This window comes from Moschus berezovskii, chromosome 12 (assembly GCF_049115385.1).
Source record: "Moschus berezovskii isolate FMDL1 chromosome 12, NW_MosBer_1.0, whole genome shotgun sequence".
NCBI lineage: Eukaryota > Metazoa > Chordata > Mammalia > Artiodactyla > Moschidae > Moschus > Moschus berezovskii.
The window spans coordinates 36343433-36414110 of NC_142471.1; the positions used below are offsets into that span (position 1 = coordinate 36343433).

A 70678-nucleotide genomic window follows, 5' to 3' on the forward strand; every position below is an offset into this window, starting at 1 on the left:
ATCTTAAGAGCAGGGAGTATTTGCTATTCTAACTCACTCAGGATGACTTTCTATGAACCTGAGAATTGGTGATAGGTTGTTCAGGGCACAATTAGCTTGGAAAAAATTGTCAGGTAACAAAAATGGAAGACAATCCTTGGATCCTGCAGTGTTGCCGCTGAGATGGGCCCTGTAGGTCTGAAACTGTGTGTGATCATGGATTCATCCAGCTTTAAAAAGGAGAAGCCATTACAGACCAATTTGCAGATAGGGAAACTGAGGTCCAGGGAGCCACCATGTCATGGTGAAGACTCCTCTTCCATCGGAACAAACAACAGGACTCAAGAGGTTGCTCAGAGTCTTGAAGCCCCAATGGAAATGTGCTGCCTGAGGCCCCTGAGGTCTGTCCTTGGAGTACCTGGCTTAATTAGGTCCTCTGTGCAAGAGATCTCAGTCATCATATGCCCTTTAGAAAAGGAAAACAGCCTGCTTTCAGCCCTTGAGAGAGTGAGAGAGATTATCTGGACAGTCTTCTTGAATCCATGATCTCCCTCTTGTTTCAGGTCTTGGGAAACGTGACTTAACTGCAGTTTCTATCTTTGGACTCTCATGAGAATCCATTTTTAGATTAACTCCATGTTTTCTTGAACTGATAGGCATGGGCCCCACTGCTTGCTGATAAGAACTGGAAAGTGAATTGAGGGAGGTGGTTACTACTATCCTGGACTGAGGGAAGAATGCTGCCAGGTATACAACCAGGAACAGGAGCTCTGAAAAGACAATCAGGTGCTCAATGAGGGAGAGAACCAGCTCTACCTGTCCAAGAGCCTGGGGAGAAGCTTCACGTCCTGCAAGGTGGGCCAAGACAAGAGGGAATTCGTAAGGATCTTCAGCAGGACTGGCTTATGAATAGGGGAGCAGGATCGGGTCTTGGATCTCATTGAAAGCTCTCAGAACACGAATGTGAGGCTCTAGTGATTGAGGGATGTTGTGGGGAAGGAGCACCATGGAAGGAACTAGAAGAAGAAGACTGAAAGGGAAATGGAAGAATTTGAGCTCATCCACAGATTTTTATTACATTTCCCTGACCGAGGGGGCACTCATTACTTTCAGTTCAGTTCAGTAGCTCAGTCGTGTCCGACTCTTTGCGACCTCATGGACTGCAGCACACCAGGTTTCCCTGTCCATCACCAATTCCTGGAGCTCACTCAAACTCATGTCCATTGAGTCGGTGATGCCATCCAACCATCTCATCTTTTCTTGTCCCCTTGTCCTCCTGCCTTCAATCTTTCCCAGCATCAGGGTCTTTCCCAATGAGTCAGTTCTTCACATCAGTTGGCCAAAGTACTGGAGCTTCAACTTCACCATCAGTCCTTCCAAATTCTTCCATTTCCCTTTCAGCCTTCTTCTAGTTACTTCCATGGTGCTTCCTCCCCACTACAAATTCTGAATGAGAATATTCAGGACTGATTACATACCAGGAAACAATTCCTGTGAAGCACATGACTGTATCCTCTTCAAATTTATAGCTAGACACTGTCCCTTCCGCACAGTGTAAGCAAAGGAGACATTCATCCCAGGGTAGAAGTGGTCCCCATTCCTGTTCATTCTTATTATTAAAATAGAAAGAATTATATAATGGTTACCTGTCCATTTTCTCATTTTCATCTTGGCAATGATAAAATTCAGGTGTAATTTTCATGCTTGGTTACCATAATTCTCTTGTTCTGGGTCATCATCTATGTATCTTCTTTCCTTCTAACATGTTTCTCGTTTTTTCTTCTTTTGTTTGCCATAGCCTACATTCTTTATGTTTCCTATATGCCTCTTTCATACATTTTGGGCACTTTCCCATTTCTTTGGCAAGCAGCCTGGATTTGAAGTGCAAATAGTGATTTGTTCAGCTCGACATCACAAAAGCATTCTTCTCACTGCTCCCAAGAGCAGTGCCTGAAGAAGAGCTTCAGGAGGTTGAAAATTCAGTGATGTGACCATCTTGGTGTACCAGAGGCCAAGGACAAGGCACTGTCCCCATCACCCTGCCAGCCCCAGTGTCTTTGGCACACCCCGCCCCTACCTTGATAGCCTTGCAGATGAAGCACACCTCGGAGAGAACTCTACCCTATAATATTCAATTCTCAATATTCCACCCACTCGTCCATTTTGCTAAGTCTTTGGTGAACCACTCCAACAAATGCTCATCAAGTGTTTCCCACGTACGAAGTGCCCCCTCTGGTAGTTTGGATACAAAGAAAAATAAAATGGAAAACTAATTTAACAAAGATATTTCACTAAGTTAAAGTGGTCCTTAGCCCATTCGTGAAATATTTTCCATCTCATTTTTTGATTGACATACAGTTAGAGCCGGAATTCACTGTCTTCCCCCAGTTTGTTGCCTGGGCTCTATATAATCTCAGCTCCACCACCCTGAGATTGCTCAAGAATATCCATGTTCTTGAGCTTGACTGTCAGCCAAGATGGAGTCAGAACTCTGCTCAGAGGGGAGGTTTTATTTGCTGACTGGATGGTGCTGCACAACTTCCCCTCCAGGGTATGAAACTCACCTTTACGAAGTTTCCCTCTTGTCTCTACTAATAATGGACCTATTGACCTATAAAGGGATGAGGATGTCACCGAAGGAAGGGGATGCTGAACACGGAGGGACTAAGAGCTGTGATGCTGTGGGGAACAGCACAGCCTGCCTGACCGTTTGCTTCTATGATGCTGGCATATGCTGCAATATCAAATCAGTCTCCTCAAAGTATGCAAGAAGGAAAGGCTGCCCTTTGTCCTCAGGATCACCGCAGTGGCTACAGGGAGACCACAGCCACTTGAGCAGGCGAAGGGATTCCTAGGACTATTCATTGTTACCCGTGCCAGGTGATATAGTCTGGCAGTGAGAGATTTTCAGAGGTAGCTCATGAAAAGCTAAAAACAGCACTTATGTTTTAGACAGGGCTGGGCTAGCCATCAGAAGGAAGGTGACTTTAACACCAAGTAGTGGCAACTTGGAAAAATGGGAATTGAATCTCTTGGAGGCTGAGACTAATGTTTGCTTGGACACAGACGTGGTCCTCCACTGATTCATCAGCTGGGCTGCAATGTCCTCGCTAAAAAAGGAGAGAGTTTGTTTGATTTTTCTGTAATTGACTCAGACCCAATGCTGTGCTCTTAACAGGACAGACGGTGTCCTTCGCCATGGACTGGACCAGAAACCCTCATGCCCCACTGTCAGCCTCTTTTCACTTCCTTCTCCCGCAATCCAGTACACCCCTTCACTTTCCTCCCATCCCCAAGAAGGAATGAGTCAACACTGGATGTGGGGAAATAAGCACTGAATTCTTTTCCAGAGCAGCAGAGAGCTCAGCAGGGAGTCACTGAGGGGGCGGAGGAACTTGCCTCTTCAGGCTGGAAATTCACAGATGGCCAAGAAGGAAGAAGAACAGGAGATGTCATTCCAGAGCCCGTCTTGTAAGAGGAGCACACAGTCCTCCCCTGAGCCATGGTTATTGGGTTCATTCTTCTTCCAGTTGCTGTAGCCTAGCCTTCCTCCAGTTACATACATAAACTGCCCTTCGGTCACCTCATCTGTGATGCCCAGGAACGCAGTGTCAGGGGCCATGTCCTGGATGGCTTTGTTCTCCTCTGCATTCTTGGGTGTGGCCACGGTGGCCCCAAGTGCAGTGCACAGCGCCTTCACGCTGGAAAAAGGCATCCTTTCACCATTGGTCACGTACAGCTTCTTCCCAGCCTTTTTGCCCAAGGAGAAGGTTTGCACTGGAATCACAAAGGGTAGGTGGGGTTGATTTGGCTTAGAGCCCAGCCCTGGACAGCAGATGAAAAAGCCCTTCTCTGGGAATCTGGAGTTGAGCCCCATTCTTCACCACCTCTGGTGAGATCCTGGTAAGAAGGTGAAGGCAAGTCCTTGGCAGCAAGCCAGGGATCTCCTGGGATAGCCCATCCTTAGGACAAATATCTGGAAAAATTGTCCCTGTACTGGTGAACCTAGGGAAACATGCTAGAGCCTCTCTGCCAGGTGTAGGCACCAGCATGAGAAAGTGGCATGGATAGCCATCTGAGACCCATGGGTGCTGAGGAAGGAGCAAAGATCCCAGAGTCAGGAGACCTCCACTCCATCCTCCTCCATCGTCCTAACTGCATGCTGGTGAATTAATTATCCACACTTCTTGGACCTAGTTTTTTCTCACCTGTCAATAAAATGGGTATAATACCCACACATGGCAAGAGGATTGAATGAAATCATATTATTAAGAAAATGACCACCAACCTAGCCCTGGTATACAATAAGTGGTCATATATGTAAGTTCTTTTCCACCCTTCCCCCAAAACCTAGAGCTCTCTGGAGATGAAAGAATCCAGAACACATTGGCGACAGAAAAAAAGCTTACGCTTTTTGACGTGATCCAGTTCTGATTGCAGGTTCCTTATCTGTCTCTCCAAGCTAGCCAACTTAGCCTCGGCAACTATAAAGCAATAGGGATAGGATATTTATTGAGAAGAAGACCTTAAATCGGAGAGCAGAGTATTTTGAAAATACATGTATATATTAGCGTAATAAAAAGTATTCCAGAAAAATAAAAAAATAAAAAGAAGCAAAAGGAAAATAAAATGTATTCCTGCCTTCCCAAGTATACTTAGTAACTATTGTAAACTATAACTCTGGAAATAATAATAAGGAAATGGTAACCCACTCCAGTATTCTTGCCTGGAAAATCCCATGGATGGAGAAGCCTGATAGGCTACAGTCCACGGGGTCGCAAAGAGTCAGACACGACTGAGCGACGTAACGGAATGGAACAGAATAATAATACCATAAACTATAGCTCTGGGTCCTTTTCTTCATATATTTCTTAAATATTATAATTATTCATAAGAAAGGCCCAACAAATTATTCTCTTTTTTGAAAAATTTTCCTAATCCTATTTTAATTTCTTATTGTAGGCAAACTCTTGAATACATTTATTATTTTGATAGGCCAGTGGATAAATATTAGTAAGAGGTCATCATTTTGGCTTTGTTGCTACTGAATTTATTTTACTCTGAACTAAGTTGCTATGACATCCCCCATTATCCAGGCAAACTATGAGGCCAACACTTTTCATGCCACTCTTGTGGCAACAGACATAAAGTAAGAGCAGAGAAGACCCGTCTCCATCCTTGCAGCCTGGAACCACGCACTGGACTGCTGCAGCTGAAGAAAGGCCAGGGCACATGTCTTACAGTGGCCTGCTGAGGGAGCAGCTGGCAGAGTTTGGAAGTCTGTACCCAGGCACCTGTGGAAATCCCCTCAGGCCCTGAGGAACTGAGCAGAATGGGAGTGCTGGGTCAGGAAGCAGAGCTGAGCATCTTTCAGTGGGGCAGCAGGAGACGGGGCACCTCCCACTTGGCCTGGAGTTCCCAGGGCCTGCGTCCCCTCAGCCCCTACTACATCTGGGGTGAGCTCCTTACCCGAGCTATCTCCACGATCTCCTTTGTGGCCCCTGGGTCCTGGAAGTCCAGGATTCCCTATATTTCCTGGAGGCCCCATTTTCCCTGGAGGGCCCTGTAAGCCTCTGAGCCCTTGCCCTGTTGGAAGATGAAGAAAACATGACGAGATGACTGTCGCTCATTCTCTCTCTTCAAAAGCTCAGTAGTTGATTGACCCCAAGAAACCGCCACTCAACTTGTGGTGACCTGAGGAAGAAAGTTCCTCCTGCATCCCGGGGATGGCCTGTCCTAAGGCAGTTCCCTGAGCAAACAAGATACCCATTCTCTAAGGACAACCACGTATCGCCAATTCCAGTGTGGCAGTGAGGGATCCTGGAGAGCCAGAGAAGCATCTTTAGAGAGAATGCCCTTTCACAGGCACCCACTCTAATGAAGGGTGAGCCTCCTCCTGTCTCTGTGCTGGATCCCTTAGAGAGGACGCTCTCCTGTTGGGGCAAAGAGTTAAGAAGGTAGAGCAGCCCGTCCTCTACCTGGCTCTCCCTTCTCTCCCTTGGGTCCATCTCGCCCGTCTCTTCCTGGGGTGCCGTTAGTGACTGGGATGGCACAGGCCACCACTGGACAGGTCTTCTGAGCATCCTCACTGGCTTTTGTACTTGAGAAGGATACTGTCACCACACACAGGAGGACAGGAAGTGATGAAAACAGGAACATGATCCTTACCTTAGAATGAAGAGAGTTGAGGAAAATAATTTCATCTTACTTTGTTTAGCCAACATTTGCCACCACCTCTGCAAAGAGGAACTAAAAAGCCTCTTGATGAGGGTGAAAAAGGAGAGTGGGAAAACCTGTCTTAAAATTCAACATTCAAAAAACTAAGATCATGGCATCTGGTCTTATTTATTTCATGGCAAATAGAAGGGGAAAAAGTAGAAGCAGTGACCGATTTTATTTTCTTGGGCTCCAAAATCACTGTGGACGGTGATTGCAACCATGAAATTAAAAGACACTTGCCCCTTGGAAGGAAAGTTATGACAAACCTAGACAGCATATTGAAAAGCAGAGACATCACTTTGCTGAAAAAGGTCCATATAGTCAAAGCTATGTTTTTTCCTGTAGTCATGTATGGATGTGAGAGTTGGACCATAAAGAAGGTTGAGTACTGAAGAATTGATGCTTTCGAATTGCAGTGCTGGAGAAGACTCTTGAGAGTTCCTTGGACTTCAAGGGGATCAAGCCAGTCAATCCTAAAGGAAATCAACCCTGAATATTTACTGGAAAGACTGATGCTGAAGTTCCAATTCTTTGGCCATCTGATGCGAAGAGCCGACTCATTGGAAAAGACCCTGATGCTGGGAAAGAGTGAAGGCAGGAGAAGAGGGTGACAAAATATGAGATGATTGGATTGTAGCACTGATTCAATGGACATGAGTTTGAGCAAGCTCCGGGAAATGGTGAAGGACAGGGAAGTCTGCCATGCTGCAGTCCATGGGGTTGCAAAGAGTTAGACACGACTGAGCTACTGAACAACAACTGATATGTTGGGCCCTGTGCTCAGAGCAGTTGATACAGGGAAATATCACAACTCTTGGCTCTGAGTTACTCCCAAGCTACTAGGAAAACTACTGCTAGGATAAGTAAACTGTATTAGAGTTAGATTAGTGCTAACACAAATTTAGATGCAAGAGTAATCTAATAGGGGCCCATTTTCCCTGGGACTCTTTTGCCCTGTGGGTTCAAGGCTTGGTAGTTTAGACAGCCCTAAAGCATGAGAGCCCATGGGGTCTGCACATGACACACAAGCCCTGTTCCTTTTACAACAGGTGATGGCCCAGCAAAGAGAGCTCATTGCTGGCATGAGCTTTGGCTGCTCTCTTAATTCCCTTTCTTGAAGGTCTACATAGCCTAAATTTCCCTCTTCCATCCCCTCCTATGGACCCTAAAGTTAGACTCAAAACTGTTGCAGGTGACCCAAGGTCCCACAAGGCCCATTGCTTGATGGCACCTGTTTTTACAACATCCCTTGTCTCATTTCACATAAAAATTTGTTTTACACCCCAGAGTCCCAACCACCCTCAGAACCAAAGCTGTTTCCCAACAGCCTGTCAATCATCTTGTTTAATAAAGTCTCTATTTTGTGACAGGCACTTGCTGGGACTGGGGACCCAGATTGCCCTGAGGTATGGAACCTTATTCTGACCCTGAGAATGGAGGCTTCTTGGTCATTGATCCCAGCTAATTGAGACTTAGATTTACCTCCTTCCTTTCATTTGAATTTTCCACGGAGAGGCCATTTGTCCAGCCAGAATCCAGGATTCTAAAATTTCTGTTCACTCTGGGAGCAGTGGGGTGAGCTCATGTTCCTCCTCCTGGCAGGATTCTCTGCGAGCCTCCCAGATACCTCGCTGGCTCTGCAACCCATGCAGCCATCAGGTCCCCACCCAGTCTTTGCCTGAGCCAGCCCCCTTCCAGGAAGCCTTCAGAGCCCAGCCGCTGTGGGCCTCCCTCTCTGCTTATCTCTGGCCCCTAACCCCAGTGTCCCTGGAGCTGCTCCATACTACTGCATCTGTCCTTGCCTCCCCTGGCCTATCAGCTCCCTTAACCCTTTCCTTCCTCCAGGACTCAGTGAGAAGCAATGAATTGGAAGGGAAATGTCTTTCTTTTTAGGATTTTGAATTTGAGGATTAATTGATCTTTTTTTTTTTGGCTATACCACACATCATGTGGAATCCTAGCTCGTGGACCGGAGATGGAACCACTGGTGGGTAATCCCTGGACTGCTGGGGAAGTCTAGGAAGGGAGTTTTCTGATCAGATCTTCATCTTTCTCCTTTCTTTACCTTCCCTGATTATGCTAGAGACCAAAGCCAGAGCTAAACATGTTGCTAGCATATACACCCTTCCATTTTGCTGAAAAGACTACCTTTAGTTTGCAGATGGTCAACTGGATCCAGGAAGGGCACAAGGCCCCAGGTCAGGGAGAGACAGAGGCCCTCAGGGAGCCTGATGACCCCACCATAGCCCCTGCCTGGAACTCACCAGGATCAAGTCAAATGGCCAGACTCTTGGCCCAGGCCTCCACTTCTGTCCTTCACGAATGACCTACTAGGGCCTCCTCAGAGCACAGAGGCTGTGGCCGGGAAGCTGGTCCTCCAGCCTGAGCCTTTGGCGGATACCTCAGCAACGTCAGCCCCAACTAGTCTAGTGAGCAGAGACAGTGGTAGACTGGCCTTCAACCCCAGATTAATGAACAACCATCCTTAGAATTGTCATATCCTGGGCAGTTCTCCAGGACTGCTGGTGGGTTCTCCACCTTAGCACTGGGCAGCTCGCTACTGCAGCACCCCAGACACCTCCTACTGCTCCCTCCCACACATCCCTCTCTACCGCTCAGCTATCTGATCATCTAGAATCAGATTCTCAGATCATGGATCAGAATCACAGAAGACAGTTCTTTCCCAATATTTATTTCTGGAAGAGACATGCATACACATCCTACCACACAAACACACGCTCGTGCACACACACACACACAGGCACACATCCCTGTGTCAGTTGTTCTGCCTGGATCACCCCTTCACCCATATTTAGTTTACTGGGGGTAGGAGGGAAGGGGTTAAAGACCCACAGCATGACGTCACCTCATCCCTTTCTTCTCCTTCAGAATATCCCTTATCTGTCCTCCCTGGGTGCATCACAGGCCTAGGCACAAGGAGAGGAAGTATTTGTAAGTAACTCAGAGTTGAACATGGGCATTGTGCTAGGTGTTCTAGCCGAGAACACTTCTCTCCATCTTTGCACAAATACTTGTTGTCATTCAGATTTCAGCTTCAGTGATATCACTGGAGAAAGCCCTATCACAAAATTGTAGTTCTCTGTTTTAATTATCTGCTTATAGTCCATCTCTATGTAAAATTGTCTTATTTCTTTGGTTGCCATATGTATTGACCAGCCCACTCCTTTAGAACAGGAAGTTCATCAGAACAGGGATCTTACCTCCCCACCTAGAAGAGGGCCTGGAACAGAATCAGTGCTCAATAAACATTATGAAACAAAGGAATCCTCCAGCATTGTGTTCTCAAAGCGGCTCTCTTGACTTCCCTCCACCTAGAGCTGATATCTGTGCTCTCTTTTCTAGGGCAGGAGCTGCCTTTGATTCACCTCCTTGTCTCCAGGGTGTAACTCAGGGCTGGGCACACAGAGAGGATCCATTGACAGAGTAAGGAGAGAAGCAGAGACCCTGAGCAGGGCAGACACCAGATCAGTCCATGGCTCCTCCACGCCTGGGTTTCCAGAAGCGTCCGGTTCTTATCTCCAGAGCCTGATCAAATGGCCTTTTTCAAGGCCTGATGCAACTTTGAATTCCTGCCTTCCCCCAAATTTACACCCACTTTTTGAAACACTTATTCTAACAACTAAAGCAACTCTAGAGGTTTGCTTTGTCCCGCGGGGGTGGGGCCACTTCCCGGTGACTCTACTTCGTGATTGGTGATTTGGCTCCTCAAGGGTCATTGGCCCTTGTGTCACCATGCCCTGTTCAGCAAGCCTCCCAGATTCCCGTCATCAAGGAGCCTGCCAGGCGCTGAGAGGAGCCCACTGTAGAGAAGATTGCCGCCTCCCACCAACACACCACGGCTGTGTTTCCTGATGCCATTGACATAACTCTGAAGGGCCCTTAGGCTCAGAGGACAAAGAACACTCAAACCTTACAGCAAATGAACAGACCTCCCAGAAAGGTGGAAATCTGAAACCGAGAGATTTACACACAACTTGGACACTATATGTGGGCTTCCCTGGTGGTTCAGATGGTAAAACATCTCCTGCAATGCAGGAGACCTGGGTTTAATCCCTGAGTTGGGAAGATCCTCTGGAGAAGGGAATGGCAACCCACTCCAGTATTCTTGCCAGGAGAATTCCACAGACAGAGGAGCTTGGCCAGCTACAGTCCATGCGGTTGTAAGAGTTGGACACAACTATGTGACTAACACTTTCACTTTCGGGACCCTATATGTGCTACAGATTTAGAGGAAAGGTAGCTGTAGAAGGAGGGGAGGGCTTGGAACAGGAGGAGGGAGGGGCGTGCACTGTAAGCAAAGGGACAATAAGAAATACTTGACTCTGGAAGGAATAAAGATCCTCCCTTGAGGATGCCATAAGCCTGTCCTCTCATAGATCTGGCATTTGAATTTATGTTTATTAGTATTATTTTTCTATGATTATTATTATTGAATTTTTCCCTTTATGCCAAGATGAAAAACTGTTTTTCAAATGTCATCACAATCTAGTGTTCTGTGGGAACATAAAAACATTTAAGGACCTTACCCTTAACCCAGGCACTCAGAATTTTCTCAGATGGAGGTCAGGTCAGTTTGAATCTACCTTGAAAAAACTACCAAACACTGAGAAGTAAGCAGAGTGAAGTCTGACTGATACAAGACTCAAAAATAGGCCTCTGAAGACTGTCGCTCTGGACAACAGATAAACACACAGTTTTAAAAAGACAGTATAAGTGGAACTTCACTGTTTGTCCAGTGGCTAAGACTCTGCACTCCCTATGTGGGGGGCCCAGGTTCCATCCCTGATCAGGGAACTAGATCCCACATGCCAGAAGGAAGGATCCACATGCCAGAAGGAAGGATTCACATGCCGCAATCAAAGTTGAACATCTCATGTGCCCCAACTAAGACTCAGCACAGCCAAATAAGTAAATAAATTTTAAAATAAAAGTAAAAAGTGTAAGTAAGGAATAATAAAGGTATAAATAAAAATTTAGCAGTGGAACTAGTATAAGGAACTAACTATAGAACTATTAATAAAATTTCAAAAACCTTGTTCTTTGGAAAATCACATAGATTTGGCAGATAGGTCCACAGTGGCTTGAATGATTGCTCCTGGTTTTTCATGTCTTCTCTTCACAGAAATACATAGCCATGCCCTTTGCCATGGTACTTTGTAGCACCTCCCACTAGAGTGCGTGGAGTAAACACCCCAACCCCTTTGGTATTTGACTTGGCTGTGTGACCATGAGCAGACACTCAGGGAACAGCAGCTTTAAATGTGAGAAGAATATGTCCCTAGTAGCCACTAATATCAGGATAATTAAATGATGTGGAGAAAATATGAAGCCCCCAAGGAAGCTTGAAGTAAAAAATAGTTATTAAAATCTAGTCATGCATCAATGGTTAATAGCCCAGTCCCTGGACTCTGACTTCGTGTATTTACAGCCCACTTCTGCCATGAACTCACTGCATGATCTTTGGAAAATCATTATAACCTATATGTGCCTCAGTATTCATTTTTCAAGACCCTGGTGCTGGGAATGATTTGAAGGCGGGAGGAGAAGGGGACGACAGAGCATGAGATGGTTGGATGGGATCACCGACTCGATGGACGTGAGTTTGAGTAAGCTCCAGGAGTTCGTGATGGACAGGGAAGACTGGCGTACAGCAGTTCGTGGGGTTGCAAAGAGTAGGACACAACTGAGCGACTGAACTGATTCATTTTTAAATTGGACATAATGATAGCATCTACATATTAGGGTTAATGAGGATTATATGAATTCAGTTCAGTTCAGTCACTCAGTCATGTCCGACTCTTTGCGACCCCATGAATCACAGCAAGCCAGGCCTCCCTGTCCATCACCAACTCCCGGAGTTCACTCAAACTCATATCCATCGAGTCGGTGATGCCATCCCACCATCTCATTCTCTGTCGTCCCCCTTTCCTCCTGCCCCCAATCCCTCCCATCATCAGAGTCTTTTCCAATGAGTCAACTCTTTGCATTAATGGCCAAAGTATTGGAGTTTCAGCTTTAGCATCAGTCCTTCCAATGAACACCCAGGACTGATCTCCTTTAGAATGGACTGGTTGGATCTCCTGTACAAGTATAATATATGGCACATAGTAAGTGCTATGAGAATATGAGCCATTAGACCAAGTTGGGTATATTCCAGGAATGCAATTGTTCAACACTAAGAAATGCATCCATGTAACTCACTAATTTTATAACAGCTTCAAGAATCTTAATAATCTTATAGATAGGTACAATCTTGAAGCCTTGAGGCTCACACTTTTCCTCAAACTAATACACAGTCTCAAAATTATTTACGTATATTTTTCCTTAGAAAGCAAACTTTCTGGGGTTGATTTAAAATATAGTCCAAATGATTATTGCCCCTAGCTTTGTCATTAAAATCTGTTTAATTTCTGATTCATCAACACCCTGGCCATAGAGTGATGGCTTCTTAAAGTGAAAGGTAGGCAGAAACTTTGTCTCTTATTTTTTCGCATGTGTGGGTGGTAGAGAGAATGATGGTGCCCAGCGTGCTTCCAGGATGGAACCAGGTGGCCCATATCACCCAACAAAGAAAATTTAACCTGAGATTGAACTTCCCACTTTTCAGGCAAGTAGGGGTTCAGAGCCAGAGTTAACTTGATTTCTAAAACTACAGAAATGTTTCTTGAAACCAAAGCAGTGGAAACTCATGTTAACACATTCATGATTTATTACACTTGAATCATCTCTGTTCAATGAGAAGGTGGGGTGGTTATGAGCACAAGCTTCAGGTCCAGGTAGATGGGTTTGAAACCAGCCTCTGCCAACTGCTTCATGTTAAAAAAAAAAAAAAAACTCAAAACATTTAACTTCTCTAAACTTCAGTGTCCTTGTATAAAAGATTGGGGAAAATAATGCTTGTCCCATGACACTGTGTGAAGATTAAATCATATAAGATGTCTTAGAAGTGCTTGTCATGGTGCTTGGTATATAGTATATGCTCAGTAAATGGTGGTGTGACAAGTGGCGTGAACTCCTCACTGAGTTCTGAAGAGGTGGGGAATGTGTTCATCAGCAGGCAGTTACTTGGGTAATGTCTAAGGTAGGGGTGAGATCTTCCTTAGAGGTGCTGGCTGACACCCCAAGACTCAAGGAAGTGAATAATACATGCCAATCACTAGAATGAATTGGCCTTCACTATGTTGGAGCACCACCTGGCCCTCTGACTTCATGGAGAGCCTAACAAGATGCCTCCCCGCAGATCTCAGGCTGATAGATAAACCCAAATGTATCCTTAGCTCCATGAGTGTGAAAATTCCCAGAAGTCCGCCTATCATTGTGCTTGAGCAGAACTGCTAAATCTTGACGAGGCTGGGCAAGCAATGAGCTGCAAAGACAGAGCAGAGGGGCCAGGAAGCAGGCACCTTGTGTGGTGCTTTGGAGGGAACCTTCACCCTAGAACCTTACTGTTGCCATCTATAAATAAAGGAACCGGACAAGAAGAGGAGGAAAGAAACCTCTGTCTCTTGCAGAAAGGCAAAGTTAGAGTGGCTGCCGAGAGTGCAATGCTGAGAAGGGGTTCCGGGGGAGTCAGACTGATTAGTGATCATTGGGGATCCACCCAGGAGTGGAGTGCTCAAGAGTGCCTTCAATTCTGATAGCCACAAAGGAATCTTAGCACCTGATCCATAGACCAGGTGGATCCCCAGGATGGAGCCTGAGAGGAAAGACAGGACTCTGTCCATCCTGCGGCTTCGGTGCCCGCTCAGAATTCACAGATGGCCAGTCGGTACTGCAGGCAGTTCTTATCATTCCACTGACCATCTGTGTATATCTCTACACACTTCTCTTTACCCCGGCCCCTGGGCTCCCCTGGGTACCAGTTGGTATAATTCACAGGGGCTCCATCCAGGTAATAGAAGTCTCCGGCGGTGGGGCCTTCGGCCAGGCCCAGGTAAGCATAAGTGTTGTACTTCTTCGTGATGCTGGTAATGGCATCATTCTCCTCTGGACTCCTCGGGGCAGCAATCTGTCCACCTGCTCTGGCACATAACTCTTTAATGGCATCAAAATCGACTGACTGCCCATTGGTAGAGAAGACCTTCTCTCCCACTGCCAGCATGGACCCCTGCAAACTGAGGACTGACAGCAGAAGAATCCAGGTCAGGCCACAGACCCCTTTGCCTCCTTCCCTTCAGGCTCTCCTCCTTTGCGTCCTCCCCAGTCTCTTTACCTCTGCCTGTCTCTGCCATCCCTCCCTCTTCTAATCCCAGTCTTTCTGGATTCTCCGCTCTGCTCTCATGATTCTATTTACCCATTCACCCATTCAGCAGTTACTTATTATTATGTGTCATAAACTGTGTGATTTCCTGGGAGTCAAAGAAAGCAATATTGGTAGGGACCTTGATTCCCCAGGACACAGGTAGCTAAATCGTGTCTACTTCTCTCACCTCTGGCCATTTAAGAACATCTGAAAAATGACTTCCACATCTACACTTGTTCATCAAATCTCTAGATTCTGGAGCCTGGTTCTGGGGATGAGGAGAACTAATGGGAGACCCCCTACTGTATAAAGCCCCAAGGGGGACCCCTTACCGCCCCGTGACTGCAGGACTTGATGTCTGATCTCATGGAGTGTGCCCTGGAGCTCTTCATCTAGATACGCTGGAAACCCTGTAGAGAGATCCCCGGCAAGGTGAGAGGATCAACAGGTCAACAACAACCCCACTTGCTGCCAAGCAGATTTGAGATCAACGGCGAGCCTGGAATTCTGCCCTTCGCTTGTCTAGAGCCACCACCCAGAGGCCGCTGTGTTTCCGTATTTCCTACACACTGGTCCTTTAGTGCAGCCTTGCACCTGCTCGCCCCTTCCCTGCTCTTCTTTCCTGCCATGTCCTTTCATGGCTCTGTCTGTCCATATCTGTGGAGTTTTCTAGTTCCTGGGCAGGGCCCCTTTCCCACCCTCCATTAAGAGCTAATGTGGTTCTTTCTGTACTCTGATGAACCCTGACTGCTGCTATAAGGAATAGGAACCTATATTCTAGGTGCTGTAAGGAACCTAGAGCTCCAGAGGTCCCCTGGGCAAGCGGGCTCCCCAATTTCATCATCTGTCTGCTCCTTGGTCCATGTGAGCCTGTACACCTCAGCCCTAGGAAGCTCCTCCCCTCCTCCCATCGCTATTCTATTTCCCACACCTGATGTCCTGTATCTCCCTGTCAGCAGTTGTAATGCACAGAAAACTTTCAATTCCCACCAGACTCTGCACTTACGACCCACACCCCAGACACCTCTGGGATGCCCTTTGGGAACTTGCACAGTTTTGTCTGACCCCCATCATTCCTCATGTAACTGAACACATGGGCACGGTGTCTAGTTGCCTCTGCCCGTTGGCCCCATCCAGCTCACCTGGAGGACCTCTCTCGCCAGGCTCTCCCTTTTCTCCACGCTCTCCAGTGATGCCAGGGGCTCCAGTCATTCCATCACGCCCAGGGAGGCCTGGCATTCCTCCAGGGGGGCCCATGGGGCCTGCAGAGAGAGGGAGAGGAGGATGTATGGTATCTGTCACCCACAGTGGGTTGGAGCAGGATGTGACTGGACCTCCATTTCAGCCAGGCTGACTTTTTGCCTGTCCCTCCACGGGCACCGTGAGGATAGACCATCCAGGGCTGTTCCAGTCTAAGGGTCCCAGGAAATACCCACCATCCAGCTGACCCTTGGACCCATCTGGGCATGAGGTCCCCTTGAAATCAGGTCACTGTCCCCCAGCTCCCACTCAGTACCTGGAGGCCCAGGGTCTCCTTTGATACCATCTCTCCCATCTCTTCCTGGCAGGCCATGGGATCCGGGAGTGCCAGGAACGCCAGGGCTTCCAACACAAACTTCCTTCACGTCGCACTCGAGGCCAGAAGCCACCATCCAGAGGAGGGAAAGGGTCAAAGAGCACAGCAGCATGGCGCCCGCCCCAGCAGCTCCTCCTGCAGAAGGGAAGGGCCGTGGCCCCTCTGAAGCATTTATCAGGGTCTCCCCTTGCTCTGCTTTCTCAAGATTCAGCACAAGCTGGGGCCTGAGGGCTGGGTTGGTACAGACAGGAACTCTGGAAAGACCCAAACTATTCTTGGAAACTGCCAGCATCATTTGGTACCTAACACGGTCACATGCCCCATCCCCTTGTGGAGGTGGTATGGTACCTGGGCAGGTGAAGGGTTGTAAAGAGCTGTGGAGAGTCGGAGGGGCTGGGTTCTAATAGCGTCTCTGTTTGCTCCTCGCTGTGTGACCACAGGGAACTCTCTTGGCTTCCCCTAACGTGTCTGCCCTGGAGGCAGTCCTGGCCTGTACCTCCCAGGCTGCTGGGCGGAAGGAAGTGGTCACTCACTCACTCGCTCTGTCTGTCCTCATACTCTCAGGGCCCTCCTTTTGAGTTGAGGGATCATGATCCCGAGGATGAGGCGAAATGACCAGCGCCCATGGCTTGGCCATTCCCAGTTGGACAATGATAGGGAGTCCCCCTCCTCCCTGCTCTGCTGTCCCTTTCTCCTTGGCAGGCTCTTTCTCCACCTGCCCCCATCCTGCAGGCTCTGCTGAGTCCCTGGGGAGAAGGGACCTGGCCCAGGAGCACAGTGAAGAATGAGGATATCTGCAAGCCCCTCATCCTGTACCCATAGTTAGGACTCTATAGAATAGCTCCCAGTAGTACAGGGGAGGACCCTCCTTTCCTGACTAGTGAAGCCTGTGCCTGCTGGGCTGGGTCACCCTGGGGAAGACCCAGAGGAGGGGGCTAAACTCACCTGCACGAACACAGCCTGTGCTCCCTGCCTCCAGAGCAGGGTGGCCAGGTGGATGGTGCCATTTATACTGATGTAGGCCACCAGGCATCCTCTCCACCCTGTAGAGGCTCCTGTCACAAGGGCCTCTAGACCAGAAGGGCTGGGCAGGAAGCTGCCATCTTGTTTACTCAGTAACATTTCCTCACAGGCACTCAGGCTGGAGAGGCACTTAGAAAATCTGCTAACGAGAAACTCCAGGTCGGCAAGAAGGGAAATTTCCCATGGGCCCGAGGTCACCCACTCTCCTTCCATCCATCCAGTTTCCCCCGCAGTGAAGGATGAGAGCACTTACAAGAGGCATGTGGCAAAGGAAGTCTTCTCCCTCCTGGGTCTCAGCCTCCTGGTCCTGGCTAGTGACATGTTCACACTCCTGGGATCACCACCCCCGAAAAGCCCACCAGTGGGAGAGAACATACCAGGGCTGGACTCTTCTCCCAGGGGAGCAGAGAGACAGATCAGTGGTGTAAAGGGCTGTCCCCTGGGGCCATTCCAGTTCCAGAGCCTCTTTGGCTCTTGGAAGTGTCCCTGTGGCTCTAAACCATGCAGAGGTCATGTCTCAAGCCAAGGGATCATCAGATTGAGCTGGAACAAACTGTCTGTCAAGGGGCATGGCTCACTACTGAGCCTCCCAACTCCTGCTTCTGGGGCCTGTGGCTGAGTTGATGGGTACATGGTTCACTGGCACAGGTGAACCCTTGGCTGGGTCCCCACTCCTTTGCCTTGGCAGGCTCAGTGGTAGGGAGGCAGGGCAGGAAGCCGTGGTTTCTGTCTTGACCATGGTGATGTCTAATGACCTGCAGTGGTGATATCTTTTAAGTAGTAGAACGACTTGTGAAGACAATGGAAGAGATTCCCTCTTCAAGCCACTTAATTAGGAGGGAATCTCTAACGTAGGATGGTAACAGTGGAGAACCAAGACAGGAGATTGCCATGCTTACCTGTGAGTGGTCTGAAAATCTTGAGATCCTCAGGGAGAGTGGGAGCCTAGCTAATGGAACTCCTCTCCTGGGAGCAGGAGGCCTGTCAGAGTCGATCTGGAGCTCTAAGTGCTTCCAGCTGCCCTGCTGCCACCTGTCACATGCCTATGACTCTGCCAGTCATGGGATGGGAAGCTAGGGCCAGCACTGGGCTGGGGCAAGTGGGGAGCAGTTCCAGCTTAAGGACCTCAACTTGCTTGGATGGAGTATGGTTCTCGGGGTGAAGGGACAAGAACAGGGAGGGTCTTCTTGGGCAGATTTTGAAGGGCCCTGTGGAAGGCAGCCTGGAGGTCAGGGCCATGTGGTTGGTGGGGCAGGGTGTGGACTTAGGAGTCAGAAATACTCAAGTTGTGATTTGGAACTGCCACTCATTATCCATGTGGTATTGATCAGGTTATACAACTACTTGAGACTTTTTAAATTTTGAATCAAAATTAAATTTCCTATCAAGCCTATAGGAAAGATGCAGGGGCAGTACAAATTTTTTTCTGAAACTATGATATTCCATCACCCTGCTGCTGTTGCTGCTGCTAAGTCGCTTCAGTCGTGTCTGACTCTGAGCGACCCCATAGACAACAGCCCACCAGGCTCCCCCATCCCTGGGATTCTCCAGGCAAGAACACTGGGGTGGGTGGCCATTTCCTTCTCCAATGCATGAAAGTGAAAAGTGAAAGTGAAGTCACTCAGTCGTGTCAGACTCTTAGCGACCCCTTGGACTGCAGCCCACCAGGCTCCTCCACCCATGGGATTTTCCAGGCAAGAGTACTGGAGTGGGGTGCCATTGCCTTCTCCATCCATCACCCTAGTACCTTAATTTATATTTTATACAAAGATATTTTTCTACATAGACATCAAAATGAAGAAATTAGCACTGGTTCGGATATTAGTTTCATTAAACAGTGACAGAGTATAATGGGATATTTTATTTAATCATTTAGGTCATCTGTTTAACAAGTTACTCACATAGCTTAATGCCAATATATAAAAGTGTGTCATAAAAATCCTAATAAAATCACAAATTATTTACCTGGCCTTACCTCTTTCTTCATTTCTTGTTCCATCAATTCTCCCTTCTGCAGCTTCTCAGAGGATGACCCTCCAAGTTTACAGAACTGAGTGCTGCTTTCCATATCTTCGATCATGATTTTCTTTGATCGTGATTCTTCTCTTGTCTGGAGTGTTCTGACTGAATTTTCTGCCACAAAAAAAGTAGGTATCATACAATATTTGTCTCTGACTTATCTGACTTGGCTTCCCTGGTGATACAGATGGTAGAGTCTGGCTGCAAAGCAGGAGACCTGGGTTCAATCCCTGGGTCAGGAAGATCCCCTGGATAAGGAAATGGCAACCCACTCCAGTATTCTTGCCTGGGAAATCCCATGGACAGAGGAGCCTGGCAGGCTACAGTCCTTGGGGTCACAAAGAGTTGGACACAGCTGGGTGACTAATACTTATCTAATTAGCATAATGTCCTCAAGGTCTATTCATTTTGTTGCAAATGGCAGGATTTCCTTTTTCTCATGGCTGAGTAATATTTCATGGTATGTATACGCCACATCTTATTTATCCATTCACGTATCAATGGACATTTAGGTTATTTCCTTACTTGTCTATTGTGAGTAATGCTGCAATGAACACGGGAATAAAGATATCTCTTGTCTTCATTTCCTTTGAATACATACTCAGATATATACTTTGACTATATACTGAGATGGCTGGATCACATGGCAGTTCTCTTTTTAAATTTTTGAGGAACCACCTTGCTGTTTCCCACAGTGACTAGACCTGTGTACCAGTTACAATCCCACCAGCAGTGCACAGAGGAACAAGTGATCTTTTCACTGTATGCATGCGATATTCCTCATTGGTTATCTGAAGCTCAGATGTAGTTGGGCATCTTATATTTTATCTGGCAACCCTACCTGCAGGGACCTGGTCCTGCAGAGGTTGAACAGAGATCTCCTTTGGCTTTGCTGTCACCCCATGGGTCTAATTTGGGACCGCGTGGACAAAGTGAATCATCCTGGGCTCTGACCTCTATGTGGCTGGTGAGCAGGAGAGTGTGTGGGTACAAATGAGGCTGCTATTTAAAACAAGCTCCAGGACTTCCCTGGTGGACCAGTGGTTAAGACACCATGCTTGCAATGTGGGGAGCATGGGTTTGATCCCTGGTCAGGGAACTAAGATCCCACATGCTGTTCAGTGTGGCCAAAAAATAAAACAATCCCCAGTTCTCCTGAAGTGGCAGGGGATAGCCAGGAGCCAGGGGTGAGAATGCTCAGGGCTTGCTTCATGCCCTGCCTCCACCTGGACAAGAGTGACTCTCCCGAGGGAGTTCCCATGGCTACATCGGGAGAGTGGGCAGGGAAGTAAGATATGGTAGGATACAGAAAAGGAAAGGACCAAGTGTGGCCAGAGTGCCTGACCAGGCTTCCGAGGGACGAGTGTCCGTCAAAGCAGAGATATTGACTATGTGCAGAGGTTTCTCACAGAGTCGAAGTGTCCCTTTCTCTGGGGCAGTGGGCTTCAGATGCCTTGCAAAGCACACACGCTCAGCCCAGAGAGAAGGCGGCGGCCAGGGCTCAGGCTCTGGTACTTATTTACACGTGACTGCCGGCTGGAGGCAAGCTGAATACAGCCTACGGGGTAGGACAGGTGGACGGAGGGACTAGCAGCAAGCAGGCTGGGGTTCACCTCCCCTGGAAGGACGCAGGATGGGCTGCCTCTGGATCCCAGCCTCAGGGAGTTAGAGAGACTGTCTGCCACCTACACTGTGACAGGGAGAGGACTTTCAACAGCCTGCAAACTTCTTCACAAACAACGCTTTAGTGTATCCCAGGATCAAGGAGGCCCTGGTCATCAGACTCGAACATGCACATTAGCCTGTGCTCTAAACAATTGCAGTGGTTCCGGGAGGAACCCCAAACTCAGGACAACACGGAGCTCTCTTTTCCCCCTGATTGGCGGAACCACCAGCTTCTGATCTGGCTGACTCCAGCCTTGTGTCTGTATCGGAGTCGAAGGGACTTTTCCATCATGCAGCTCCCCACGCCTCTCCCACATTCATTATGTTCATTGATTACATTCATCCAGGCCCTCCACTATCCCTCAGAGAACCTCGGAGCCCACATCCTGATACACAAGTGACCCTCTTTGTCAGCCTTGGCCTCCACCTGGGAGCCTGGCACCAGAACACCATGGAGTCAACAGTGTGAGTCCGCACAGAGCTCTCTAAAGAGGCTTGTTCTTTTGGGTCCTTCCACATGGTCTACTCTCCCATGTGCGATGCCCTTCTGCAAGCCCTCCTGTGTTTAATTAACTTCAGATTACAGCAAGAATATCTCAGTACATTCATCCTAGACTTTAGAAAACATTTCAGAAGGGCCCAAAGCCTCTGGGCATGAACATCCTGCAATGCTTGTCCCAGTGACCCAGGATTTTTTAACAATGTCTCCTCAAGGCCAAGATGAGGGCCTAAGATTGGCTATGGTCTGGGTTTCATCTTCTAAAAGACCTGAATGTTTAAGAGGGGATGTTCTCTGGAGCTTTCAACTTAAAGTAGCTCCAGAATGGGGCTGAGAAGGAGGTCTCTCTCACAGCATCCAGGCAGGCAGTCAGACCACAGGCTACCCCACCTCACTGAGCTGAAGAGATGATGAGACAACGATTCAGGTAGTGGTCCTGGCAGGGGGACTGATGGGGGGAAATCTGATCCGTGATGGAGTGTCCCACATCTGTAGGGAGCAGGGCCAGCCCCTCACACACTAGCCCGGTGTCCGCCCTCTGAGGGGCAAGCATGGCTTCCCTGGCCTCTGCGTCACTCCTAGCTCTGCAGTCTTCTGAAACTGCCGTCTGCTGTGTTGCTGCTGCCTCCAATCCCTCCATCCCATGTACCGGAGGATCCGCTGGGTTGTTATTCACTGCCCCAGGAGAAACTGACTAGGAACAAGTAAAGACTCCAGATTCCAATCAATATGTCTCTGAAACAGCTTCAACCAAACACATTTTGGTTTGCCGGGAGATGGTGTTAATATGAAAATTATGACTACAAGCATAAATGTAAAAAACTGAATTTGTGCTTCATATATGACCTGAGCCAAAGGAACTCAGCCTGCTGCAAATCGAGCACAGCCCCATCCTGTGCCAGAGCTGGGACTCCCCTAAGCTACATGAAAGTGAAAGTGTTTCTATTAGTCGCTCAGTCGTGTCAGACTCTTTTGCAACCCCATGGACTGTAGCCCGTCTGGCTCCTCTGTCCATGGGAATCTCCAGGCAAGAATACTGGAATGGGTAGAGTGGACAGCTACATGGCTAAGCCCCAACTCAAGACCAGAGGGCACACACTGGCCATGGCCCCCACACTGCCCAAGACCAGGAGCCAGGTCTGCAGGGACATTCAGAGAGGCAGGGCCTTCAGGAATTCAATGATAGCAGGTGACCCCTGCAGGGCCACTGACCACCAGCTACGTCTGCTTCCATAAAACAGCATGTCTCGGCAACCCAGCAGTCCTGTCCTGGGGCTGTGCCCTCTGCCATGGCTCTGTCTGCCCACAGCTCTACAGATATCCATAGGCCAAACAAAGATTCTGCATGAGATCCTAATTGGTCCAAAGATGAACAGGGAGGAGGAGAAAGAACCTCCGCCCAAGAAGTGCATAAGAGTAGGCTGAGGATAAGTGTCTCAGATAAACACGAACCAGGGAAGGAAGAGTGAACAAATCAGAGTCCCACAAGGATGCAAGCCACACCATGGGTGGAGAGGAAGCTGAGTGGCCAGCAGAGCTCTGTCTCACAGCCCCAGAGAATCAAGGAGAGTGGCTAGATTGGGAGACACAGACGAGAGGAATAGAGGGGCCCAAGGAGGGAAGGAGACCCAGGCTGGTGCTTGTAATGAAAGGTCAGGGGGTGGCAGGACACAGTGCCACAAACTCTCCTGCTTGTGCCCGAGTCTTAGAATCCTGGGGAGATGCTTACTCAGGAAGCCCCCTGGTTCCCAGCTGTGCCCCTGAGGCCTGGCTTGCTGCAGGGTGGGGATGATGGAGCCTGGGGTAGGGCCTTCAGTGTCCTTGATCAGGCATTCCCTTTGCCTTCTAAGGTCCACTGAAGAGCAGACACGAAAGTTGGATGGCATGTGTGTTTCATATGTTTTCCTGAGGAACCTAAGGGTCAGTCTCTCATGTGCATAATCCCTCTCCCTAGGAAAAGGGTTTGCTCTAGAGATGGAATGTTAAGAAAAGGGTTCTAACTTTCCAGGGCCTGTGAATGGCTTCTGTACCTGCAGAGGTGGAAGGTGATCCCTAAGCCTTAAGGCTCATCATTCCCAATAGAACTCACAAGAGGGAGCCCACAGCTCAGTTCAGTTCAGACACTAAGTCGTGTCCTACTCTTTGCGACCCCCTGGACTGCAGTCAGGCTTCCCTGTCCATCATCAACTCCCGGAGCTTACTAAAACTCATGTCCATCGAGTCAGTGATGCCATCCAACCATCTCATCCTCTGTTGTCCCTTTCTCCTCCCACCTTCAATCTTTCCCAGCATCAGGGTCTTTTCAAATGAGTCAGTTCTTCTCATCAGGTGGCTAAAGTATTGGAGTTTCCGCTTCAGCATCAATCCTTTCAATGAATATTCAGGACTGATTTCCTTTAGGATGGACTGGTTGGATCTCCTTGCAGTCCAAGGGACTCTCAAGAGACTTCTCCAACACCACAGTTCAAAAGCATCAATTCTTCGGTGTTCGGCTTTCTTTATGGTCCAACTCTCACATCCATACATGACTACTGGAAAAACCATAGCTTTGACTAGATGGACTTTGTTGGCAAAGCAATGTGTCTGCTTTCTAATATTCTTCCTAGGTTAGTCATAGCTTTTCTTCCAAGGAGCAAGTGTTTTTTAATTTCATGGCTGCAGTCACCATCTGCAGTGATTTTGGAGCCCAAAAAATAAAGTCTCTCACTGTTTCCACTGTTGCTCCATCTATTTGCCATGAAGTGATGGGACCAGATGCCATAATCTTAGTTTTCTGAATGTTGAGTTTTAAGCCAACTTTTTCACTCTTCTCTTTCACTTTCATCAAGAAGCTCTTTAGTTCTTCGTCTTCTGCCATAAGTGTGGTGTTACCTGCATGTCTGAGGTTATTGATATTTCTCCCACAGTCTTGATTCCAGCTTGTGCTTCTTCCAGTCCTGCATTTCTCATGATGTTACTCTGCATGTAAGTTAAATAAGCAGGGTGACAACATACAGCCCACGGCTATCCCACAGGAAATGTATGGGTCAACTCTGCCCTCTGGTGGCTGCAGGAAAAATTGCAGTCAAATGAGACGATCTGAAAACAAACTCCACACATCCCACTCTCCCTGTTCACTCATTCCACCTTCACGAAGGGCTGTTTTATATCAGGGGCCTTGATAGGTCCTGACTTAATCCTCTCACTCTCCTGGCTCTACTATGAGGATCTTCTTTCCCCCTGACCTAGCCTGATAGAGTCTTCACCCTTGGACGTTCCATCCCTATTTCCACAGAGGGTGACTCAATGCTGTGCCCTGGAGAAGGCAGATGTGAACACTGTCCCCTCCTGAGCACCTGTTAGGTTCCTTTACATCCACCATATCCTTCGCAGGGCCCATCTTTACTCCCATATATAATAGAGGAACTGAGGCTTACTGAGGCTGGGTAACTTACCAGAAGTGGCACGGTCTGCAGGTTCTAGAGTCAGGTTTGAACTTCCTCCCATCTGATCTGACAGAATCTTGGGCAAAGCTTCCCTGAAGATCCAGTGCATCCTTTGCCCACAGCCTTGGCTTAGGCTCTGGATGGACTTCTCTCGGACAGTCACTCAGCAAGGTAGACCTTATCCAAGCCTCAGGTCCCAGGACTGCTTACTGTATCAGCCAGAAGCTCCAGCCTTGCCCTTTGCCTAGAATCCACATCCAACCCTGGGCGTGTTTGATACTGGATCAGCTAGACTACTGGGCACAGCGACTTACGCCCCAGCCTCCAGTCCCAAGGCTCCTGCTCCAGATCTTGGCTCAGGCTGCTCCTAGGCCTTCAGCAGGTGCACAGCCAGTGGTGCCATCAGGGAAGGCTCTTCACTGTAGATGAAAAGGCTGAAGGCCTCCCTGGCCCAGAAGCCCTGGAGAGGTGAGAATCCCAACCTGTATGTACCTTGTGCAGCCCTAAATAACTGAACTCAGTCCAGCCCTGGTGACAATCAGAGGACAGCAGCCCTGCCAGACCCAGACAGACCACCAGGAGCCCCTGATGCCATGACATAACCTCTGCTATTCTCTTACCACCCAGCAACACAGAAGCTTCGACAGGGAAAAAGTGTTCCGATATGTCTAATGTCTTTGGTGGTTGAACTTCTCCCAGATAATAGTTAAGAGATAGTGAATTACATCATCAACTTAAATTTAACTCATTACATTTTCTAGACATTAAAATATAATGGGAATAATTTTAAAAACCACTACCTGCTAAATACTATCCATAACTTTGTTAATAATACTACGGAGATGCAATATGAGAAGAAAAAAAAGACATGTAAAAATAGTTCTTTAAAAACAAATATAGCTAATTCAAAAATACATTTGGACAAGGTAAGTTTTTACATTGGGCCTTGGGGTAATTTTGGGATTTGGATTAGCAAAGCCATGTGCAGGGTCACAAAGCCAAGAATCCATTTCTACTTTCTGTTTGAGGGAATGCAGGGAAGACCCAGCCCACAAGGGAGGACCTGAGAACAATGACCCCTTGGTGAGAAGCTAGCTCAAGGGCCCACCCTGGCTTCCTGGAGGAAAAGAAGAGAACATCCTGCTGCCATGAACTCCACAGGTGCATTCACAGGATGGCTGGGGGACCAGGAGGAGCAGTGAATGCCTGGCAGGCAAGGAGGGGAGAAGGGAGGGGAAAAGAAATGTGTCCAGGGCTCAGTGAACATGCCCTCCCTGACAAATGCTCCATCTGGATCATTAGATGCGTGACCCAAATCTAGAATCTCTGTGTGTTTTTTTAATTAAACTAGAGTTGATTTGTAATATTAGCTTCAGGTATATAACAGTGATTCAATATTTTGTAGATTATACCCCATTTAAAGTTAATGTTAAAGTTAATATTGGCTATATTCCCCGTGCTGTACTATACTCCCTTCTCACCTACTGAAACATGGCTTTTACCTCAATCTCTTGCCCCTACCCACTTCTCTACTATGATAACCACTAGCTTGTTCTCTGTAAGTCCATTTCCTTCTTGTTACACAACATTTTATTCAATTTCAAATGTGAGTGAAGACATACAGTATTTGTCTTTGTTTCATTAAGCTTAATACTCTTCAGGTCCATCCACCTTGTTGCAAATGGCAGAATTCCATTCCCATCACTTCATGGGAAATAGATGGGGAAATAGTGGAAACAGTGTCAGACTTTATTTTTGGGGGCTCCAAAATCACTGTGGATGCTGATTACAGCCATGAAATTAAAAGACGCTTACTCCTTGGAAGGAAAGTTATGACCAACCTAGATAGCAGATTAAAAAGCAGAGACATTACTTTACCAACCAAGGTCCATCTAGTCAAGGCTATGGTTTTTCCCGTGGTCATGTATGGAGGTGAGAGCTGGACTGTGAAGAAAGCTGATCGCTGAAGAATTGATGCTTTTGAACTGTGGTGTTGGAGAAGACTGTTGAGAGTCCCTTGGACTGCAAGGAGATCCAACCAGTCCATTCTAAAGGAGATCAATCCTGGGTGTTCTTAAACTGAATACTCTTCAGTTCCATCCACCTTGTTGCAAATGGCAGAATTCCTTTTTTTTTTTTTTTTTTTTTATGATTGAATAACCTCAGTCGGTAAAGAATCTGCCGGCAGTGCAGGAGACCCGGGCTTGATCCTTAGGTTGGGAAGATACCCTGGAGAAGGAAATGGCTACCCACTCCAGTTTTCTTAACTGGAAAATCCCATGGACAGGGGAGTCTGGTAGGATGCAGTCCATGGTGTCGCAAAGAGTCGGGCACAACTAACTCTTCAGTTCACATTTCATGAAATACATACGTCTGCTTTGTGCACTCGTCTGTTGATGGACACTTAGTTTCCCCCATATCTTTGCTAGTGTAAATAATGCAGCTGTGAACGTGCATGCTAGCATGCCAAGTTGCTTCAGTCATGTTTGATTCTTTGTGACCCTATGGACTGTAGCCCACCAGGCTCCTCTGTCCATGAGATTCTCCAGGCAGGAATACTTGAGTGGGTTGCTATTTCCTCCTTCAAGGGATCTTCCAGACCCAGGGGTTGAACCCTCTTCTTTTATGTCTCCTGCATTGGCAGGCGGGTTCTTTATCACTAGCACCACCTGGGAAGCCCCAGTTCTGAACATTAAGGTGCATATATCTTTTTGAATTAGTGTTTTTATTTTCTTCAGGTAAATACCCAGAAGTGGAATTGCTGGATCATATGGTAGTTCTTTGGCTCTGCCTTGCTTTGGGAAAAGAATGAAAACTGACCTTTTCTGGTTCTGTGGCCACTGCTGAGTTTTCCAAATTTGCTGATGTATTGAGCCCTGTACTTTAACAGCATCGTCTTTTAGGATTTGAAATAGCTCAGCTGGAATTCTGTCACCTCCACTAGCTTTTTTTGTAGTAATGCTTCCTAAGGCCCACTTGCCTTCACATTCAAGGATGTCTGGCTCTAAGTGAGTGACCACACCATCATGGTTATCTGGGTCATTAAGACCTTTTTTGTATAGTCAGTTTTCATTCTGATGTCAAAGAATGTTAAAACTACCATGCAACTGTGCTCATTTCACATGTTAGCAAGGTTAGGCTCAAATCCTTCAAGCTAGGCTTCAGCAGCATGAACTGAGAACTTCTAGATGTGCAAGCTGGTTTCCAAGAGGCAGAAGAACCAGAGATTAAATTGCCAACATGGATCATGGAGAAAACAAGGGAATTCCAGAAAAACATCTACTTCTGCTTCACTGACTGCGCTCAAGATTTTGACTCTGTGGATCACAACAAATTGTGGAAATTCTTAAGAGATGGGAATGACAGTCCTAACCACTAGACCATCAGGTAACTCCCTATTTATTCTCTTTTTGATTACAGCCGTTATGACAGGTTTGAGGTAATATCTCATTGTGGTTATGATTTGCATCTCCTGATGTTTAGCGATGTTGAGCATCTTTTCATGTGACTGTTGGCCATCTGAATGTCTTTAGAAACAATATCTATTCAGGTCTTCTGCCCATCTCTTAATTGTTTGTTTTTATATTAAGTTACAAGAGCTCCCGTCTGGCCTGCAAACTTTCTGCAGAAAAATCGGCTGACAGTCTTACGAGGGTTTCCTTATATGTGAATTGGTTCTTCTCTTGCTGCCTTTAAAATTCTCTTTAACTTTTTAAATTTAAATATCTTGTTATATCTTGGTGTAAGTCTGTTTGGGTTCATCTTGTTTGAGACCCTCTGTGGATAGGAGGGAGGGAAGGGAAAAAAGATAGAAAAAAGGAGGGGTTGTTAGGAAGGGGAGAGAGGCAGTGAGGCAGGAGGGAAGGGAGAGAGGAAGGGACGGGAGGAAACCACCGTTTGCCACGCCTGAGCATTCACACATTACTGCTCTCTGTCTACAGCTTCCCCTAAGGAAGGCTTAAAATTACCATCCACTGCAGTATCTGCTTTACATAATTTAAAATATAAATGCATGCTGTATAATGTTAAACAGCAAATTGAAATAGATGCAAATCTACATGCTAATGACTTTTTTAATTTCATGGCTGCAATCAGCATCTGCAGTGATTTTGGAGCCCAAAAATATAAAGTCTGACACTGTTTCCACTGTTTTTCCATCTATTTCACATGAAGTGATGGGACCAGATGCCATGACCTTTGTTTTCTGAATGTTGAGCTTCAAGCCAACCTTTTCACTCTCCTCTTTCACTTTCATCAAGAGGCTTTTGAGTTCCTCTTCACTCTCTGCCAAAAGGGTAGTGTCATCTGCATATCTGAGGTTATTGATATTTCTCCCAGCAATCTTGATTCCAGCTTGTGCTTCTTCCAGCCCAGCGTTCCTCATGATGTACTCTGCATATAACTTAAATAAGCAGGGTGACAATATACAACCTTGACATACTCCTTTTCCTATTTGGAACCAGTCTGTTGTTCCATGTACAGTTCTGACTGTTGCTTCCTGACCTGCATACAGGTTTCTCAAGAGGCAGGTCAGGTGGTCTGGTATTCCCATCTCTTTCAGAATTTTCCACAGTTTATTGTGATCCACACAGTCAAAGGCCTTGGCATAGTCAATGAAGCAGAAATAGATGTTTTTCTGGAACTCTCTTGCTTTCTCCATGATCCAGCGGATGTTGGCAATTTGATCTCTGGTGCCTCTTCCTTTTCTAAAACCTGCTTGTACATCTGGGAGTTCACGGTTCACATATTGCTGAAGCCTGGCTTGGGGAATTTTGAGCATGACTTGACTAGCGTGTGAGATGAGTGCAACTGTGCGGTAGTTTGAGCATTCTTTGGCATTGCCTTTCTTTGGGATTGGAATGAAGACTGACCTTTTCCAGTCCTGTGGCCACTGCTGAGTTTTCCAAATTTGCTGGCATATTGAGTGCAGCATTTTCACAGCATCATCTTTCAAGACTTGAAATAGCTCAACTGGAATTCCATCACCTCCACTAGCTTTGTTCGTAGCGATGCTTTCTAAGGCCCACTTGACCTCACATTCCAAGATGTCTGGCTCTAGGTCAGTGATCACGTTATCGTGACTATCTTGCTCATGAAGATCTTTTTTGTACAGTTCTTCTGTGTATTCTTGCCACCTCTTCTTAATATCTTCTGCTTCTGTTAGGTCCATACCATTTCTGTCCTTTATCGAGCCCATCTTTGCATGAAATGTTCCCTTGATATCTCTAATTTTCTTGAAGAGATCTCTCGTTTTTCCTATTCTGTTGTTTTCCTCTATTTCTTTGCATTGATCACTGAGGAAGGCTTTCTTATCTCTCCTTGCTATTCTTTGGAACTCTGCATTCAGATGCTTATATCTTTCCTTTTCTCCTTTGCTTTTTGCTTCGCTTCTTTTCACAGCTATTTGTAAGGTCTCCTCAGACAGCCATTTTGCTTTTTTGCATTCCTTTTCCATGGGGATGGTCTTGGTCCCTGTCTCCTGTACAATGTCACAAACCTCCGTCCAGAGTTCATCAGGCACCCTATCTATCAGATCTAGTCCCTTAAATCTATTCCTCACTTCCACTGTATAATCATAAGGGATTTGATTTAGGTCATACCTGAATGGTCTAGTGGTTTTCCCTACTTTCTTCAATTTAAGTCTGAATTTGGCAATAAGGAGTTCATGATCTGAGCCACAGTCAGCTCCTGGTCTTGTTTTTGCTAACTGTATACAGCTTCTCCATCTTTGGCTGCAAAGAATATAATCAATCTGATTTCGGTGTTGACCATCTGGTGATGTCCACGTGTAGAGTCTTCTCTTGTGTTGTTGGAAGAGGGTGTTTGCTATGACCAGTGCATTCTCTTGACAAATGGTCTTTCCCGTGGTCATGTATGGATGTGAGAGTTGGACTGTGAAGAAAGCTGATCGCCGAAGAATCGATGCTTTTGAACTGTGGTGTTGGAGAAGACTCTTGAGAGTCCCTTGTACCGCAGGGAGATCCAACCAGTCCATTCTGGGGGAGATCGATCCTGGGTGTTCATTGGAAGGACTGATGCTGAGGCTGAAACTGCAATACTTTGGCCACCTCATGTGATGAGTTGACTCACTGGAAAAGACTCTGATACTGGGATTAGGGGCAGGAGGAGAAGGGGACGACAGAGAATGAGATGGCTGGATGGTATCACCGACTCTGTGGACATGAGTTTGAGTGAACTCAGGGAGTTGGTGATGGATAGGGAGGCCTGGCATGCTGTGATTCATGGGGTCGCGGAGAGTCGGACACGACTGAGCGACTGAACTGAACTGAACATGCTAATGACATCAGGTCATCACCTAAAATTAAAATTCACCATTTTGGACGACAACAAAAACCTCAAAATTTTTTGAAAAATACAAGTAGCAGAGACTATTTTCTGTAATTGCCTGTGTGGGAAAACTAGAAACAAGTGAAAAAGTTGAAGCAGAAAACCATGTGGAAATTGTAGAACTGCCTCTGGGGTAAATTTTAGATCTAGAAGCCACTGGAATCTATCTGGAGCTCAGAAAGTTATAAATGGAAAATGTAACATAAGAAAAGCAGAGAAACAGAAATAAGATAGAAACCAGTGAGATACTGTAGGACTCATGACCTTGGGATATTTGGTGCCAAAATCAGAGCTAATGAAAGGTGATCTTCCTTTCCTTCTCCCCCCATCACATTTTTTTTTTTTCTTTTTAGGGAGAAAGTTCCTAGGAAGGACCCTCAGTCTTAGCAACAGGAGTGGGGCACTGCTCTTCAGAGCTGTGTGGAGGGAGGTGGAGGGACCTGCCTCTTGGAAGGGAGAGCAGCCCTGGGGGAGGTGATGGGGAGACAGCACTGTCAGCCTGGCCAGGGCTGCCCCCTGGAACTGTCTAGGAGATCCTCAGCCCATTAGAACAAGCTAACCAACTTTACGTCACCCACAAATATCAAGAGGCCCCTACCCCACTGCACCCAACCTCCTGTCAGAAGGAGGGAGGTGTGAGCCGATGGTTTTGGTCAGGGACCCTGGAGGTGGGGGGGCCCCTCAGGGTCCAGGGGTAAGTGAAAGGGGGTTCCCTACTCCTCCCCAGGGGCCCAGGGCTGTCCCTCTTACCAGAGAGTACACACAGCTTGGAGGGTCCTCATACCCTCCAGAGCAGCAGGGCGAGGCCCAGTGCTGAGTGGGACATGATCCAGCCGCTTCTTGAAATGAAGTGAAGGGGACTCAGCCACCACACCTGTGGTTCCCATCCTGCCTGGGGACAGGGTCAGCCCTTTATGGACTGAGGATCCTCAGAGGTGACTCCACCCTCCTGAGCCTCAGTTTCCTCCACTGTAACTTGGGGATCTGAATAGTCCTCTAAGGCTATACAAATGCCTCAGCAGTTGCAGCCTTGGCTTATAGAGGACAGGGGCTCCTTCTAGCCCCCAGTGTCCCGGGGCCACCCTGTTGGGACGCCACAAAACACCCCAGAGGTAGTCCCCTCAACCTTGGCAATGGGAGAGGGCCCTGCTCTTAGGCAGCCAAGAACAGACGTGGGTTTCCCGAGAGAATCACATGCCCACCCTACCGCCACCACCATGACCCATTCAGCACACACCAACCGTGCCTTCCTGCTCCTCCTCAGGATGGGGCATGGCCACCTGACCCACAGTTCAGGGAGGAAAGCACTCTCTCCCTGTCTTGATGGCACCTCTGACCCAAAGGTCAAACCAGACAAGGCATTTAAATTTTATTTTTTTTTGTAATTAATTTATTTTTTATTGGAGGCAAATTATTTTACAATATTATATTGGTTGGTTTTGCCATACATTGACATGAATTCGCCCCGGGTTTACATAAGTTCCCCCTCCTGAACCCCCCTCCCACCTCCCTCCTCCCTTTATCCTCCCTCTGGGTCATCCCCGCATGCCCGCCCCGAGCATCCTATAACGTGCATTGACCCTGAACTAGTGATTCATTTCACATATGACAACATACGTGTTTCAATGACATTCTCCCAAATCATCCCACCCTCACCCTCTCCCACAGAGTCCCAAAGACTGATCTATACATCTGTGTCTCTTTTGCTGTCTCGTATACAGGGTTATCATTTGCATCTTTCTAAATTCCATATATATGCGTTAGTATGCTGTATTGGTGTTTTTCTTTCTGGCTTACTTCACTCTGTATAATAGGCTCCAGTTTCATCCACCTCATTAGAACTGATTCAAATGTATTCTTTTTAATGGCTGAATAATACTCCATTGTGTATATGTACCAAAGCTTTCTTATCCATTTGTCTGCAGATGGACATCTAGGTTGCTTCCATGTCCTGGCTATTATAAACAGTGCTGCAATGAACATTGGAGTACATGTGTCTCTTTCAATTCTGGTTTCCTCGGTGTGTATGCCCAGGAGTGTGATTGCTGGATCATATGGCAGTTCTATTTCCAGTTTTTTGAGGAATCTCCACACTGTTCTCCATAGTGGCTGTACTAGTTTGCATTCCCACCAACAGTGTAAGAGGGTTCCTTTCTCTCCACATCCTCTCCAGCATTTATTGCATGTAGACTTTTGGATAGCAGCCATTCTGACAGGTGTGAAATGGTATCTCATTGTGGTTTTGATTTGCATCTCTCTGATTATAAGGGATGTTGAGCATTTTTTCATGTGTTTGTTAGCCATCTGTATGTCTTCTTTGGAGAAATGTCTGTTTAGTTCTTTGGCCCATTTTTTGATTGGGTCATTTATTTTTCTGGAATTGAGCTGCAGGAGCTGCTTGTATATTTTGGAGATTAATCCTTTATCAGTTGCTTCATTTGCTATTATTTTCTCCCATTCTGAAGGCTGTCTTTTCACCTTGCTTATAGTTTCCTTTGCTGTGCAGAAGCTTTTGATTTTAATTAGGTCCCATTTGTTTATTTTTGCTTTTATTTCCAATATTCTGGGAGGTGGGTCATGGAGGATCCTGCTGTGATTTATGTCGGAGAGTGTTTGTTAAATTTTAAAATAAGAACAAAAGAACCAAGTACCCTCTTGTAAGTTTGTAAACAAGTCACACGGACTGTATTTGGAAATGCGTACTTCCTTATACCTTTGCCAGATCTGGATTTTAAGAATATTTCTCCACCCAACCCCCCAGCCATTTCTTTACCAATACTGCATTTTTTTAAAGTTATTTCTTGAAATGTGTACAGCTGAGCAACATTCATTTCTCGTGGTTTGTTCCATTACTTTAATGACATCTGTTTATTCCTGTTCTTGTGTTTTGTTCATTTACCTCTGGGGTTTTGGCTGCTTTCTTATTGATCTCTGGTTCACTAAATTTGACATTGCAAATATTTTCCATTTGTCACTTATGTTTTATCTTTGTGTTTTTCCCCTAACGCACAAAATTTTTTTATGAAATGAGATATAGTGAATTATTTCCCTATGACTTTTGAGTCTCACGTTTTCCTGCAACAGTCACATCAAATGGGTCCGTTGAACTCCCATATTGTAAGGGGAGGTCCAATGGCACCTTTGATGCACATTTCTGGGGTTGTAAATTCTCCTGGTTCCCTCTGGTTAGTTTCCTCTTACACGGAGTTATTTTCCTACCCACATTTTTCTGCATCTAAGGCTGACAGGAGCCGAAATCAGAGTGCAGCCTCTCTTATTTCCCCAAAACCTCTTTCATGAAGATGCCACGGTAAGAAGGCAGTAGACCTCAGAGTCCAGGAACCAGGCGCCTGTCCCACTGTTTTTTTCCCCACAGACTTACTGAGATATAATTGACCTATAACATAGATACGTTTAAGGTGTACAAAGAGCTGATTTAATGCACTTAATATACTGCAAAATGATTACCACCAGAGCATTTGCTAACAATTCCATCATGTCATGTAATTATCATTTCTTTTTTGTGGTAGGAATATTTAAGATCTACATGCTTAGCAATTTTTAAGTGTATAGTACAGTGCTATTAGCTATAATCACTGTTATATATCAGCTCCTCAGAACTTTTACCTGGAAGTGTGTACCTTTAGCTAACATCTCCCCATTCCCCATCTACCCACCATCCCACCCCCTAATAACCACCATTCTACTCTTGGCCGGCTTTTGTAGATCCCACACATAAGTGACATCATACTGCTTGTCTTTCTTTGACTTATCTCATGTAGCCTAATGCCCTGAAGTTTCATCCATGTTGCTGCAAATGGCAGGATTTCCTTCTTGTTCATGAATGACAGTCCACTGTACATATATGACACATCATCTTTATTCATCCATTGGCCGACTTAGGTTGCTTCCGTATCTTGCTATTGTGTCACTGTTTCTGATTCTGTGCCCCAGTCATATCAGCTCTGGGGAATTTGTCCCAGGTTAACATTTCTCTTAACGTCCCCCATTCCAAGTCTTTCACCCCAGCCATCCACTGCTGGGTTGCTATTTCTTCCAGTCCCCTCTCATTCCCCAACTCCTCCATCTACCACCACTTCCCAGACCAAACTCCCAACTCTGCTGACCAAGCCCCTTGGGTCACTCACCTCACTTGACTTCAGTCACTGAACCAATCGACAAATAACTGCCTGAACACTTGCTTCGTGCCAAGCACATTGTAGACAACACGTAGGAAGGGGAAGCGGAAGAAATCAGGCGAGGTTGAGGGGCACACTCTGGAGGCTGGGGAAGCCACCGGTCAGCCACTCTGGGTACTAACCCATTTCGGTTTGTCTCAAGGTCTCCACGAGTAGTGGGGGTTTCCTGGGTCTGCCTACCTCCGTGCAGTGTGGTGTGGAATGAATACGGTGAGGCAGGGACCATGCACAAGCTGGCGTGAGGCACCGTAGCCCATGTGGACAGAATAGGAGAGACTTCAGCCAGGTAGCCTGAGGGCAGGACACCCGCTTCGCTGGGGGATGGATGAGGTGATGCTACTTGGAGGTGAGGTGTCTAGGGGGCTTGCAGACAGAAACTAACCATAGGGTAGTTGCTTCTTGAGTTTTTATTCACTGGCTTAGCAGGCACTATTAACAAATAAAGACTCTAGTTTCATACAACAGTGTTGACCCAAGAAAACCTTGTTTCTCCCAGGGGGTGCAGAAAGTATAAAATTTTGAATTTTCACTTCAAATATGGCCCAAGTTAGAGGAACTCAGCCACCTGCAAACCTAAGCTTCCCTCTCCCAAAAGGAACTTGAGACTTCCCAGGTGACCAGAGCCCTGTGAGACTCCTTAGCTTCCATATCACGCATCAGCTCTAGGTTTTTATGATCATTTGGGCTTCTTTTTCTGCCCTGAACAGCTGCCTTTCCCCTGACGGAAAGAGAAGGCCAAAGGTTTTTGTGCTTCAGGCCTACAGTTCAGTGCAGGCTGTCTGCTGCCCAGATGAGGCTTCCTGAGCTATGCATCTCAGCTGGAGCTGGCACCAAGTGCCACAGAAAGAAGCCAGCCGCCAGTATTCTCCACAGACCTGTGGAGGCTCCTACCCAAACCTGTGGTCCGCGGAGCTGGGGATAACGTAGAGGTGCAGCAGTCAGAGGCCCAGGTTGGGGAAGGAGTACAGGGAGGTGCTGGCCATGGAAGGAAAAGCAAGGGGATGCATAGCTTCTAAGACCCTAATGTGCCAAGAATCACCTAAGACCTCAGGGGTAGCCCTGGCCCCAGAGGCCACCTGGCAAAGGCAGAAATCTCCTCACGACATCCCAGCCAACTTAGCTCCCTCTAGGAGTCAAGACTTGCCACTTCGGTCACCATTTAACATTTGAATTCAGGCCTTTGGACTGTCCTCTCTGGAAGGGGGATCTGAGAGGCTCACCCACTTGATTGCAGGGGTTACAAAGGGGAGAGAGAAACATGCGGAGGACACAGGGTTCCATCCCTTGTTTAAGGGACAAGCTGCTGCTCCTGCTCTAGGAAGCCCTATATGGGACAGGACTAGCCTTGGACCCTCATCGCAGGAGTCCATGGGCCCAACCCTGCATGTCCCTGAGTAGTCAGGGGCTGGGATAACATAGGTGCCTTCTAATTTCAAACTCCAGCCCAGCCCCATGGGCCAGGATATCCAGCACACCCTGATCTATCTTCTGAAATTACAGAGGCAAAGGAAACATCTCTTTGGTTCTGTCTCGGCTCTGTAGATCCCTGCTCAGGGGTCGCCGAGGAGGTCGATCCCCTAACCTCCAGCAACCTCAGGTCTTCAGGACAGAGGTCACAGCCTCATCTCTTCAGTCAGACCTGTTTCTAGCATGAGATCGGGGTGGCGGGTGGTGCTGAGGGTGGGGGGGGGGTCAAGGTGTATGGGCTCACAGTTCAAAGATCCAAGAGGGATGTCTAGGCCCTGACCCCTGCAGCTGTGGGCCCTGTGAAAGTTACCTCGGCCGCCTCGCCTTAAATGCGGGTAACACAAGGTGTCACCTCATCGTATTGCAGTGAAGAAGAAATGAGATCAGTGATGAGCTCGTTCTCTTACACGCCAGCTGCTGTCATCCCTGCCACAAGCATGGCCTGGGAGGGCCTGTGGGAAGGCCCAGGCCCAGGACGTTGACCACACGGCTGTAGACGTGAAGAGTGGCCCAGCACACCCAGACCTTCACGGAGCCCCGAGATCTTCCCAGCACACACCAGGGAGGGAGGGGCCGCGCAGGGTCCAGGTTGTGGGGGCAGGTGAGTGAGCAGGTTTCCTCCAACAGGGGTGGTATTTCCACTAAATTCACATCACCTTGGTCTGGGGGAGAGGCAGGGAAACATAGTGACTGGCCTCATGAGGAGATCTGAGCCCCGGCACCAGAAGGCCCCCTTCCTCCTGCTAAGTCAGAGCGGCCTGGCTCTGCCCAAGAAAAGGGCAGTGGGTGATCTGAGAGTTGGGGTCCTGGAGGAGAGGAGCATGGCTCTGTCCGACATGAAGCCTCCAGGGTTCACCAGGCCTGGCCCCCACTAGCACTAAAACACAAGCTTTTTGGGAACTTCCCAAGGGAACTCGCTTCTCCCGAAGTGGCCGTAGCACGCTGTCTTCTGGTAGGTGGGCTTCTTCAAGTCCAAGTCCCTGCACGTTCAGTAGAACAAAGGGTTAGTTTTAATGGAAAAGGAGCAGAGTTTCTTTCCCTGAATTTGGGGCACAGGAGTAATCAGCAGACTATGAGTGTGTGGGGTGTTAACCACTCAAGAGCAATTCTCCCTAAATTTCCTATCTCTGCCATGCCACACCTTACAAGGTGACTCCCACTGGCGCTTAGGAAACAGTCTCAGAGTTCAGGGAGAGCCTGATCAATCACACAGACAGATGCGCCAGGAATCAGGATTTGAACTCTGGCCTACACTCTACTCCACTGACCTGGCACAGACCAACAACGACCCCGCAAGCTCCAGAAAGCAGGGGTGGCATTAGAAGCGAGAGCAGCTGAGGCCAGACTTGCTGACTCAATTCCCAGCCATCCGGTCTTGCAGTTACTTTCCTAAGATCCCCCACCTGCTCAAAGATGGGCCCCAAAGTCAGTGTCTGCTGGGCTCCTTCAACCTGAAAACTAGACACTCTGCATTTGGGGTTTGCACTGTGCTGGGCCAAGAGCTTGAAGCGCCTCCTGCTTCTGTGAGGCTGAACATCCTTCCTTCTGATTCTTTTTCTGATTAGCAAGCATCAGGCAGGGAAAGAGGGCTTTGCCCAACTGCAGGGGTGGCCCTTTTTACCTGACAATGACACCAGGCCGAAGGTCGAAGTTCTTATTGACCACGTCCAGCAGCTCTTTCTCTGTCTTCTGGGAGGTTCCGTAGGTGAAGATGGAAATAGACAGTGGCTCAGCCACACCAATGGCATAGGACACCTGTCAGAAGAGCCCGAGGTCAGGGACAGGCCCCTCACGGAGACCTTGATGTTCTCAGGGAGAGGCCACTGAAAGCACACATGCCCTGCCCAATACACTCTCTCTACCCCCAGCCCTCATCTGCCTAGATATACCCACCACTCCAGTTGCAGTTTCCATATGTGCCCTGCTGCCTGAAGACTTCTGTTGTCCCACGCCCAGGTTTGCAGGACAGGGGCCACAAAACCCAACACGGCACAGAGTCACGTCCTCCGGCAGTGTGGGCCTCCCCCAGGCCAGCACATCCCTACTGCGGGCAGATGTGGGGGTTCAAGCAGGGTGGGGTTTCACCTACCTGCACAAGCACCCTCCGGCACAGCCCTGCTTTCACCAGGGACTTGGCCACCCAGCGGGCAGCGTAGGCCGCCGAGCGGTCCACCTTGGTGTAGTCCTTCCCAGAGAAGGCACCCCCACCGTGTGCCCCCCAGCCGCCATAGGTGTCCACGATGATCTTCCGGCCAGTGACACCGGCATCCCCCTGCGGAGGAAACGGAAGACACAGATGGGGGATGTCGGGGGAGAGGGGGCCGAAACACTGGGATGGCCACTAGATCACAACTTGGAGACAGTCTCTGAAGCTTCTGGGAGTGCGTGTTCCAAAGACCCCCTTGGCTGAGAGTCAGCCAGAAACCCTGGGCTCTAATCCCAGTTCAGTCACTGAGTAGTCACTTCTGAAGTCAGGTCACCAGCTGGAACCTCGTCAGCAAAAGGCCCCTCGTCAGATGGGCCACTGGGGTTGCGGCCCGCTCACCCAGCCTTTGTTGTAGGAGTCAATCATAATGGAGAAACCCGAGTTCAGAAGGAAACTGTGCTGGGACAAATATACCCTGGGCTGAGCCCTGGCTGGTGCCACCTGGCAAACACTGTTCCCCGTCTGCTCAAGTGTCTATTCCGTGCAATGTCAGTCCACAAAAGATGGTTGAGGGGGCTCTATATTAAATGATGTGGGGAAAGTCTGCATATTAGACCACTGCAACACCCACCCCACTTAGAAATCCACAGTTCTAAGCAGCATGCCAAGGCCCTGAGAAGTTCTGCAGGAAAATACAGGACTTCCATTCACCCTGGGTTTCTGTGCTCCTCTGGCCTAGGACCCCGCCCGAGAGCTCTGTCACGTGGCAACACGTCCACAGCAGAGACGCCTGGCAGTGGTCAGCAGCCTCTGCAAGGGGCTAGGCCACTCTCTGCTTGCTCTTGCCTGTGGCACAGGAGAAAGGGACCACTCTGTGTCCCCACCTTGGTGCCCACAAGAGCTGCAGGTCACATGTGACCAAGACCCAGGAAATGCCGCCAGGGCAAGCTCAGCGCGTGTGATGGAAAATTAGCTAGCCCCTTGGCCGGGAACCTTCCGGGACATGTCCCCCATCCTCCTGAAGGGCACACAGCAGGCTGCACAGAGCGAGCTGACTTCACATCTCACTCAGGGCCGAGTCACACAAAGCCACCACCTCCTGCAGGCTTTGTGCTGGGGAGGTAAGCAAAATCAGGGCTCATTTGGAGACAGGGATGCACCTGGGGGCCTCCGATGACAAACCGCCCACTGGGCTGCAGGTGGTAGATGGTGTCCTCGTCCAGATACTGTGCGGGCACGACAGCCCTGATCACCTGCTCCTTCAGGGCACTGCGCATGTCCTCCAGCGTTATGTCTTCGTTGTGCTGCACGGAGATGACGACGGTATGGACACGCAGAGGGATGACCGCGCCGTTGTCCTGCGTGTACTGCACCGTCACCTGGGGGCGGCAGGGTGGGAGGAAACGTGAGGTCCTGCCCTGACCTGAGGACACTCCGTTGCCAGGCAAAGGTGCACAGGAGATGGACAGGGCTCCCAAAAGCTGGGGGGTGGGGGTCGGCCTCCTCTCCTCAAAGGCCCTTCAGGGAAGTTCATCACATTCTTATAGCAAATAACTGCCCGGTGCCATGAGATGATCAGGCATGAGGGACAAGCTATTCCCAAGCAACCACCATCAGTGCCACTTTGGAGACACAGGTGCTGCAGAGTTTCCTCTGTCTGTGACTCAACAGACGGCTCCCTCTGTCTCAGAGGGTCCTGTGTGCCAGCAAATGTCCCTCCACTAAAGCCCTGTCTTGACCCTCCATGGCTCTAGGCAAGACACCCAGGCTTCTGCTAAGGAACACGGGAGTCCACAGGCCACATGTCCGCTGCCTCAACTCCTCAATGGAGGGTCTCCGGAAACATATGTGCCCAGGGACCTTGCCTGGTAGAGGGACCTGAGCCAGAGTGATTGAGCTAAGAGGCAGCAGCAAGGCCTGGGTTGCCAGCCTCCGGGTATTCGGGCAAAAGCAAAGAAGAGCCGAGGGCACAAGGAGAGCAGGATCCTGTCTGCAGCTCCCCTGTAGGGCTGGCCACAGGACAGAGCTGGGATTCTCTCCCCGCAGCGTAGGTCAGATCTGTGCCTGTTTCATGCATTATTGATGAATATTGAAGCCATCCCAGCAAGATGGGCACTATTGTCACCACTTTACAAATGAGAAAAATCAGGTTCTGCAAAGAATAACAACTTCCTTGAAGTCACAGGCAAGTCAGTGAAAAGCCCAAGAGCCATTCGCTGTTCTGCCTGTCCCACAGCTTGTGTCACTGCCACAGCAGCACAGACAGAATGCTTCTGCACCCTGTCCTCTCCCAGCACACCAGGGAGTGCACCTTGGGCTCACAGAGCAAGAGGGAAGGAGATGGTGAGGATGGCAATTGAGGCTGGAAAAAGAAGCTGGCATTGACTGGGTGTGTACTGTATACTACAAGGCATGCCAAATGCTGTGAGAAGTTGCTACCAGCCCCATTCAAAGATGAGAGAAAATGGGCTTCCAGAATGTAAATACTTCGGTCAAGATCACACAGCCAGCAAAGGTGGGCTGTGACCTGGAACTGTGCAACCTGGTAACTGGGCTCTGCTCAGCAGAAGGCTGTCACCCAAGACCCTCAGTACTGGAGCCCCAGGCCCCAGTGCTACCCAAGGCAGTGTGGACCCACAAGAACCCCCCTCCCCCTGAGGGGCTATGGAGCCTGCAGCAGTGCAGCTACACCAGATGGCCCTGGCAGGGACACTGGTCAGCAGGCACAGGCTGCTCCCACCCCAAGGGCCTTGATAGGACTACAGGCAGCAAACGCTGTCTCCCTGGGGCTCTGCCTAAGGCAAAGACCCCTTCGATATCCATCAAACTCTATGTCCTGCCTGGTCCAAAGAACAACAGGGTGGGGTCCAGAAAAAGGAAAAGACAGAGCCCTGGCTGCACAATGCTTGATCCTAGGGCGATGGGCATATGTGCACCAGTTGTGTACCAAGCACAGCACCTTTCATGCTGGGCTGCATGCACTCCGGGACCTGGGAGAGGAAGCTGGAGTTGGGGGGTTGGGAGCTCTGGAGGGGAGGCTCCGCAGCAGCTCTGGAATCAGACCTGCTGCACCTGGCCACCAGAGAAAGCTCACGTTCTGAATTGCTGCTGAGGTCCATCTCCACTGCTCCTGGGCTCCCCAACTCTGCTGCAAACCCCAAGCAGAGCTGTGGCTGAGCGAAGGGCCCCAAGCATTGCGCTTATCTCATCACGTCAGCAAGATGTGGAGAAAAGTACACTGTGGAAAACACAACTCTGGCCAGGTACAAAAATAGTCATTTGTACTGCCACTCAGCTCTTAGTTATCAGCAGCAAAAATTTGTTCAGGTGGAAAGGCTCATTCTGTTCACAGTCAACACCACGGGCAGGTGATAAAAATCCTTTACCAGTAGACGAGAAGGCCCAGACATTGTTCCCGGCACGGCACCCCTCCCAGGGTAGCAGCCTTATGGAGGTCGGCGGAGGACATTTATAAGAGAATTCAGTGTCTCCTTGCAAGAAGGGAAAGCCTGGAAGGGCCCGTCTTCTCCTCCCTCCCTCACTGCCCTCTGGACTCGGAAACCTTCTCTTACTAAGCAAACATAGGAGGCCTTTGCTATTTCAGTGAATCTGACAGGTGAACCCTCCAGTGCTCACCCTCACGGAGGGAGAAGGAAATCTGAGCCACTCCACTTACTTCCTCTCATCTGTGTTCTAGGATTCCTCCACCCTTCTACCCCATCCCCACGTAGCTCTGGCACAGGACGGAGCAGGCAGAGCAGGCTCCTTTCTTTTGGTACCATCACAGCCTACCTATTTTAGCTTTCCTGCCCACCACCTCGAAGATCACCTGAGTGATGCTCATGATCCCACTTCCCATGTGGGGGTCATGTGGATAACACCTAAAGTCCCAAGGGCTTCCTTTAGGCCACAGAGACACTCTTGCACCAGGTACAGCCAATATGCAACCTGCATCATGGGCAGCCTGACACTTGGGGAGTAATGTGACAGAGTCACAAGTACTGTGCTGAACTGCAAAACCACATCAGCCAAATTCCAAGTGCAGGATAAGAAGACGTCCCATTTGAGCGTGACCAGGGGAGACCAGAAGGAGCCAGGGACCAGGCTGGCCACTGAAGGACAGGAGGGGACCAGAGAAAGATTCCTAGGAAAGTGAGGGGTGAACACAGGTGCAAAGCACTGAGAAACGAAGGGAATGTGAGTGAAAGCATATGGATTAAGCAAAGACTGGGGGTGAGGATCGAGGAAGGTAAAGCTAGAAGACCTTTAAACGCCTGCTTTAAATGCCAGAATAACAAATGGGTACTTGTCTCGCCTCCAGTAGGAAGTAGAAAGTCGTAGATAGTTCTGAGAAGATATAAGGAAATTAAAAGCGAAGTCCAAAGCAAATTAACTGAAGTTTCCAGGCAGAGGGAGCCTTTAGGAGGACACAGCCAAGCCTGGCCTGGGAAAAGGGGCCAGAGAAGAAGGGATGTTCTAGAGGGACAAGAGTGACCCAGACGGAGTGGAGACAGAGAGGGCTGGGGAAAGGTGGGTTCCATTAAACCCCTTCAGCTGAGAAGCACCATGTGTTTGCAGGATGAGTGAGAAACGGGGGCTGGTGATTCAGGCAGACCTGCAGGTGGAAGATGTGGAAGCCAAGCGTGCAGACGTGAAAATAACCCACAAGTGTGGGTAGGAGGAAAAAGAATGTAGAGGGAAGTGTCCAGACCCCACTGGAGTGCGGAGGTAGAGTTGGGAAAGGAGCTCCAAGGGGCCGTCAGGGTTGTCAGGGTGTGGAGAGTGAAGGTAGACAGAGGCCTCAGCATGTGCCAGCACTTGCATTACTGCCAGCTCTCAAATATGGATTCAGTGCGGATTTCATCACTGCAGGGACACGGGGTCAGGGCCACTGGCAACAGAGCATCAGAATCAGCAAAGGTAAATCCTTTCTATGAGAAACAAAGCTAAAGGACTGCAGCGAGCTACAGACAGCACTTGTTCACGGGGTATTCAAGCTTTGCTCAAGACATGGAGACCTGACAGGCAGTGGCCAAAAGTCTGAAGCCAGTTACGAAGGTTTGTGGCAGGAACTGGGGAATCATATTACTAGAGTAAACATATGCTAAGAAGTCCCACCCCCAAAAAATCTAGAACTGTTCATTTTTCTGTATTTAAAACTTTGTCATACTAAAATGTTGGTGGATCAGGGGAGAAAAGAAAAGATTTATCTGGAGCAGAAGATTTTTCAAATAAATAGTTCTTTTCAGATTCAACAATTCTTTGAGTGCCCAGACAGAACATTTTGATCTTAACATATGACCAGAATCAAGAGGAAGGGGTTTGTTTGAGGTGCATTTCTGGAGCCCTGCAGGGGATCAGAGAGCAGGGGCTCACCTGTGTCTTAGAGTCAGGCCGCAGCCAGGGGAGCTGCCCTGAGCGCCGCAGCTCTGCCATGCGGGCGTTGAGTCTGTGCGCCAGCATGATGGTGAGGGGCATGCACTCTTCCGTCTCATCCGTGGCATAGCCAAACATCAGGCCCTGTAGCAGACACCCATTTCAGACTACAGGTGACAACTCTCTTCAAATCTAAAGCCCAGCTGGCCCTCCACCCTCCCAGGCATATGACTTTTATACTGGGTACTTGTGGACGGGAAGACAGGGTCCCCAAACCCAACACTCTAGGTAGGGAGACAGGCCCCACTGGGCATTCCCAGCCCATCCTGCCCTCCAGCTAGGCTGTGTGACTCCAGGCATGGGGGCGGGGGAGCTGTACCCCACACTGCACTCAGTCCCTTACACACGAACAGCTAGCCCTGGGACACAGAGCACACTGCACTGCTGTTCTGATACCTGATCGCCAGCACCGACATCCTCTTCATTTCTGTCCAGGTGGACACACTGGGCGATATCCGGGGACTGCTGCTCCAAAGCCACCAGCACGTTGCAGGTCTTGAAGTCAAAGCCTGGACACAAGGAGAGCAGGCCTAAGCAGAGGGAGGCTGGAGCTCCTGGGGGCTGCTTTGCACCCAAGAGGGCATTTAGTGTTGTGGTAGGTGGTCTCTGCCATCAGTCTGGGCTCAGAACTGAGGCCTAGGATGGGGAATGTCAGTATCCCTCTCATCCTATCACATGGAACTCCTTAGTCAAAAAAAAAGAAAAACTCTCCACAGTGTATTAAACTACACCTCAATTAAAAATATATACCCTACACAGAACGGCAGTATGAAAACCAGATAACAGTTATGGCTGCTCTGGTAGAAGGCCTGTGGATGACCAAAGGCCTGCCCCCTTAGGCTCTCCCCAAGGTTGAAAATCACTGCACTAAGTGAACATCAAGGGCCCTTCCAACACTGGCTGTCAGAGCCCAAGTATCAAAAATATACACTGAACCCAAGTATCAAATATACTGAACAACAGGTACACGTGGACCATCCAGAGACATTCCAGAGTCAGTGCCCTGAGCCCAAGGTGTGCACGGGGCCTGGAGCAAAATCCACACCTGGGGAGGCTGCGGCCCCTGCCAGCCTATCCCCAAAGCTCAAGCACAGAGATGGAGGTAATTCCCCTTCTCCTGCCCGGCCAAGGCTGGGGACAGTGGGCTGGGGCCTGGGACACAGACATCTTGGGTAGCAGCAGCTCAGGCCAAGAAGCCCCACGAGGTGAGCCACTAGGCAGACTGCATAAGTTCAGTTCAGTTCAGTCGCTCAGTCGTGTCCAACTCTCCACAACCCCATGGCACGCCAGGCCTCCCTGTCCATCACCAACTCCCGGAGCTCACTCAAACTCACGTCCATCAAGTTGGTGATGCCATCCAGCCATCTCATTCTCTGTCGTCCCCGTCTCCTCCTGCCCCTAATCCCAGTATCAGAGTCTTTTCCAGTGAGTCAACTCATTGCATGAGGTGGCCAAAGTATTGCAGTTTCAGCTTTAGCATCAGTCCTTCCAATGAACACCCAGGATTGATCTCCTTTAGAATGGACTGGTTGGATCTCCTTGCAGTCCAAGGGACTCTCAAGAGTCTTCTCCAGCACCACAGTTCAAAAGCATCAATTCTTCGGCGATCAGCTTTCTTCACAGTCCAACTCTCACATCCATACATGACCACGGGAAAAACCATAGCCTTGACTAGACAGACCTTTGTTGGCAAAGTAATGTCTCTGCTTTTGAATATGCTATCTAGGTTGGTCATAACTTTCCTTCCAAGGAGTAAACGTCTTTTAATTTCATGGCTGTAATCAGCATCTGCAGTGATTTTGGAGCGCAAAAAAATAAAGTCTGACACGGTTTCCACTGTTTCCCCATCTATTTCCCATGAAGTGATGGGACCAGATGCCATGATCTTTGTTTTCTGAATGTTGAGCTTCAAGCCAACCTTTTCACTCTCCTCTTTCACTTTCATCAAGAGGCTTTTGAGTTCCTCTTCACTTTCTGCCATAAGGGTGGTGTCATCTGCATATCTGAGATTATTGATATTTCTCCCGGCAATCTTGATTCCAGCTTGTGCTTCTTCCAGCCCAGTGTTTCTCATGATGTACTCTGCATATAAGTTAAATAAGCAGGGTGACAATATACAGCCTTGACGTACTCCTTTTCCTATTTGGAACCAGTCTGTTGTTCCATGTCCAGTTCGAACTGTTGCTTCCTGACCTGCATACAGGTTTCTCAAGAGGCAGGTCAGGTGGTCTGGGATTCCCATCTCTTTCAGAATGTTCCACAGTTTATTGTGATCGACACAGTCAAAGGCTTTGGCATAGTCAATGAAGCAGAAATAGATGTTTTTCTGGAACTCTCTTGCTTTCTCCACGATCCAGCGGATGTTGGCAATTTGATCTCTGGTGCCTGTATTCCATTCCATTCCATTCCGTCGCTCAGTCATGTCCGACTCTGTGCGACCCCGTGGACTGTAGCCTACCAGGCTTCTCCGTCCATGGGATTCTCCAGGCAAGAATACTGGAGTGGGTTACCGTTTCCTTCTCCAGGGGATCTTCCCGACCCAGGGATTGAACCCGGGTCTCCCGCATTGGAGGCAGACGCTTTAACCTCTGAGCCACCAGGGAAGCCCTTCCCAAATTGGTTTTCACCATCTTGCTGGGCCCAGCTACAGGATGGATATGAATGAGGAGCTAAAATGCACAGAGGTTGCACCACAAAGTCAAGTATCAGTGACACACTGACTGTTGCCCTCTTCCAATCTCTTTTCCTACCCATGTGGCCAGAATGGGCTTATAAAACAAATAAAACCACAAAACTACCCTTAGGTTCAACTTATTATGTACCTACAAGCTTCAAGTGAAGACCTACCACCAAAGGCAGTAAACTGGAACCTGCTCAGCTCCAGCCAGGTTTTCCCAGCTGAGCCCTCAACCAAAGTGAACTCAGATTTAGCTTAAACACAACCTCCTTTTCCACCTCCATGAGGACCCTCTGCTAGAAAGCTCCTCCTCTGACCCCTGTCGCCCTCCACAAGTCCATCCAGCTCTCAGTAAACACCCCTGAATGGCCCCCACCCCAGCTCTTCAGTGCACACTCTGCCGCCGACTCGCTGCCAAGCATCTCGTACCACATCACACTTAATGCCAGGCAGTGCCTCTACTCAGGAGTACCAGACCACGTTGTCCTCTGCAGCCCCTATTCCTCGTGAAGGCTTCTGAATGCACAAACCAGGGAACAACCTTCAGCTGCCAAGGACTCACCAAATTCCCATTTTACCTTACAATCCTTGTCTAAATAATAAGCCTCAGTGCTGAGATGTAATGAAAGGCTCCAAGTCACTTGGGAAAACAGTTCAGGGCACTAAGGGGAGAGGAGGAGGGCTGAGAAAGGTCAACTCTGCAGCAAAGAGCAGTGGGAGCCTCTAGCCTGGGGGCCGACTGCAGCCCAGCCCGCAGCCTGCCGGTCCCCTTGGTGCAGGCGTGATGACAAGAAGAGCTGGGCCCACTCCTGCTTCTCTCATCTAGGGGATGTGACATCTCTGGGGAAACTACTTTCCTGCTACCTCACACAGAACAAAGTTTGCTCTTGAATAAGTAAATAATAAGTCGGTTATTCTTGACAGAACAGGGTGAAGTCTAGCAAGGTAATGTGGCAGGGAGCTGCTGTTCTGGGACAATGTGCCTGCTCTGTGAACACCCTTTGTGCTGGCTGGGAGAAGCAACCTGTACTCACTGGTTTCTTCTTCCCAGAGGTTCTTGATATATCCGCAAAATTTCCGTATGCTCAAGAGAGTCCTTTGGGCAAGCCAGCAGGTAGGTGGCTGCACTGAGCTTCTACGTGTCTGTGCCCTCACACAGAGAGCGCCTCTCTCACATAAAAGATGTGTGCATGTCTCTGCAGCCTGCCCTGACCCACAAAGATGTCACATATCACCCCAAACAACCAATAAGTAGACCAGTGTACTAGCCCTAGAATCGGGCCCTCATTCCCTGTCCTTAGACGCCCTCCAGGCTGGGCTCCTTCCCAGCCTGCCTGTCCCTACTGTGCAGGCATCTGCCTCAGGGCCCTCAGTTCTCTCACCCCCACCTCATCACAGGGCTCCTCCTCAACCCCAGCCAGTGCCTGGGCCTCTTCCTGGGGTTGCAGGCTCCCAACCGCCTGGCGCTGGAGCCACCCTGGACCAGCCTGTCTCCTTCACCTGCTTTTGGCACCTGTACTAGGCGGAGTCACCTTCTTCTCTATGTGGGGACGAGCAGCCTAGCTGAGCAGAAAGGACAGGAGTCCCAGCTGAGGACAGCCACTTACTGACTGTGCCACCTTATCTGAGTTACTGACATCGCTACGTCTCGGTTTCCTCATTTGCATGATAGGGAGTGGAGCAGAGTTCCTCCAACAATTAGGTAGGAAGACACACACACACACAGAGACAGATACACAGACACACACAGACACACACACACACACACAGACACACACACACACAGACACACACAGATACACAGACACACACACACACACAGACACACACACACAGACACACACAGATACACAGACACACACACACAGACACACACACACACAGACACATACACACAGACACACACACACAGATACACAGACACAGACACACAGACACAGACACACACACACACACACACACACAGACACACACACACACAGACACACACACAGACACACACACACAGACACAGACACACACACACAGAGACACACAGACACAGACACAGACACACACACAGATACACAGACACACAGACACACACAGACACACACACACAGACACACACACACAGACACACACACACACAGACACAGACACACACACACAGAGACACACAGACACAGACACACACACAGATACACAGACACACAGACACACACAGACACACACACACAGACACAGACACACACAGACACACACAGACACACACACACACAGACACAGATACACAGACACACACACACACACAGACACACACACACAGACACACACAGATACACAGACACACACACACACACACACACAGACCTGCCCCAGCGCCCGGCAGACAACACATCCCCAAGAGAGGGCAGCCCCTTGGACCCAGAGCTTCTTCCTCTTCTAAGAAGTTAGGACCGTAAACAAGACCAAAGTCAGCAACAGATGGACAAGGGCCTGTCTGCTTGGGCTGCCGGACTGTTGCCAGAGCTTGCGAGCCCTGGACCCTGGCAAGTGGGCCTAGAAGTAGAGGTATTTGCCCTTCCAGAAGATGGAGAGCCTCAGGTGGGCTCCATCCCGGGGACCCTGGCCTCACCCTTGGCAGAGTCGTCGTAGCCGATGTGCTTGATGGTTTCCCGCACCACACGCTGGTAGTCCACCATGGCCACAGAGGTGATCTCCCCGCACAGCAGCACCATGCCCGTCTTACACACCGTCTCTGAAGGCAAAGAGACAGGCTGGTGGCCACACGCTGGCTAAGGGGGCTCCACACCCGGACCTCTCACAGTGCTGACAAAGACCCACACAAGAGACCACACAGGGAATGGACTCCAGAAGGATAATAATGGTGATGACAGACAGTACAGCCCAGCACAGCTTCTGACCATCTTCACAGGCTGTTCAGAGAACTGCACTTTGGAAAGAATTGGTCACACAAATTCCAAGTTTTTATACCACTCACTTACTACTTGCCCAATCTTGAACTGCTTGTTCAGCCTTGGCTGTTGGATGGAAATAATCATAAGACTGCTGTGTGCATTACAACGAGACAATTGCTGTATGTAGTCATAAAGAATGCAGCCAACATACATGAGGCCTCTTTTTCCCCCTTACTGCTAAAGTTCCACTGCCGGCTTTAGGGTATGGGGTCCTGAGCACAGAATCAAGGCAAGTTATTCATAAACATGTCAGGGTGAAGTTCACCCTTAGAGGGGCACGGGTCCCTACAGAACTCAGTCTGAGGACTAGGGTGGCCCTGGAGAGGGAAGGGTGGGTCTGAGCATCGGACAAGACAAGGTGCTGACTGTGAGGAGAGTGGAGCTCTGGTCTCTACACCAGGATCCCTACCCATGACCTTGGCCAAGGGATACCCAAGATCGTCTCTGTAAAGTTGAAGAGGCTAGTCCTATCACCCCGGGGCCCTCTAGGCCCTGAAGTCCCCAGCTCTCTGCTGTGCCGAGGGCTTCAACATGGGCACAGGTTTCAAGTTGAGCCCACTCAGGTCTCCAGCAGAAGGGGTCAGGCATTTCTTACCACAGGCCACCTTGGCATTGGGGTCCTGCTTGAGATGGGCATCCAGCACTGCATCACTGATCTGGTCACAGATCTTATCTGGACAAGAATGACCATGAGAAAAATTCATAGACATGTTAAGCCTAAAAACTGAAATGTCAAAATAATTAGATATTTTGTCAATTTACACATCAAGTCTACCCAAGAGGACCTTTTTAAAATATAAGAAATTGTAAATTTTTGGAATTTTTATTTTTTCCCACTTTTGCCTTTATTTTGGATGATGTATATTATATAAAGTCATAGAATTTTGGAATATCAAAAGTATATTCCAAAGCCAGTTACAAGAGTCTAAAGCAATTCACATATACACACATGTATATTCTTCCAATTAAAAAGTATCTCATTCATAGAAAACTAGATTTATATGAATATCTAACTCTATCTAATAATAGATATAGATGTGTAAGGAACTAAGATATACACACAGAAATATCTCATTCCTCAGCACATTTTCTTAAATTCTAACATCAAGAAAAGTCCTAGAAACAGAATTTAAAACACTTCTGACATCAGTGAGATTAGAGCCAACGGGTGGAAGAGGATGGAACAGATAGAGGCTTTGTACAGATGGTTCCACAAGTTACAGAGCACTGTGCATAAAACCACGCCCGCTTCCATGACTCCACCTGTAAGAATCCTGTAAGAGAACCTCTACACATCACTGCCACTGCTGTTTTGCTGAACACTTCCACAAGCAGCTCTGAGATCCTCCCCACCATCATTCAGCCTTCTGAAGGCCAGATGTCCCAGCAGCTGGGTGGGACTGACAAAAGTTCAGCATGGGCTGGTACTTCATCTAATTCTTCTGTGATTTGCCTCAAATATTCCCCATGGTCGATGGGATTTCCCTAGTGATCCAGCAGTTAAGAATCCACCTGTCGATGCAGGGGACATAGGTTCAATCCCAGGTCCAGGAAGATCTCACATGCTGGAGCAGCCCGGGTGTGGCAACTGCTGAGCCTCTGTGCCTAGAGCCCACGCTCCGCAACAAGAGAAACCACCACAATAAGAAGTCCGCACACTGCAACTGGAGTGGCCCCCTCTCGCTGCACCTAGACAAAGCCCATGCACAGCAGCGAAGACCCAGTGCAGCCAAAATAAAGAATTTAAAAAAGACTCCTTGTGCTCGAACATGCAGACACTGTGGAGAAGTCCACTCTTGCCCTGGAGTTCTGTGTACTGCCAATGTTTACAAGCTCAGAAATAAGAGTGACGTCTATTTGCACATATTACATCTCGTTTAGTGTTCAAAATACCCAGAGTCCACTCTTAGTAAGTCAATAAGTTTTTTCCCGGACTTATTAGAGTATAATTGGCATACAAAAATTTGCATATAATTAATGTATGTAAATTTGGCAAGTTTGGTCATATGGACATACTTGTGTTACCATCACTACAATCAAGATTCAACAAACATCCATCACCTCTCAAATTTCCTTCTGTCTCTTTTGTCATTCTATAAGTTTTTAAATTAAGAACGCAGGCCCAGAATCAAGCATTTCTGATTTTGAAAGTGCATATGAAATTCTGTGGTTAAAATGTTAATCTGAAGGTTAATTTGCTAATCTTTGCTTCAGAAGCTGCTACTAAATATATATATTTGAGTTTTTCCATCTCCCTGCTGATCCTGGTTATAAATCAAGGCTTGTCTGAGTTCATGCCCCTGCAACCACCTACCAGTAAAAGCCTCCTGCTGCTCAAATAGTACTTTCAACCCAGCCATCAGGACTCCAAGGAGCCACTCACGTGCTGACCATGGACGACTCTGCTCGCTCAGAGGACACAGGTCACATGTTTCCAGCGCACACAAGGAAATGGGATAGGGATATTAGGGATAAGCTGGAGTTGAGCAAGGGTACTAAGATAGCTGCGCAGACTAAGATAAGGCCTTAGGAGGTCCCTTCTCAACTGTTTAAGGCTTTCAAATTTTCTATCAATATCACTTAGTAGCCTTAAGATAGCTAATAGTTTACTTGGAAGTTGAAAAGGAAGCATTAATTTTATCTTTCTGATGGAGAGGAATGCAGCACTGGAATGACAAGAAGAAAGCCACCAAGAAAACTGTTATACATGGATAGCTAATGTACAGTGGTAAGCTCAATCAGACAGATTGAAGGGCTGCCATTAAGCAGACAGAATAGTCAATTGACTGGAATTTTCATTCTCTGTCCATTGAGCACATTGCTGTGTGTACAATGGAACCACTGGCCACTGTGTGAAAAAGCACCCACTTCCTCCACATGGAGCAAATTCTACATATGGCCATTTTCTGACCTGTAGATGGCCTTCATTAAGTCATGGAGCTGTCCAAAATACATCAGACATAGCAGTGAATCTGAGACTGTGAGTACAGTACACCTAGAAACTTTATAAAGTCATGCAGAATGAAAGATGCTGTTTACACTGAAATGAGCTAAGCTACAAACAACATTCAGTTTAAGCCAAGATTTCTCAACAGCACTATTGACATTTTGAGCTGGAAAATTTCTTTGTTGGGGGGGATGGTCTTGTGTTTAGAAGCACACCTGGCCTCTCTGCACTAACAGTCATTATCAGGCCAGGCCTCGACCCCCTGGAATAGCAATAACAACCAAAAAATGTTTCTAGATATTACAAAATGCCCTTAGGGGGAAAAGGTTGCAAAACTTTGTCCAGTTGAGAACCAATGGCTAAAGCATATGGAAGGGGCAGTGCACTGAGATATCTAAAGCTGAGTTACAAGGTATGAAAATTAAAGCTCTTTGAGAAATAGCAAGGATGAGGAAGATGAAAAAAAGTTAAACTTAATGATATTAAGTCACCAAAAACTTCAAATACTCTGGTGAATTTTGAAGAGGTGCTTAAATACATAAATCAGTGTGTCTGGCCCCCAGGGTTCTCCTAGATCGGTGGTTCGCAGAGTGTGGCTCCCACATCAGCACTATCAGCATTGCCTGGGAACTTCTTCAGAATGCAAATTCTTGAGCCTCACCCAAGACGTATTAAATCAGGAACTCTGGGGGTGGGGCCCAGCACTCTGTGTTCTAACAAGCCCACTGGGTGATGGTGATGAACCCTGCAGTCTGAGAACCTCTGTCCCAGAAACTGCAGGCTCCCATCATGGTCTTCATGGAAGGCTCTCTCATTTCTCCACATCACACTTTTCAGAGATCAAAATAAATAAATGCTGGAATTTTCTTTCAGGACCTAGAGATCTGTCTCAGCCCCTATTAGAATGCACTGCTATTCATTTGTAAACTCTACACGCTTTACATTTGAAACTTGGTGACCCGTGGTCTTGTTTGTGGGAACATTCTCTGTTGACTTAAGCTGCTCATCGATAAAAAAGCTTTACCAAAAAAAAAAAAAAAAAACAACTCTGTATGAAATGGATACCTGATGATACATTCTACACATACAATATGTTTATCCAACCAACCATATATTCTCTATTGTAGCCCCAAGGAAATGCTGGTGGTGGGCAGCAGCACAGACCCTTGGCTTCATTAACTTACAATCTATTATTTGCGTAACAAGTGACTGTTTTACAAAACTGCAAATTAATAAAATAAAAAACATTGCATATTGCTCTTCTTGAGATCCTTTATAGTAATTTACGCATATTGTTTTCCAGGCCTTCAGTAACAGCCCCCTCCCCCATATAGGTTGCCATCTGTCCAAGATCATCTACTTACCCGGGTGCCCCTCTCCTACAGATTCCGATGTGAACATGAATGCTCCTTCCTCACTTAGAGAATGATCACACAAGCCATCCACTGGTCCATTCATCTCTTCACACTTCTCCACTCAACTTCTTCGAGGTAACAATTTTAGTGCCGGGACTTGGCCTAAGTTTTTAAAATTTTCCTCCTTTAAACCCAACAGGCTCGCCTTTGGCAGAGCCACGGGGCTCACTTCTGCGTAAGTGCCCACGAGCACGTGAGAATAAAGGTGCGGATGAGTGAGGAGGAGGGGCTGGAGAGGGCTGTGTCACTCCCTCTGACTGGCCAGAGCTTGCTCCTGAGGGACTCCTATATATGGAAAAGTGAAAGCACTTGAATAATCATGTGAGAAAACTGGAGGAGTCCATTTTCTGGGAGAGGGGTCTTCTCACCTTGACGAATTTCAGCCCTCAGCTCTCATCTCCCAGGCCCTGAGCATGTGATCCATGTATGGCAAAGAAGGCTGCATAGATTCTGCAGAACTGAAGCTCCTCTGGGACTCTGCTTTAGCTCTGCAGCTCATCTCCTCAGTGCTCCAAGGCTAACATCCCACGTAGGAGGTGGGGGTCTGTGGTTGCCCAGGGATACAAATAGGAAGTAAAAAACTCTTTCCCCGGGATATGGTTTAGGCTGAGATCACAGCACAGGGTGGCTGGCCATTGCTTCTGGGTTCTCTGCCTCCCCCCCACATACCTTGTCTGGATTGGGCTCTTCCCCTTCTTCTACCTTCTCAGAGCAGAGCGTGCACCTGTATTCTGAGTCAGTTTAGACATTCAACAATAGATTCATTTAGAGAAAAAGCTTTTGAGCCCACTTTTTTCTGCTAATAGAAATCACATAAACTGTCACCTTCTCTAAGATGCTGGCAGTCACATTAACAAGCAAGATGTTAAAAAATATCTGGATAGGCTATGGAGAACAATGATTTTTTGGGGAAAAAAAAATCCTGAGAGGCAGATTCATTATAGGGAAATTATCAGACTCCAGCTTCCCAAAGCTTCCATATGATAAACTAAGCATCTAGACATTAGATCCTGCTGCTGCATCTACACATTAGGTCCTATACACTTGCTAAACATCCTTCTTGCAAGATGCCTGCATTATTTTTGCTTTGACCAAGAAAAGAAGTAGACAGGATTATACACTGAACCAATTCTTGCATTAAATGCCAGCATCTCTTACTTTGCTCTTTCCAGCTCTCAGATCTAGCTGCATCCTTTGGCCCAAGGAACAAAAGGGAATTGAAAGCACAGGGAGTAAGAACGGGTGGAGAAACTGGTTCCCACTAGAATGCAATAAAACGCAATCAGCCAAAGCCTCACGTATCAAACAGTGCTCCGTGGGAAGGAAAAAGTAGAGCACAGTTGTACGAACTAATAATTCTGGCAACCGATATTCTCTCTTTACTTAGAAGATGAACATTTAAAAAAATTTTTTCCAGTGCTCCAAATGCTGTTTTCCAACTGGTCAACAGTGGCGGTACTATCCCTCCATATTAAAGTCACCTCTGCTGGGATAAAGTAAGAGATTTTATATATACACATTTAATCAGAGGCAGTTCACAAAGACGGAGCTGGAAAGCTCAGTCACAAGATTGCAGAATGTGCAAAGAGGAAAAGGCCACTGGAAAGGAATGGAAAATTAGGAATCAAAATAGGGACTTTAGACAACATGGCCTTGTCCCTGTCAACACACAGGAATCCTGTTTGCACTTAAAATATTTCAACATCATTGTCCCTTTGTAAATTTCTTCTGGGTACATTGGTTTCAAACCTGGAGGCAATATGAGCTAATGTTTAATGTGAACTGTAGACCTGGATTACACTAGCAGCTAACAACTATAGTCATCATGTTCTAAATATGCTTTAAGAACAAGGTATGCATCCAGATTCCTAGAGCTAGCAAGAAGTCAGAAAACAAAGCAATCTAATTGCTCTCTGAATTCCAAAATAAATAATAGCATCAAGGGGTAAAGTGGCAGGGGGTGGGTGAGGGGGAGTGAATGGAAGTGGAAGGGACAATGTCCTGTCCAGAGAAATAGCACTTCAGAAATGTATGCAGGAGGCTTCTGAAGCCTGGACACATATTCAGAGTGAGGGAGGGATCTGGAAGGCACCTAGTTGAGAATCCACTTTATATGAGTCTCATATGACATTCCTACAAATATTAGGCCACCATATGCTCTTTCAGCAGATGAATGTTAACAAAAAGTGCACAGAACACAGTGGTTGGGAGTGCAGGTTTCAGGGCCGGGGTCCTGTTTTGCCTCTAATCCTCTATGCACCCTGGGGTGGCAGATATTAGCAACAATGTAATTATCTAGAAAGCTGAACCTACAAGAACTACATAGCCCTAATCTACCATCATAAACTCAAATTAAAGCCTCCCTTATGCACAGACTGTCCCATTCTCCCTTACACATGAATTGTCCTAATGCCCACCAACCCAGCCCCACTTATTACCTAAGCCCAATACAGTGTGTCGAAGGCCCAAAGTTGATCTCATTTCCATGCAACAACCTTCAATTCTAAAGATTTCCTGACAAACCTCTGGAGAAACTCGGCTTTGAAAATACCACTTTCAATTAGATTTACCCCTGAGGAATCTCTAAACGTCAAAAATAACAAGTGGAAGACCATGTTTATCATCTGTGGCTGAACTTCAGGCTTCTCAAAACAGGAAGTTAAGGATAAGGCAGAGTTCTAGATGCCCTAGCTAAGCACTAAAGAATGCCCTAAGACAAAGACAATCCACAAAGACTGGGAGGGTATATTTTCTCTTTTCTAAGATCCAGGTATATAAGGAAACTCTGTCAAAACAATGGCCAACTACTAAGCTAATGAAACACAGACTTCATTGGCCACACACGCAAAATTCAGAATACAAAATAGTTTAACAAAACATAAAAGAAACAGTGACCCAACAAATGGCAACAGCAAATGCAGGGAGAGGAGAATATCTTTTTCCAGAGTTGCCACATTATAACATTAAAAAAAATGTCCATTTTCCAACAAAAAATTAACAGGCACACAAAAAAACAAAAAAGTATAGCCCTTGTGCAAGGGGGGGAAAAAAGAAACGAATGGAAACTGCCTTTAAGGAAGCACATGCATTGTACTTACTTACTGGAACAAAGACTTTAAATCAACTGTCTTATATATTCTCAAAGATACAAAGAAACCATAGATGAAAAAAATTAAAGGAGGTCAGCATAGTGTCTCACCAAATAGAGAATATCAATAAAGTGACAAAATTGTAAAAATAAACCAACTAGGAATTTTGGAGCTCAAAGTATAATAACAGAAATCAAAAATTCATTACAGGGGTTCAGGAGCACATTTAGGCAGACAAAAGAGTCAGTGAATATGAAAATAAGCCAATTCAGTTCAGTTCAGTTCAGTCACTCAGTCATGTCTGACTGCGACTCCATGAACTGCAGCACGCCAGGCCTCCCTGTCCATCACCAACTCCTCGAGTTTATCCAAACTCATGTCCATTGAGTCGGTGATGCCATCCAACCATCTCATCCTCTGTCATCCCCTTCTCCTCCTGCTCTCAATCTTTCCCAGTATCAGGGTCTTTTCAAATGAGTCAGTTCTTCACATCAGGTGGCCAAAGTATTGGGGTTTCAGCTTCATCAGTCCTTCCAATGGACACTTAGGACTGATCTCCTTTAGGATGGACTGGTTGGATCTCCTTGTTGTCCAAGGGACTCTCAAGAGTCTTTTTCAACACCACAGTTCAAAAGCATCAGTTCTTCAGGGCTCAGCTTTCTTTATAGTCCAACTCTCACATCCATACGTGACTACCGGAAGAACCACAGCCTTGACTTGATAGACCTTTGTTGACAAGGTAATTGTCTCTGCTTTTTAATATGCAGTCTAGGTTGGTCATAACTTTTCTTCCAAGGAGTAAACGTCTCTTAATTTCTTGGCTGCAGTCAAAATCTGCAGTGATTTTGGAGCCCAAAAACATAAAGTCAGCCACTGTTTCCACTGTTTCCCATTTGACATGAAGTGATGGGACTGGATGCCATGATCTTTGTTTTCTGAATGTTGAGCTTTAAGCCAACTGTTTCACTCTCCTCTTTCACTTTCATCAAGAGGCTCTTTAGTTCTTCTTCACTTTCTGCCATAAGGGTGGTATCATCTGCATATCTGAGGTTATTGATATTTCTCCTGGCAATCTTGATTCCAGCTTGTGCTTTATCCAGCCCAGCGTTCCTCATGATGTGCTCTGCATATAAGTTAAATAAGCAGGGTGACAATACACAGCCTTGATGTACTTCTTTTCCTATTTGGAACCAGTCTGTTGTTCCATGTCCAGTTCTAACTGTTGCTTCCTGATCTGCATACAGGTTTCTCAAGAGGCAGGTCAGGTGGTCTGATATGCCCATCTCTTTCAGAATTTTCCACAGTTTATTGTGATCCACACAGTCAAAGGCTTTGGCGTAGTCAATAAAGCTGAAATAGATGTTTTTCTGGAACTCTCTTGCTTTTTTGATGATCCAGCGGAGGTTGGCAATTTGATCTCTGGTTCCTCTGCCTTTTCTAAAACCAGCTTGAACATCTGGAATTTCACAGTTCACATATTGCTAAAGCCTGGCTTTGAGAATTTTGAGCATGACTTTACTAGTGTGCGAGATGAGTGCAATTGTGTGGTCATTTGAGCGTTCTTTGGCACTGCCTTTCTTATGGACTGGAATGAAAACTGACCTTTTCCAGTCCTGTGGCCACTGCTGAGTTTTCCAAATGTGTTAATTGAGATTATTCAATTTGAGGAGAAAAAATAGGAAAGAATAAACAAAAATGCACAGAGTCAAAGAAGTATATGGGATACCATCAAGTTTAACAACATGTGCATATATGGGAATCCCACAGGAATAGGACAGAGAGGAAAGAATAGAAAGAATATTTGAGGAAATGATGCCTTAAAACTTCAAAAATTTGGTGACAGACACAAATTTACAGATTCAATATGTTCAACAAACTCTAAGCAGGATAAAATAAAAGAGATTCACACTGACGCACATTACAGTCAAAATTATGAAAGAGAGATTCTTGAAAGGAGCAAGAGAGAAGCATCTCATGACATACATGGACTACTTTATGACATTAACAGCCAGTTTCTCTTCAGAAACTGTGGAAGCCAGAAAGCAGTAATATATTTAAAATATTGAAAGAAAAAAAAACTGTCAACCAAGAATTCTACATTCAATAAAATTATACTTCAAAAATGAAGGGAAAATGAAGACATTCAGATAAATAAAAACTGAGGGAGTTTGTCACAGTAGATGTACACTATCAGATCAGATCAGATCAGTCGCTCAGTCGTGTCCGACTCTCCGCGACCCCATGAATCACAGCACGCCACGCCTCCCTGTCCATCACCAACTCCCAGAGCCCACTCAAACTCATGTCCACAGAGTCGGTGATGCCATCCAGCCATATCATTCTCCGTCGTCCCCTTCTCCTCCCGCCCCCAATCTTTCCCAGCATCAGAGTCTTTTCCAGTGAGTCAACTCGTCGCATGAGGTGGCCAAAGTATTGCAGTTTCAGCTTTAGCATCAGTCCCGCCAATGAACACCCAGGATTGATCTCCTCTAAAATGGACTGGTTGGATCTCCTTGCAGTACAAGGGACTCTCGAGAGTCTTCTCCAGCACCACAGTTCAAAAGCATTGATTCTTCGGCGATCAGCCTTCTTCACAGTCCAACTCTCACATCCATACATGACCACGGGAAAAACCATTGCCTTGACTAGACAGACCTTGGTTGGCAAAGTAATGTCTCTGCTTTTTAATATACTATCAAGGTTGGTCATAACTTTCCTTCCAAGGAGCAAGCGTCTTTTAATTTCATGGCTGCAATCAGCATCTGCAGTGATTTTGGAGCCCCAAAAAATAAAGTCTGACACTGTTTCCACTGTTTTTCCATCTATTTCCCATGAAGTGATGGGACCAGATGCCATGATCTTTGTTTTCTGAATGTTGAGCTTCAAGCCAACCTTTTCACTCTCCTCTTTCACTTTCATCAAGAGGCTTTTGAGTTCCTCTTCACTTTCTGCCATAAGGGTGGTGTCATCTGCATATCTGAGGTTATTGATATTTCTCTCGGCAATCTTGATTCCAGCTTGTGCTTCTTCCAGCCCAGCGTTCCTCATGATGTACTCTGCATATAAGTTAAATAAGCAAGGTGACAATATACAACCTTGACATACACCTTTTCCTATTTGGAACCAGTCTGTTGTTCCATGTCCAGTTCGAACTGTTGCTTCCTGACCTGCATACAGGTTTCTCAAGAGGCAGGTCAGGTGGTCTGGGATTCCCATCTCTTTTAGAATGTTCCACAGTTTATTGTGATCAACACAGTCAAAGGCTTTGGCATAGTCAATGAAGCAGAAATAGATGTTTTTCTGAAACTCTCTTGCTTTCTCCATGATCCAGCGGATGTTGGCAATTTGATCTCTGGTGCCTCTGCCTTTTCTAAACCCTGCTTGAACATCTGGGAGTTCACGGTTTACATACTGCTGAAGCCTGGCTTGGAGAATTTTGAGCATGACTTTATTAGCATGTGAGATGAGTGCAATTGTGCGGTAGTTAGAGCATTCTTTGGCATTGCCTTTCTTTGGGATTGGAATGAAGACTGACATATACATAATGCTAAAGGGAGGCTTTCAGGCTGAAATTAAAGGGCACTAGACAGGAACTCAAAACCACACAAAGAAAGAACAATGGGACACACACAGGCACAGACACAAATATAAAAATTAGTATATTGCATTTTTCTTTCATAACTCCTTTTTAATATAAAGTATAAAACAATTATAAATTTTTGTTAATGGCCACAGTAATTAGGGACAAAAACCTTGATAGGTGAGACTGAGCTATAAAGGGGCAGGGTCTTTGTATACTATTGAAACTATGTTGGTTTTAACTCAAACTCAATAGCTATAAATTTAAGATAACTGTAAATCACTAAGGAAAAAATCCAGTAAGGTAAGCACTAAGCAAAAAGTACACAAAAGAAACAAGAATCAAAATGGTACAATAGGAAAAAATCAATCACAAAAAAGACAAAACTGGAGAAGTAGAGAAACAAAAATGATGACATACAGAAAACAGCAAAATGACAGAAGGCCTTTCTCATCCACAATTATTTTAAATATGAGTGAATTAAACTCTCCAGTTAGGAGGAAGAATGTATTAAAAGCAAAATATGATCCAACTATATACTGTTTACAATAGACTCACTTTATATTCAAATACACAAATATATTGAAAATGAAAGGGTGGAAAAAGATATTATATACAAATAAAAGTCAAAAGAGAGCTAGGATAACTAAGTTAACATCAGACAAAATAGAATTTAAGTAAAAAATTGTTACAAAATACAAAGGATAACTTTATATTTTGATAAAAAAAGATAAATCATTTAAGAAGATATAAACAATATAAACACATACACACCTAACAACAGAGTTCCAAAATATACAGAGCAAAACTGACATAATTAAAGGTAGAAGGCAGAAATAGTTGGAGATTTCAACTATTTGAAGTATTCATTTTTAATAACGTGTAGAATAACTAAACAGAAGATCAATACAGAAAGAGGACTTGAAGAAAACTATAGACCAACTAGACCTAACTAATGTATATAGAAAAGTCCATTTGAAAATAGAATATAGATTATTCTGAAGTGCATATGGAATATTCTCCAGAGTAGACCGTATGTTAGGTGACAAAACTTTCAATGCATCTGAAAAGACTGAAATCATACAAGGTATCTGTTCTGACTACAACAGAAAGAAATTAGAAAATTCACAAAAACATGAAAATTAACCTGTACAATCTTGAATAAAAATGAATCAAAAAGAAATTACAAATGAAATTAAAAAATACTCTGATGTGAAGGGAAATTAACATTACAGAATTTTTTATGCAGCCAAAAGCAGTGCTCAGAGTGAAATGTATAATTGTAAATGCTTATATATGTATTTTTTAAAAGATCCCAAACCAATAACTTAATTTTACACCTTGAAAGTCTAGGAAAAAAGAGCATGTTAGACCCAAATCTAGCAGAGGAATAACATAACAGGGATTAGAACAGAGATAAATGAAATAGAGAACAGGAACACAAAATAGAATCAACAAAAAGTTGATTCTTTAAAGAAAAAATAAAAATTAATAAACATTTAGCTCCATGGACCAAAAGACACCAAAGAACGAAGACTGAAGTTACTAAAAGCAGAAATAAAGTTGGTGACGTTAGTACAGACCTTATGAAAGTAAAAAGGACTATAACAGCATACATGAACTGTAAGCAAATTAGATAACCGGAAGAAATAAGCACGTTTCTAGAAACACAACAAAAAATTGACTTAAAAAGAAACAGAAAATCTGAAGGAAAGAAAAACTTAATGAGAGATTGAATTGCCAATTTCAAAAACCTTCCAATAAAGAAAACCCCAGATCTAGATGATTTCACTGGTAAAGTTCCCCAAATACTTAAAGGATAATTAATACCAATCCTTCCCAAATTCTTCCAAAAAATAAAAGAGGAGGCAATACTTCCTAACTCATTCTATTTGGCCAGCATTACACTGATACCAAGGCAAACTAAGATATCAGAAGAGAAGAAAACCATAGACCAATGTCCCTTATGAATATGGATGAAAGAGTCTTAGCAAAATACTAGCAAACATGTTTCAGCAACATATTAAGAGAAATATACATCATTACTAAAGTTGATTTATCCTAGAAATGCAAGAGTGGTTAAATATGAAAATTAGTGTAATACACTATAGTGATAGAATAACAGGGAAAAAACCACATAATCATCTCATTTGATGCAGAAAAAGGATTTGAAAAATCAAAATGACAAAAACATTCAACAAACTTGGAGTATAAGGAACCTCCTCAACATAATAAATAGCATTTTTGGAAAACCTATAGCTCACATTATACTCAATGGTAAATAACTGAAAGCTCCCCCCCCACCCACCCACCAAGATCAGAAACAAGAGAAGGATACCCATTTTCACCACTTCTATTCAACAATGTACCAGAAATTCTAGCCAGAGCAAATGGGCAAAAAGAAATAAAAGGCATTGAAACTGCAGAGGAAGAAGTAAAACTATCTCTATTTACAGATAACATAATCTTGTATATAGAAAATCTTAAAGAATCCACACAAAATAAGCTATTAGAGCTTATAAACTAATTCAGTAAAACTTTGGGGTATATAATAAACACACAAAAATCAGTTATTTCTATAGACTATCAATGAATAACATGAAAAGGAAATTAAGAAAATGGTTCCATTTACAATAGCATCAGAAAGAATAAAATAAAAATTTAACAGGGTTCAAGATTTTACAGTGGAAAACTACTAAAAACCTCTGAAATAATTTTTTTAAAATCCTAAGTAAATGGAAACACATCCCATATTTATGAGTTTGAAAACAAATTGTTAAGATGGCAACAGAACCCAAAGCAATCTACAGATTCAATGCAATCTCTATCAAAATCCCAGAGGCATCTATTGCAGAATTATAAAAGTTTATATTAAAGTTAATATGGAATTGAAAAAAAATTTCAAATAGCCAAACAATCTTGAAAAAGAAAAATGAGGTTGGAGGACACACACATTAAATTTACTACAAAAGCTACATTAATCAAAACAGTGTCCAATACTGGCATAAACAAAATGTTTCCAAAACTAGAAAGCAATACATCATGCTCAAACCTCTGGGCTTTCTTAGGCTCGTTTCTCATAGAGAAATAAAAGCAAAACGTTTCAGATTAAATGGTGCTGTGGGGTTCTAATTAGAGCACTCAACCATAGTAGGCCTTCTAAAAAAAAAAAAAAATTGAGTTTTATTCTGGTGAAAATTATGGTAGCTGTGGGAAAATTTCAGAAAATAAAGAAAAATAATATACTATATCCTTCCATTCACAGATTGATGAACATGGTTAATATGTTGGCATATTTCCTCCTGAAGGAAATATATCCATGTATCTCTATAGTATAGTCCCCTGTATGGGCACTTAGATTAAAAATCTGAGAGTTAATTAAACCTTCTGAGTTCTAGTTCCAGATGAGACGGGGAAGGACAGTAAGCAGGCTCTACCCAGTCTCTCCCCCTGAATGCAGCTATACCATCTTCACAGAATGCATGAAGCAGCTATTTGAGGATTCTGCAAAGTAAACAGTAGTAGACAAATAGGGGAAGAGACCAAAATTCAAAGTATCACGGAAAAGGCAGGGAAGTTCCCCTTTTTTTCCCCTCCTGTATCTTGGACCCAAGGCAGTGCAAAACTCAGGAGTTGGTGTCGGGATGCACACGGAGAAAGCTCTGGAAGAGGCCCCTTTATTGACACAAGAGCAAGAAAAGGGATTAAGTTGAGACAGTGGAGGGAAATCATTTGTATTTCTTTTCCTTTTTCCGTTCCCTGGAGACCCTGCCCCTAGACAATTCCGGGGTGACAAAATTGGCAGCTGGGCCTATAGGCACCTAAAATCCTGAAGGAGGGGAAATTTCTCTCCAAATGGAGGAGCTGTAATCCCAAGAAAATGGAACCAATCCCTGTTGTTTTTTCTTAGGCAGGCTTAGCCATACAAAATGTACAACAGAGCAGGGTAAGTAAAAGCCAGTTTTCTGGACAAAAGATAAAAAGGGCAGGCCCAGAATGGGGAAAAAACTGGAAAGATCACAGAGGGAAGAGCTCGAGATCCAATAATACTATAAGATGCTAATAATAGGGGAAATGGGGATTCAGTATATACAGAAACTCTGTACTAACTCTAATTCTGTAAATCAAGAAGAGTTCTAAACTTTTTTAAAAATTGAAAATTTACCTCAGCTCCTTCACTCCTGTATTCATTCACATGACTCACTGAATTATTTCCTGAGCACCTACCGTGTCATGCTCCAGATACTGCTTTAGTCTCTGGAAATACAAACAGCAAAACAAAACCCAGCATGACTCCTGACATCAAGGAGCTGACAGTGCAGCAGAAAACGAAAGAAATAACACTAAGGCACTGTCAAGTCACAGAAAAAAGTGTCACCCCTTTCAAAATTAAGAATTGTCTTCTTGAGAAAAACCTTTGAGGGCTTCACTGGTGGTCCAGTGGTTGAGTCCACCTCACAATGCAGGGGACATAGGTTCAATCCCTTGTCCAGGAAGATCTCACATGCCTTGGGGCAGCTCAGCCCATGTGCCACAACTATTGAGCCTGCACGCTCTAGAGCCTGTGCTCTGCAGCAAGAGATGCCTCCACAACGAGAAGCTTACGCACTACAGCTAGAGTATAGCCTCTGCCGGCCACAACCAGAGAGGACCCACATACAGCGATGCAAACCCAGCACAGCCAAAATTAATTAACTCAATACAATTATTTAAAAAACACAAAAGGAAGAAAAATCTTTGAGAAGTTAAAGGCCCAGACTGAAGACCATACAATCTGACAAGTGACAGCCAAGGAGCAGGAATTCCAAAGAAGAGGAAGAGGCCGCTCTGGAGCTAAATCTCCAGCAGGAGGCCCAGCCCCTGGCCTTAGCAGGAACAATTTCTCTGAGTTTAAGTTTACCCCAGTAAACCAGTCTGTGCTCAGGGACCAATGTGTATAGGAAGCTGCATGCCCTGCTGGGGTGCCAGCTCAGCAGTGGTAGGAAGGGAGCAGGGCAGCATGCCAGGACAGGCTCCCCCAGGCTGCCCAGGGACCCACGCATCCACCATCTTTCCCTGGTCACATATGACTGCTAGGCGTTCATTCCGTGACTGCGAACTAAATGCCTACTCAGGAATAGAGCAGGCCCCCCTGAATATTCCAGGCAACACTGGGAGAAAATGTTCCAGGCACTGGGAAGATTGTTTACAGAGACCCACAGCTAGAGAGAGGATGAGGCCTTTGTGATATTTCAAGTTATTTGGTGAGGCTGGGGTGTGGGCTGGGGAACTGCCAGAGAGAAGACTAGATGTGGTGGCAGAGGCTAGATCATGAAGAACTCTGCTGTTCCTGTAAGGAGTCTAGACTTTTTCCTAATTACAAAGGGAAGTTGATGAAGGGTTTCAAGCATGTGCCTGGAACTGAGAAAGTAACTCTGAAACACATACATTATTACTACATGTAAATTAGATAGCCAGTGGAAATTTGCTATATGAAACAGCTCAACTCCGGTGCTCTGTGACAACCTACAGGGGTGGAATGGGGTAGGAGGTGGGAGGGAGGTTCAAGAGGGAGCGGACATTCTTATACCTATGACAGATTCTTGTTGATATATGGCAGAAACCAACACAAATAAAGCAATTATCTTCCAGTTAAAAATAAATTTAAATTTTAAAATAAGATGCGCATGGATGGGACTCTTTATGGAAACCATTTTGCCAGCTGCTGCTACTGTTTTATGCCCACCCAAGGGGACGACAGAGGATGAGATGGCATCACCAACTCAGTGGACATGAGTTTGGGTAAACTCCAGAAGTTGGTGATGGACAGGGAGGCCTGGTGTGCTGCAGTTCATGGGATCACAAAGAGTTGGACACGACTGAGCAACTGAACTGAACTAGAACTGTCTGTCCCAGAGGCAGAGAGATTACTTGGCATAGGTGGAAAGCAGAAGTGGGATTTGATACCTCATTGGATGTAGGAAGCAAAAAGGTGGGAGGATTCAGGGATCACTTCCAAGTGACTGACCTGGGTGAACACACGGGATGCCACAGTAGAGTAATAATAACAATAAATACAAACACCGTGTGTTCTCGGGATGAATTAGACCCTGCCAGGAGGTGAGTGAGTGAGTACTGATGCTCTGGGGAGGACTGGGTGCTCTCAGGGACTTGTGCCAGTCTTGGTAGGACCCTGCAAATACCAGCATTCCTGTTCCGTGCATTCCCCATGTCTTACTCAACAGGTCAGGTTGTGTTAAATGAGCCTCCAGAAAACTGGAAGTCTTTACAGACATAAAGTATGAAAATAATCCCATACTCTGATCAATAAAGCCATTTCTACAAGAATTTCTATAAATATGCAATTCTACATTTAAAAACTAATATTCTGAAGGTTATTGTTATCATGAAATAAACACTACTCATTTTACATAAGCAAGCACACTTGCCAAGGTAAATATATAACTGAAGTAAAAATGGAGCCAACATGGGTGTGTTTAATGTCAGCCAGTAATTTTGGAGGAAAAAGCAGGAAGATGGGTGGGATGGAAGAGTAGCATAGGATTGGCCCGCTGATCTCCCAACATAGTGACACCTTGGTGGAGGAAAGGAAAGGGTGGATTACAGAAACCCACTTGTTGTTAGACAGGGAATCACAAATTCCGTGTCAGCTAAAGATAGCTTTGCTGTAGATGATTTAGCCTTTTTAAAGTAGAAAAATAATGAGTCAAATCTATGAATCAATTCACAACAATCAATATGAATGTTAAATACACTATACATGATTTCAAGAAATTAGCCATCACCTCTCAACTCTAAACTGAGAAGTTAGCTAGGATGTATCTAGACATCTGTCAGCATAGGCTAAGGACCCTAAGGACTACATGTACGCACATAACTTCCATTTTGATTAAAATCAGCATGGCTGTCGTCAGTCATTATAAATAAGTTCTATTTTAAAAACTGAAGGTTATCCCAACTTACCTTAGAAATTTAAAATATCATGTCCTTCCCTCTAAACTCATCAATACTGGTAGGAAATCCGGAAAGTGTGTGGATTGACAGTGATCTGACCTCAGTTCACAATTTACTTAATGGGGTTAAATCGCTGACCTACAGTTTCACAATACAGCCAAAGGGTACGGAAGAGACTGAAGCTGTCACCTTTCCCCCAGAATTCTTTGCTAAACAAATCTCCATCCCCAAAACCTAAACACTTTAGAGGCAAAAATTGTAGAAAAATAAAATCACAGTCATTAAGTCATCTAGCTTTAGTTTCTCTTGATATTCTGTCTTTCCCTTATTTGCTCTGAAGTGAAGTGTTAATCGCTCAGTCGTGCCCAACTCTTTAAGACTCCATGAATTGCAGCCCACCAGGCTCCTCTGTCCATGGGATTTTCCAGGCAAGGATACTGGAGTGGGTTGCCATTTCCTTCTCCAGGGGATCTTCCCAACCCAGGGATTGAACCTGGGTCTCCTGCATTGAGGCAGATTCTTTACAGACTGAGCTACAAGGAAAGCCCTTATTTACTCTAGAAAATATTTTTATATAACTGAATAGTGTTGTTGAGATCTAAATATTTTAAATGAAATAAGAGACTAAAATAATTATTTAGTTAATTTAGGCCTTCCATCCAAAAGTAAATAAAGTTGGGTCAGAAGTATTTCATGTTTAGGAATGTCTACAAAACTGTCTCATTTTGGGGGCTGAGAACAGATTTTAAAAACCTATTTTAGAAAGCAACACACACCTATGTGGAAGCAGCCTCCCATTCCTACTGCCTCTGATGTTAACATTCCATATTAATAAATATATACAGAAAGTCTTGCAGTTTACAAAGCACTCCTGTAAGTGTCAGCTCTCACAGTAACTGAGCAGGCTCCCATACCCCTTTAACACAGGAGGAAGTCCAGGGAGATTCCATGACTTAGTGTGGGCCACACAACTGGTAAGTGACACCACACTCAAACTCAGTCCTTCCAACTATAATAGTATTCTCTCCTTTACCCAAACTGTGTTGCTTATTAAAAGTGCTTCAACTTTTCCCTAATTCAAGATAATAAAAAAGTAAGTACCCACAAAGTTGTGCTTGTTTATTTATCTGCTGCCAGCTACTCTAATCCTTCTGCTACCAGAGCTTAGGGAAAAAAAGCCCCTCATAGCCTCAGTTGCAGAAAACTTGCCATTGAATGCTCCAAAATTATACCCAAAGGGTTCTTGGACGATGAAGCAAACACATCTCTAATTCTACTACTCAGCATGATCTACTTTCAGTGACTTCTGAGCCATAAGGATCACCTGTACTGCAGCACCACATCCAGTGACTCACCAGACACCACAATGAACAAGTGACACTGCTCAGCCCGAGTTTTGAACCTATAGCAGAAAGCCTACCACCCACCTCCCCCATCACCACCACCCAGGCTCCACCACCTTCCCTAAAACTGCTGCACTACTGCTCAGCCCTCAAACTCCTCCAGCACCCATGTGTCTACTAAACAATATTTTTTCCTCTCCAATCCATTACCTCTTTGTTATTCAGTGTAGTTCCCTAATGAGCAGCCTCAGCATCACCTGCCCACTTGTTAGAAATCCAAAATGTTAGGGCTCCACCCTAGACTCGGAAATTAGAATCATGCTTTAACAAAATCCCACCAGTGTGGTTGAGTCCCTTTCCTGTCCATCTGAGGCCATCACAACATTGTTAACTGGCTATACTCCAATAAAAAATTAGAAGTTCAAAAAAATAAAATTTTCAAAAAGAAATTAAAATTTGAGAAGCACTACCCTAGGCTCCAAAATCACTGCAGATGCTGATTGCAGCCAGGAAATTAAAAGACGCTTACTCCTTGGAAGGAAAGTTATGACCAACCTAGATAGCATATTAAAAACAGAGACATTACTTTGCCAACCAAGATCCACCTAGTCAAAGCTATGGTTTTTCCCGTGGTCATGTATGGAAGTGAGAGTTGGACTGTGAAGAAAGCTGATCATCGAAGAATTGATGCTTTTGAACTGTGGTGCTGGAGAAGACTCTTGAGAGTCCCTTGGTCTGCAAGGAGATCCAAGCAGTCCATTCTAAAGGAGATCAATCCTAGGTGTTCATTGGAAGGACTGATGCTAAAGCTGAAACTCCAATACTTTGGCCACCTCACACGACGAGTTGACTCACTGGAAAAGAGTCTGATGCTAGGAGGGATTGGGGGTGGGAGGAGACGGGGATGACAGAGAATGAGATGGCTGGATGGCATCACCGACTCGATGGACATGAGTTTGAGTGAACTCCGTGAGTTGGTGATGGACAGGGAGGCCTGGCGTGCTGTGATTCATGGGGTCTCAAAGAGTCAGGCACGACTGAGCGACTGAACTGAACTGAACTGAACCCTAGGAAAAAGGTCAAAGGGTGTGAAACTCCACCTGTCTAGTTGCCACCCCATGCAGTCTTTGGGCACCAGTATTTCAGGCTCTCAGAAGGTGTTACAGCCAAGTTCAAACCCTCCAGCAACAGCCCACCTGTTCATGTATTCCCCTAGTGTATCCAGTTCAGCTAGTATATCCAATTCAGCTAGGTTTCATGGTTCAGCAAAATAACTTAATGTTTAGCAAAATAGTCTCACTAAAGTATTAATAGCTATTGATGCCTACAAACATTCTCTGATAGAATGTTACTGAGAGAACACAGTGGTAGCAAGAAAGTTCTAAAGTCAGAGAAATCTGGGTTTATATCTCAGCTCTCTCAGTGCTTAGCAGTGAGAGTCTCAGAAAC

General features: G+C 46.3%; 3 protein-coding genes across 7 annotated transcripts; all 3 read right to left on the reverse strand.

Annotated features, from left to right (window-relative positions):
* Nucleotides 1-886: 886 nt before the first annotated feature.
* LOC129555664 (mannose-binding protein A-like) lies at nt 887-10080 on the reverse strand. Of its 4 annotated transcripts, XM_055425337.2 has the most exons (6): nt 9420-10079; nt 8463-9125; nt 5958-6147; nt 5449-5565; nt 4389-4463; nt 887-3756 (listed from the first exon to the last, which is right to left on the reverse strand). In XM_055425337.2, the coding sequence occupies exons 3-6, from the start codon at nt 6136-6138 to the stop codon at nt 3383-3385; spliced, it is 747 nt and encodes a 248-aa protein (XP_055281312.1). In that variant the 5' UTR covers nt 6139-6147; nt 8463-9125; nt 9420-10079; the 3' UTR covers nt 887-3382. The 4 variants fall into 4 exon arrangements, with proteins under 4 accessions (XP_055281312.1, XP_055281310.1, XP_055281313.1 ...); XM_055425335.2 differs by lacking the exon at nt 8463-9125 and having other exon boundaries at nt 9585-10080; XM_055425338.2 differs by lacking the exons at nt 8463-9125; nt 9420-10079 and adding an exon at nt 7681-8456.
* A 2830-nt stretch (nt 10081-12910) lies between these two features.
* Nucleotides 12911-17134, reverse strand: LOC129555663 (pulmonary surfactant-associated protein A). 2 transcript variants are annotated; one of them, XM_055425333.2, is made up of 5 exons: nt 16983-17134; nt 15978-16172; nt 15604-15723; nt 14794-14871; nt 12911-14340 (listed from the first exon to the last, which is right to left on the reverse strand). In XM_055425333.2, the coding sequence occupies exons 1-5, from the start codon at nt 17068-17070 to the stop codon at nt 13964-13966; spliced, it is 858 nt and encodes a 285-aa protein (XP_055281308.2). In that variant the 5' UTR covers nt 17071-17134; the 3' UTR covers nt 12911-13963. The 2 variants fall into 2 exon arrangements, with proteins under 2 accessions (XP_055281308.2, XP_055281307.2); XM_055425332.2 differs by having other exon boundaries at nt 15978-16199; nt 16983-17085.
* A 17586-nt stretch (nt 17135-34720) lies between these two features.
* Nucleotides 34721-54531, reverse strand: MAT1A (methionine adenosyltransferase 1A). The gene is made up of 9 exons (XM_055425975.2): nt 54213-54531; nt 50497-50574; nt 49559-49681; nt 44661-44773; nt 44205-44348; nt 39989-40207; nt 38772-38954; nt 38304-38437; nt 34721-37662 (listed from the first exon to the last, which is right to left on the reverse strand). Exons 1-9 carry the CDS (start codon nt 54304-54306, stop codon nt 37560-37562), a joined length of 1191 nt encoding a protein of 396 aa, XP_055281950.1. The 5' UTR covers nt 54307-54531; the 3' UTR covers nt 34721-37559.
* Nucleotides 54532-70678: the final 16147 nt, after the last annotated feature.

Bases quoted from the DNA above. Each gene is read 5' to 3' on its own strand.
- MAT1A (XM_055425975.2), bottom strand. From the start codon at position 54,306: ATGAATGGACCAGTGGATGGCTTGTGTGATCATTCTCTAAGTGAGGAA. The intron at 40,208-44,204 runs GTGAGCCCCTGC...TGCCGCCCCCAG, and splicing joins GGCCTGACTCTAAGACACAG to GTGACGGTGCAGTACACGCA. The intron at 37,663-38,303 runs GTAAAAAGGGCC...CTGAACGTGCAG, and splicing joins CGGCCTGGTGTCATTGTCAG to GGACTTGGACTTGAAGAAGC.
- LOC129555663 (XM_055425332.2), bottom strand. From the start codon at position 17,070: ATGCCTGGTGGCCTACATCAGTATAAATGGCACCATCCACCTGGCCAC. The intron at 14,872-15,603 runs GTGAGCTGGATG...ATCTCTCTACAG, and splicing joins TGGCGAGAGAGGTCCTCCAG to GGTTTCCAGCGTATCTAGAT. The intron at 14,341-14,793 runs GTAAGGGGTCCC...TTCTGCTGTCAG, and splicing joins AGTCCTGCAGTCACGGGGCG to TCCTCAGTTTGCAGGGGTCC.
- LOC129555664 (XM_055425335.2), bottom strand. From the start codon at position 9,635: ATGGATCCTCTCTGTGTGCCCAGCCCTGAGTTACACCCTGGAGACAAG. The intron at 6,148-9,584 runs GTGAATCAAAGG...CTTCATTCTAAG, and splicing joins TACACCCTGGAGACAAGGAG to GTAAGGATCATGTTCCTGTT. The intron at 5,566-5,957 runs GTAGAGGACGGG...ATCTTCCAACAG, and splicing joins GGGAGAGAAGGGAGAGCCAG to GGCAAGGGCTCAGAGGCTTA.